This window comes from Gossypium hirsutum, chromosome A06 (assembly GCF_007990345.1).
Source record: "Gossypium hirsutum isolate 1008001.06 chromosome A06, Gossypium_hirsutum_v2.1, whole genome shotgun sequence".
NCBI classification, from domain to species: Eukaryota; Viridiplantae; Streptophyta; class Magnoliopsida; order Malvales; family Malvaceae; genus Gossypium; species Gossypium hirsutum.
This window is the reverse complement of record NC_053429.1, coordinates 106,243,806-106,315,894: the sequence shown is the minus strand read 5'-3', so window position 1 is coordinate 106,315,894 and position 72,089 is coordinate 106,243,806. Positions and strand designations below refer to the sequence as shown.

Here is a 72,089-nt window from a genome sequence, read left to right as displayed (position 1 = left end):
TGATGAAATGGATATGTGATATTTATGTATGACTTTTGAACCGAAATGTAAATGACGGTGTACATATGGAGATTATATCCGAATGTAGCAAATGACTACTGATGTGATATGTTGAATGGGATGTGTTAATATATGATTAAATAAGCATGAAATCGAATCATGGCATGTTTTATTAAATATGATACATATTGAAATCTTTTGTTTTAGATGTAGATTAAATGATATGTGATTGCCAAATGTGATTGTTAAGTGAATAATATTAGTTAAGTACTTAAGCAAATCTATTGTTTTACTTAAGCTTAAGAGCAAAGAGGATCAAAGTCGGATAGGGGAAAAGAGAAAGTAAACAAATAGCCGTGGATATCTAGTCGTCGACCACTTCCGAGGTAAGTTTTAAGTGATTAAACGTTGAGTAAATTCAATCATAATAGGACATAATGAGTTGATTTAATAAGGTATGATGTGGCCATGATATGTCTTAAACTCAAATGGTAAGTTCATAAGTGTTTGGACTTGGAAATTTAAGAGCAAATTGTAATAATTTACTTTGGACAGCAGCAGTAACGTGATTTTAGAAAATCACTATAAATTGTTGGTGTGGAATTATAGGCTGAATAAAATATGTAATCAAATCTTAATTAGTCTAGTTTCTTATAAAAGAGACCGTGTAAGCAAAGAAATTTCCTATAAAGAGATATTTAAAGTTGTGTGAGACGGTGTCAGAATGACTCCGAAATCCCCTGTTTTGTTTTTAGAAAATCATTATAATTTTTACAAAAATGGTTATAAGATAAAATTTATATTCTTAGACTCCTTAATGAGTCTAGTTTCAAATGAAATCAAATAGAACATATTTTGAATTCTGTACAATGAGCAATTTGATTCGTAGTGAAGAGTGGTCAGATTAGTCAAACAGTGAAACAGGGGAAACTTTAAGAAAAATATGGTATTGATTGGCCAAAACTAAAATTCTGAAAATTTTATGGATGGAAGATATATGAGTCTATATTCAGGGAAAATTAACGGAAATTGATTTTGAGTTTTGTAGCTCCAGTTAAAAATAATTTTGTGACTATTGCTCAGGAAAAACAGCTTGTAGTGAATATGTAAATTTGTTGAAAACATTGATGAAACTATTTGAGTTGCTTATAAGCTATTGCTGAAATTGATGCACAAGATTAAGATATGTATATGTGGTAAAGCCGAATGGCTAATGTGAAATATGTATGAGATATGTATATGTGGTAAAGCCGAATGGCTAATGTGAAATATGTATGGGATATGTATATGTGGTAAAGCCGAATGGCTAATGTGAAATATATATATGAGATATGTATATGTGGTAAAGCCGAATGGCTAGAGTGAAATATGTATGAGATACGTATATGTGGTAAAGCCGAAGGGCTAGTGTGAAGTATGTAGGAGGTGTGGGTATATTGTGGCCGAATGACCAAATGTGAAAGGTGTGTATTATTAGATATTTGATGAGGCAAATGAATTACAAATATGACAGTCGATATGAATGTCGTAACATGTGATTAAATGTACATGAAACTTGGAAATATATTCCGGGTAAGACCCGATGACTACGTGTGGAGATTTTGTCCGGGTAAGACCCGATAACTTCGTGTGGAGATTTCATCTGAGCTAAAGGTCTCGCCGATAATCCGAGTAGAGGTTAAAGCTGTAAGACTTCGTAATAAGAATTGCTTATAAATATATTCAATGCGAAAGGTTAAACAGGTATGTACTCCAAGTTTAAATGTGAGCTTGATTTGAACTAAATCATAAGGTAGTTATGTGATGCATACGTGAGCAATCTATGAAACTATTCCTATGATTATGTGACATCGGATCAGTAAAATTTATACAATATATCTCACTCTTCCTTCGGGCATACCATCCCTTTACCGAATATGCACATCTCATCATATACAATAGGCAGATAAACTTTCACATAAAAGTGAGCTCATGTGACATAGATATATCGTATGATTTCACATAACCTCTCACACTGATCCGATGTCACATAATCATAGGAATAGTCTCATAGATTGCTCTCGTATGCATCACATAACTACCTTATGATTTAGTGCAAATCAAGCTCACATATAAACTTGGAGTACATACCTGTTTAACCTTTCGCATTGAATATATTTATAAGCAATTCTTATTACGAAGTCTTACCCGGACATAATCTCCACACGAAGTTATCGGGTCTTACCCGGACAAAATCCCCACACGTAGTCATCGGGTCTTTAGAGCTCGGATATAGTACGAGCACGAAGCTTACGGACATTAATCAGTGATAATATTCTCGCATAAAGCCTGCGGGGTTTTAACCCGGATATAGTACTAACACAAATGCCCTTCGGGACTTATCACATTTATACACTTTCACATCCATCACGTTGGCCACTCGGCCCTGTCACATATATACACTTTCACATTCATCACATCGGCTATTAGGCCTTATCACATATATACACTTTCACATTCATCACATCGGCCATTAGGCCTTATCACATATATACACTTTCACATTCATCACATCGGCTATTAGGCCTTATCACATATATACACTTTCACATTCATCACATCGGCCATTAGGCCTTATTACATATATATACACTTTCACATTCATCACATTGGCCATTCGGCCTTATCACATATATACACTTTCACATTCATCACATCGGCCATTAGGCCTTATCACATATATACACTTTCACATTCATCACATCGGCCATTAGGCCTTATCACATATATACACTCACATCACAATTATCCAAATATACTTCACATATCACATATACTATCATGTATACACTTTGTCTTGGCCGAATCTACATTAATCATTTCCCAATGAATAATTCAATTTCACGCCATACTATCATTTCATATTCGAATACTCATAAACTTACAATTTCACAAATTTTAATATCAAAGATCCATCTAACACTCATGTATCGTTTTACAATATCACGATTTAGAATTCACGTATGGGTTTAATCAATAGCTTATGAGTAACTAAAACAAGTTTTATCCATGTTTACAACAAAATCACATATTCACTACGAGCTGTTTTCCTGAGCAGTAGTCACTAAATTATTTATAACTGGAGCTACAAAACTCCAAATCACTTGCCGTTAATTTTCCCTGAATATAGACTCGTATATATTCCATCCATAAAATTTCCAGAATTTTATGTTTTTCCAATCAATACCAGATTTTTCTTAAAATTCCCCTGTTTCACTGTTTGACTAATCTGACCACTCTTCACTACGAATCAAATTTCTCATTTTACGGAATTCAAAATGTGTTGTATTTGATTTCATTTGAAACTAGACTCATTAAGGAGTCTAACCATATAAATTTTATCTTATAACCATTTTTTTACAATTTATAATGATTTTCTAAAAACAGAACAGAGGATTACAGTGTCATTCTGCGCTGTCTCACACAACTTTAAGTATCTCATTATCGGAAATTCCTTTGCTTACACGGTTTCTTTTATAAGAAACTAGACTCATTAAGATTTAATTTCATGTCTCATTCAGCCTCTAATTCAAATCCACAAATTTATGGTGATTTTCTAAAGTCACGTTACTGCTGCTGTCCTAAGCAGACTATTTCAAATTACCCTTAAATTCCCAAGCTCAAACACTTAAGAACTTACCATTTGAGCTTAGAACATATCATGGCCACATCATATCTTATTAAATCAACTCATCATGTCCTATTATAATTGAATTTACTCAACGTTTAATCACTTAAAACTTACCTCGGATGTTGTTGAACGATTTCGGCAGCTATTCGATCACTTTTTCCTTTCCTTTATCCAACTTTGGTCCTCTAAGCTCTTGAGCTAATTCAAACAAATTTAACTTAACCTATTTCCAACAGAAAATCAACTTCCACATACCTGAACATTGAATTGATTTAGCATATTTAATCACTGTTAACGATACCCGTTGAATCATTCGAAATCATTACGGATACTCATTAAGCACATATAGCTCTTACAATGCCATATCCTAGATATGGTCTTACATATGCTCACATATCGAGCCGATGCCATGTCCCAGACATGGTCTTACACACTATCTCAAATCAATGCCTTCGTCCCAGACGAGGTCTTACATGAATTCCACTTCACACACTTAGTGCCCACTGACCGATCTCGCACTCATAGTGCTCGATTAAAGGAATTCGCACACACACAGTGCCTCTAATCATTCACACACATAGTGCTCTTATTCATTCGTTATTACACATTGAAATGACTTAACCAAGTCTATAAACATCATGTATGAACACTTTTAAACATATCATCTCATTTAAATTTGAATTCGTATAGTAATGAATACTTAAACTTTGCTCAAATTACCGGCACGAAGCCTACTAGGCACGAAGGCCTGAATACACGTCACCAGCATGATTGCTCTTCGAGACCTAGCCCGGATATAACACCAGCACGAATGCTCTTCGGGGTTTAGCACGGATATATCACTAGCACGAATGCTCCTCGGGACTTAGCCCGGATATATCACTAGCACGAATGCTCTTCGGAACTTAGCCCGGATACATCACTAGCACGAATGCTCCTCGGGACTTAGCCCGGATATATCACTAGCACGAATGCTCTTCGGAACTTAGCCCGGATACATCACTAGCACGAATGCTCCTCGGGACTTAGCCCGGATATATCACTAGCACGAATGCTCTTCGGGACTTAGCCCGGATACATCACTCTCAATTCTCATGTACATATACACATATAGCAATACACATTAGTATATCATTTACATTACTTGAATACAAACACAACATGCTTATCGACCATTCAACTTCCAGTTCCATAGCCACATACAAAAATTACATTTATAGTCATAACACTCTTTCAAAATTGCATCACTTATACCCTTATAATTCAATCCAAATCGAAATTCAAATACGAGTACATGATACGTACCTGATCAACTTAATAATTTAGGCATATCTAAGTGAAGTTATATCGCAAATTCTCATAGTCAGAAGCTTGCTACAGCTCGATCGGGATCAAGATTCATTACAATACAGCAAACACATTTTAATAGCCAAAAATCATCACACTATCATTTTATCACTTTATGGCATGTATAAATAGACTCACGCGTGCTACGTTAGTCCTAGAATCGACTATAAATGTAACACCCCAATCCCGTATCCGTCGCCGGAATAGATAAAGGGGCATTACCAGTCTTGAAACTCATATCAGAACAGTAAAATTTTTTTTTTGAACATTCCTTTAGATAAGTACTAGAGACAGTCAGGGATACAATTTAAACTTCTATAAGTACACATTCGAAAGATGCCATTTTCGCATGGCTTATATACATTAACCAAAATATCCTCTCACTACTAGTCTATTCTATACATGCCATAAGATAATCCAAAACGTAGCAGTACCAAACAATGGATAGTGATAGTGTGACTAGTTGCTGATGATCCCCGAGCCTGTAGCTTCGCAATGAGATCTATAAAATAGAGAAAACAAAGTAAACGGAGTAAGCATTACAATGCTTAGTAAGTTTTAAGTGATTAAACGTTGAGTAAATTCAATCATAATAGGACATAATGAGTTGATTTAATAAGATATGATGTGGCCATGATATGTCTTAAACTCAAATGGTAAGTTCATAAGTGTTTGGACTTGGAAATTTAAGAGCAAATTGTAATAATTTGCTTTGGACAGCAGCAGTAACGTGATTTTAGAAAATCACTATAAATTGTTGGTGTGGAATTATAGGCTGCATAAAATATGTAATCAAGGCTTAATTAGTCTAGTTTCTTATAAAAGAGACCTTGTGAGCAAAGAAATTTCCTATAAAGAGATATTTAAAGTTGTGTGAGACGGTGTCAGAATGACTCCGAAATCCCCTGTTCAGTTTTTAGAAAATCATTATAAATTGTACAAAAATGGTTATAAGATAAAATTTATATGCTTAGACTCCTTAATGAGTTTAGTTTCAAATGAAATCAAATCCAACACATTTTGAATTCTGTAAAATGAGAAATTTGATTCGTAGTGAAGAGTGGTCAGATTAGTCAAACAGTGAAACAGGGGAAACTTTAAGAAAAATCTGGTATTGATTGGCCAAACCTAAAATTCTGGAAATTTTATGGATGGAATATATACGAGTCTATATTCAGGAAAAATTAACGGAAAGTGATTTGGAGTTTTGTAGCTCTAGTTATAAATAATTTAGTGACTATTGCTCAGGAAAAACAGCTTGTGCTGAATTTGAGATTATGTTGTAAGCCTTGATAAACTTGTTTTAGTTACTCATAAGCTATTGATTAAACCCATACGTGAATTCTAAATTGTGATATTGGAAAATGATAGATGTAGATTCAGCCAAGACAGTGTGTATACGTGAAAGTATATGTGGTATGTGAAGTATATTTGGATAATTGTGATGTGAATACATGAAAATTTATATTTTGATTTAGGATTTTATGTGATGGATGTGAACATGCGTATGCGTGATAAGGCCGAATGGCCAATGTGATGAATGTGAACCTGTATATATATATGCGTGATAAGGCCGAATGGCCAATGTGATGAATGCGAACATGCGTATGTGTGATAAGGCCGAATGGCCAATGTGATGAATGTGAACATGCGTATGTGTGATAAGGCCGAATGGCCAATGTGATGAATGTGAACATGCATATATGAGATAAGGCCGAATGGCCAATGTGATGAATGTGAACATGAATATATGTGGTAAGGCCGAATGGCTAATGCGAAACGTGTATGAGATGGATATGTGGTAAAGCCAAATGGCTAATGTGAGATATGTACGAGATGTGTATATATATATATTGTGGCCAAATGACAAACGGTGAAAGGTGTGTATTATTAGATTTTTGGATGAGGCAAATGAATTACAAATATGACAGTCGATGTGAATGTTGTAACATGTGATTAAATGTACATGAAACTTGGAAATATATTCCGGGTAAGACCCGATGACTACGTGTGGAGATTTTGTCCGGGTAAGACCCGATGACTACGTGTGGAGATTTTGTCCGGGTAAGACCCGATGACTACGTGTGGAGATTTTTTCCGGGTAAGACCCGATGACTACGTGTGGAGATTTTGTCCGGGTAAGACCCGATAACTTCATGTGGAGATTTCGTCTGAGCTAAAGGTCTTGCCGATAATCTGAGTAGAGGTTAGAGCTATAAGACTTCGTAATAAGAATTGCATATAAATATATTCAACACGAAAGGTTAAACAGGTATGTACTCCAAGTTTATATGTGAGCTTGATTTGAACTAAATCATAAGGTGGTTATGTGATGCATATGAGAGCAATCTATGAGACTATTCCTATGATTATGTGACTTCGGATCAGTGTGAGAGGATATGTGAAATCATACAATATATCTATGTCACATGAGCTCACTTTTATGTGAAAGTTTATCTGCCTATTGTATATGATGAGATGTGCATATTCGGTAAAGGGATGGTATGCCCGAAGGAAGAGTGAAATAAAAATATGAACAACTATGTTATAATTTGATTGTTATCTGTTGTCACTGCTTAAAACTTACTAAGCATTGTAATGCTTACTCCGTTTACTTTGTTTTCTCTATTTTATAGATCTCATTGCGAAGCTACAGGCTCGGGGATCATCAGCAACTAGTCACACTATCACTATCCATTGTTTGGTACTGCTACGTTTTGGATTATCTTATGGCATGTATAGAATAGACTAGTAGTGAGAGGATATATGGTGTTACACAAAGAACTTAATGTCTAACTCAAAAATGCCAAAAAGAAAATCCAAGAGTCATCAATCACCATCACATGTATCATTACAAAGCTTTACACTTAGCATGCAAATGACATCAACACAAATCCACCTTAGCTGAAACTTAACTCATCTTCATGCCTCATCACCACAACATCAAACATACCTTAGTCTAGCAAACCACCATAGCCGATTTTCTCAAGCTCTTCCCCTTCCTTTCTTTCCTCTATTCGGCCAAAGATGTTCAAGAATGAACACTTTTTTTTTGTTTTCTTTCTTCAATTCACGGCAATGGGGGGGAAACATGGATGAGACAATTTTTTTCATCATCATTTACCTTTCCATTATTATTTTATTACCCATACTCCTTATTTTATTTTATTGTTTCCTCCCATGATGCACCAACACAACATGTCTATGACATGTTTTGCCCATCACCCTTTGTCCATCCTAATGTCATGGCCGGCCACTACTAGATGGGGGGAAAAATTGACATGCAAGTCCCCCCTTTTTCAACATGCACTAATAGGTCATTATGTTTTGATCTATCACATTTCAAAAATGTCACACATAAGTCCTATTGACTAAATTCACATGAAATTTACTAAATCGAAGCTTAAAATTTTCACACATTTATTTTAGACAATAAATATCATATTCAAATAATTTGGTGACTCGGTTTAGCTGTCTTGAAACCACTTTCCGACTAGGGTCATTTTAGGGCTGTCACAGCCTTGATGATGTGATATGTTATTGTTTGGTGAATGTATGATGAAGTATGGATTAGATGCTAGAAGATAAGAAATGACTTAATGCCTTAAGAGGATCATGGTCATGAATACGTATTATGGAATTTGGATAACAAATTTGGTTATGCATGAAATTGGTGTGGAATGTCTCTAAATAGTGTGACTAATTGCATGTGTTTTAGGATGATAATTTGAAGGCATGAAAATGTCATGGCATTGGATATTGAGTGTTTAAATATGTTATGTTGCATGCTATGAAACATGTTTGAGTACGTGGATGAGTGAGAGTGGCAATTGGCTTATAAAATAGCCTCTACATTGTCCACATGGGTAAACACACGGGCATGTGTCTAGGCATGTGTGACACACGGTCTGCCCCCATGGGCGTGTTACATAGCCGTGTGTCCTCTGCACCGTAATTGTACAAGTCAGTATGTCCAGTAGTAATCACACAAGCTAAGACATGGGCGTGTGTCTTGGCCGTGTGAGTAACACAGCCTACCCATACGTGCGTGTGCTCTGGCCGTGTGAAGTTTGCACCATTTTATGAAAAACTCATTTATTTTTAATGTACCACACGGTCTGGACACACAGGCGTGTGATACGGCCGTGTGACCTTATTTTGATGATGATGTCATAGCCAGAGAGTTACATGGGTTGAGGACACCAGCGTGTCCCAAACAACACGGGCCTGTGTGACTACACGGCCTACCCCCACGGGGGTGTGACTCTTAAAAACAAGAAAATTGATAAGTTGCCTAATTTTTTTCAAAAGTTCTCGGTTTAGTCTGGATTACCCTCGATGTATGTTTTGGGCCTCGCAGGCCCATGTAAGGGACGAATTGCATATGTATGAATGAAATTGATTTGACGAAAAAATTTTATAACCCGGTTTTGCATGAATGTCTGTGTATGTGTTTGGTAACACCTCATATCCTATCCAGGCTTCGGGTACGGGTAAGGGGTGTTACGTTCGATGCCATATGGTAGAAAGCGATGGACACCGGAGTTGTAGCCGATAAAAGCTTGATGTCAAACTCAACCTCTTGATTTAAAGGTAAACCCGGTAACTCCTCAAGAAAGATATCTGGAAAATCCCTCACTATTCTAATATTCCCAACAAAAAATTCTCTAGAAACAGAAACACTAACACAAGCCAAATACGCCTCACATCCTTTCCACACCAATTTTTTAGCCACAAGAGCGGAGATCACATTGGACAGATAATTTCGATGCTCACCAATCACAACCACCTCCATATCATCCTTGGTCCTCAGAACGACCCTCTTAGATGTGTAGTCCAAGCTAACTCAGTGCTCAACCAACCAGTCCATACCTAGAATCATGTCGAACTTCCAAAGAAGAAGCTCCATCAGATTTGCTAGAAATACAACCTCTTGCACCGCTAACAGAAAATTCCTATAAAGTTTACTAACCCTAACAAACTACCCCAACAGACTCAGTATAGTAACCTCACTAGAAGTGCTCTGATCAGAAATCCCCAGCTTTTCAAAAACAAAACTAGCTACATAAGAGTATGAAGAACCTATGTCTATCAGAGTATTATAAGATACATCAAAAATAAAAAACGTAGCGGTAATAACATCAGGAGCATCTCTATCCTCTCAGCATCGAGCAACATAAACTAGTGCAGGCTACCTTACCTCGGTCTGACTAACACCTCCGCCCGGTGCTCCTTGCCCTCGACCCATACCATTACCAACCCTAGCCGGTCCAAGGCCCCTAGGTGGCCACTGAACTGCCCTCTGAGGTTGTACAGAACCCAGTCCTGAAGCTTGCATCTGATCAGCTCGCTGTGGACACTCTCTAATATGATGCTTCAAAGGCCCACACCTCAAAAAAGCCCCTAACCTCCTTCAACACTCACCCGGATGGCACCTACCACAATCACTACACGGTGAATCCCAGTAGGAGCAATAGGAACCCCACTCTAACCGACCCATCATGTAATAGCTCGATTTTAGGTCAAAACAGAACAGTGGTTTTAGGACTACAAATCTGAAGTTGAAATGTTAATTGTATTATTTCTTTGAGGTCTACAGTATGATTGAATAATTGCGTGAACATTTCGTTAAGAAATTTTATTGATAGGGTGTCCAATTTGACTAATAGGACTAAACTGCAATAGATGCAAAATATGTGTTCTAGAAGCTAGAGGTGTCTAATTGCTATGAAAATTTAAATTGGAGGTCCTTAAATAGTGATTAGACCATTTTACTTTGAGTTGGACAAAAATGGACATGGTAGGGTAAAATTGCAAAGTTATAAGCAAAGGGCATTTTAATCATTTGTGAAATAGACAAAATTTACTAAATAAAACATCTCCATCTTCTTCAATTTCATCCCTTGGATGAAATTTACAAGAGGAAGACATAGCTAGGGTTTTTCAAGCTTCCAAGCTCGACTGTATGGTCGTTCTAGCCCATTTTTAATGATTTTCATGTTTTTGAGATCCTTGTAACCTATTTTAGCTATTTCGAGGACTAATTTGAAAGAAAGATGAAGTTGAAAATTTTACCCATGTTAGATATTTGTTTTTTTTATGTATAATGGTAGAAAATGTATGTTAGTGGTAAGATAAACAACTTTTACTAAGTGATTTTCGGTAAAAATGTCAAAAAGGACTTATTTGTAAAAGTTATAAAATAAGTAGTAAAAGTGTAATTAAGTGGAAAATGTGGGCTGGTATAAGTATGAAAATGGTTCGGCTAAGCTTGGGTTTTGAAGAAATTGAATACATTCCAATTTACAAGCCTAGGGACTAAATTGTAAAAATGTGAAACATAAGGGACAAAAATGTAATTTTTTTCATAATATGATTTTTGGGCTAAATTGAATAATGTGTGTATTAAATACGTTAAATTTGTTATTATAGATAAAAAATGAGGTTCAAACCTAGATCGGGGGAAAAACAAAGTGTTTGACGATTAGGTCCAATTCTACTATTTTTGTACCGAGGTAAGTTCGTATGTAAATAATGCATTGTTATATTTATGTTTTAAATGCTTTAATATTGTATGAATTATGATTGACTCTTTGTATGTATTCGACAAAGTTTTGACAAGCGAGAAATCTCGGTTGAACCTTAGGAATAGAATAGGATACGAGTGAGATGTCACTAGGAACCCATGTGTATATGCGATTATGTAATCCGAGTACTGGTCTCGTACATCCTCCTAGTGGCTGGGTAGCCCAGCATGTGTTGCGGATACCTTACAGCTTGTGTGAGCAGTACTGTGTAGCTACGTCCTGACTGACAACTTGTGTGAACAGGCTCGTGAATAGCTCGAAAACGAGCCCATATGTATTATGAGATATAAGGTAGCTTCAGCTACATATATGACAATTATGTGCAAGATTTTTGAGTATCCATTAATATTCCGAGTGTTCAATGGGAATGTCAAAGTTGTGAAAGTATATGGTTATGATGCGAGTTGGTATAGGTATGTAAGTAAAACTCGTAAGTAATGAGTACGATATGTGATGAACTCTTGGTAAGATTGTGATTGAGTAAGTTATGACTATAAGATTTTGATAACGTTCATGCTCATCCTCATCATGTTTATTGTATGTTAAATGCATGGTTATGATGCTTATTATTTGCATAGGAACTTACTAAGCTATATAGCTTACTCCCCTTTCTTTCCCTTATCTTATAGTGTCACCAAGCTAGCTCAAGGTTCGGAGACCGTCGGAGATCCACTCACACTATCAACAATTATCTTGGTACCAATGAATTCAACATTTTGAGTTATGGCATGTATAGGGGACTTGGTCATTTTGTTATGTATCATAATTGATTTGGCCAAATGTGTTGGCTTATATTGGTTAGAAGTTCATTTTGTATAAAGTCATTGGAAATGGGCTAATATTGGTTATAAGTATATTCATATAATGATGCCTATTATGAATGATGTGTTGATTGTCTTGGTTGTGGATGTTTGGTTGTATATATATATGTGTTTGGATTGGTGCTATGATATGTTGTGTAAGTGTGTGCATTAAAGGGAGGCAAAATAGCTTGGTAAATAGTCTTATTTTTTCCCACATGGGTAGACACACGGACATGTGTTTAGGCCATGTATGACACACAGCTTGTCCCATGGGCATGTGTTTAGGCCGTGTGTCCCCTGCAGCTTCATTTAGAGAAATTGAATTCCTAATATTGAGTACACGGGCAGAGACACGACCGTGTGTCTCAGCCATGTGAGGGCCACAGTTTTGGACACGGGCATGTGAAGTCTGCACCTATTTAATGAAAAATCATAAATTTTAAATCGACCACACGGCCTAGCACACGGGCGTGTGACTTAGCTATGTGTCTTCAATTTGCTCTTGGGTGACAAATAGAGAGTTACACTGTAATATCCTGAATTAGAGCCTAATCAGAATAATGGTTTCGTGACCACAAATCTGAGATAGAAATAATTAATTTGAGGTTTATGATATGATTGCATGATTGTGTGAAAAGTTCGTAACAAAATTCTATGCATAAAGTGCTTAAGTTGAAATTAGGGACTAAATCGAATAATTTGCAAAACTTGCATTCTAGAAGTTTTTAGTATGAAATTGCTTTGGAATATTAATGAGGAGGTCTTAAATAGAAATTTGACCAATTTCTAAGTTTATGGACAAAAATTGGACATGGATGGAATTTTTGAAAGTTTAGTAAGGAAGGGCATTTTGGTCATTTGGATATTAAATGAAATAAAATGGGAAAAATAACACAAAAATGATCATCTTCTCCATAAGTTGCTGCCAAATTTTGCTCTCCACCATAGCTAGGGTTTCAACACTTTTAAGCCTTGATTGTAAGTGATTTCTATGCCCATTTTTAATGATTTTTATGTTTTTGAAATCCTGGTAGCTCGATTTAACTTATGCTAGCAATAATTCAACCTAGGGTTCATATTTGGAAAAATACTCATAGGTGAAATTTGTGTATTTTGGTGTTTTATGATAGAATATGAGGTTTTAAATTATGTTAGACAACTTGTGCTACTCGATTTTAAGTGAAAACGAGAAAAAGGGCTTAATCGGTAAAAATACCTAATAGTCATAAGTACATGCTAGAGTGTGAATTTGATGTTGCCATAGAAGGGAAAAATGATCAGCATGTCATAAAACATAATAAAATAGGATGAGGTTTAATTTACGAGCCTTGGGGCAAATTGAAAATATGTGAAAGTTTAGAGGTAAAATCATAATTTTGCCAAAGTTCGTATTAAGGGTTGTTTTGATGAATGTATGTATTAAATAAAATTAATTTGGCATTATAGATCAAGAGAGACGAGATTCAAGTCGCGATCGAGGGAAAAACAAAGTTTACGAGGAATAGGCTCGATTGCTAATATTTTGTATCGAGGTAAGTTCATGTGTAAATAAGGTAACATAATTTTTATTTTAAGTGATTTAATGATATTTATATGATATGATACTTATTATCATGAAATATTATGCTTTGTGAATTATTAATTTGCAATATGCAAATTATGTGAATAACTTGATTGAAAAGTATAAGATGCTAGAAAGTATCGGTGTCTACATTTCAAAGAAGGTGATTAAAATGTGTAATTAAGAAGAATCCCGTTTGAACCTTGGGAATAGATTAGGGTACAACTGGCATGTCACTAGGATGGTTGAGTTCCGAGCTTGTTGAGTTGAGTCCGAGTTCGTGAGATGTAACTAGGCATCCGAGCTCGTTGAGTTGAGTCCGAGTTCACTTATAGATGCGAACGCCTGAGCTCGTTGAGTTGAGTCCGAGTTCATTTATGTGCAGGTTACATGGTAGCTTGGCTACATAGATTTCAAAAGCTATTGAGCTTGTTTAGCTATGAGTATAGCACTTATGTGCACATAATCCGTGTATCCGAAATCATATTCCGATGTGTTCAACGGGAGATCTCTAATAGAATAAGGAGAATGCCTAATACGAAGGTGACATGTTGGTAAGTGTGATGAATAAGAAAATTTGACAGGTATGAGTTTAATCCTTGGTTGAGAACTTGGTAAGACAAAATTGTGGTAAGATAGTAAGTATTCTTATGATATGAGTGTCTTAATGATGTTTATGTTGGATTGCATGATCATGTTACTTGTTATTTGGATGTGAACTTACTAAGCATTTATGCTTACTCCCTCCTTTTCCTTCATTGTAGTTTTGACAAGCCGACTTGAGAATCGGGATAGGTCGAAGGCTCGTTCACACTATCCGAAGACCTAAATTGGTAAAATGACTTGTATATTTTGAGTGTGGCATGTATAGCAATATACTCACTTTGTATAAATGATCTTATGATATGGTTATGGTTTGGTAAGAAAAGGGTATGTAAATGATTAGCTATTGGAATGGCTAATCAAGTTTATATATGATAACATGTATGCTCTATGTCTTAACTAAACCATGAAAGTCCTTGTAAATGTAAAATTGGCCACAAAACAGAATCAAATAGCAGCAGTGACATGAATTTGAAAAATCACTAAAAATAGTAGAAATGGAATTAAAGGATGAATAAGTTATGAAATCGAAGCTTGATGAGTCTATTTTCATATGGATGGAACAAAATAGGTAAATGAGTTATATTTTATGAGATATTTGAGTTTTTGTGGAATAGGGTTAGAGTGGTCTCTGAATCCCCTGTTCTGAATTTAAAAATTCACCATAAATTGTAAAAAAATAATTAGAAGTTATTTTTTATATGTATATATTCCAATTGAGTCTAGTTTTATGAGAAACAAACGTCATAATCATTGAAACTCTGTACAAGCAGATATCTGATTCGTATTACACAAGGGTCAGAGTAGTCGAACCCTGAAACAGGGGAGACTTTAATCAATAAACTGTACTAATTAACTTGACCAAAAATTCTAGAAAAACATTAGTAGATATATATATGAGTGTAGTTTTAGGAAAAATTTATGGATCTTAATTTCGAGTTTCAGAACTCGAGATATGAATTTTTAAGCTACTGTGACACAGTTAGCCAGCTTGTCTGGAAATTCTAAAATAAATTGTTTAAGCTGTTTAATTAAGGAATTAAGTTTAGTAACACCTCGTACTCGACTCCGGTGACGGTCTTGGGTACGGGGGCATTACATTTGGTGGTATCAGAGTAGGTTTAGTCAGTTCTCAGACTAACGTGTTGTATGTACGGGTTTTGCTATACATGCCATGCTATATATATTGTGATAATGTCACGACTTCTGACCTTTTAAATGATTTTTTTATAGTAAATGGATCTCGATCCAGCTGTGGCTGATGATGTAGAGAGTAATGCACCAGCTCCGGCTGAAGGGGCGGTGCCAACTGAAAATCCACCTCCTACTGTTGGTCAAGGAGGAGGAGAAAGGGCTCAGGAAGCCTTTCTTCAAATGATGAATGCCTGGTATACTGAGTTCCTTCGTACGAACCCAAATGCACAACCTCCCCCACCTCCCCCGATTCCTCAACCTGTACCCCCAATGCCTTAAGGTATGGATTTGATGAAATTTCACGGAACTCCAATTGACAGAATCCACAAGCAAGGGGCCGAAGAATTCAGGGCAAATGTTGATGATGATGACGAGAAAGCAGATTTTTGGCTTGAGAATTCTATTTGGGTATTTGATGAATTGTCTTGTACACCTGAGGAATGCTTGAAATGTGCTATATCATTGTTGAGGGATTTAGCCTATCATTGGTGAAAGACATTGATTTCAGTGGTACCGAAAGAGAAAGTGACTTGGGAGTTCTTTCAAGAAAAATTTCGGAAGAAATACATTAGTGAAAGATTTGTTGATCAGAAGCGTAAAGAGTTTCTTGAATTGAAGTAGGGCAACATGACAGTTACTAAATACGAAAGGGAGTTTGTCAAGTTGAGTAAGTATGCTAGAGAATATATTCCTACAGAGGCTAAAATGTGTAGACGATTTGAAGACGGACTTAATGAAGACATTAAAGTATTTGTTGGGATTCTCGAATTAAAAGAAATGGTAGTACTTGTTGATCGAGCTTGAAAGGCTGAAGAACTACTCAAAGAGAAGAAAAAAGTAGTGGCTGAGACTAGAAATTGGAAGAAAAGATCGACGAGCAGTTCATTCTCACAGCAATCTAGAAAATTTAGAAATATGAATCCTCATTCTCAGGTTTCGGCCAGACAATCATATGGAAATTCTAAGAAGCAAAATGTTGGTCTTAAATCTCAGACTACTTCCGTGGCTAGTGTGGGGAATTTGAGATTTGCTAAGCCCGAGTGCCAGCGGTGTGGTAGAAATCATTTTGGCCCGTGTAGAGTGAATGAATGTTTTCAGTGTGGTTCTCCAGATCATTTTATTTGAGACTGCCCAGAGAGAGTTGAAAAAGAAAAATTTCAGAGTGTAAAAGCTAGTGGTGCAGACTCGAGGGGAAGATATTCGAGAAAAGCTGGAAATGAAGCAAGCAGCAAGAATGTAGTCAAAGATTCAGCAGCTAAACCTGAAGCAAGGGCTCCAGCTAGAACTTATGCCATAAAGGCATGTAAAGATGCTTCATCACCTGACGTGATTACTGGTATATTTTCTCTTTATGATGTTAATGTTAATTCTTTGATTGATCCTGGTTCTACTCATTCATATGTGTACATGAAATTGGTGTCTAGTATGAATATACCTGTTGAGTACACAGAATTTATGATTAGAGTGTCGAATCCATTAGGCAAATGTGTGATAGTTAATAAAGTATGCAAGAAATGTCATTTAATGATTCGGGGTCATTACTTTCCGTTCAACTTTGTAATGCCCCGTACCCGAGACCGTTGCCGGAGTCGAACACGAGGTGTTAACGGACTTAATCCGTTTACTTACACAGTTCATTATTATTTTTTTTTTAAATTTCCAGACAAGCTGGCTAACTGCATCACGGTCACTTTAAAAATCATATCTTGAGTTCCGAAGCTTGAAAATTAATTCTGTAAATTTTTCTTGAAACTAGACTCATACATCTATCTTCAAATTTTTTTTCTAGAATTTTTGGTCAGGCCAATTAGTACAGTTTATTAGTTAAAGTCCCCCCTATTTCAGGGTTCGACTACTCTGACCTTCATGCATTATGACTTAGATCTCTCCCTGTACAGGGCTTCAATACTTATGGAATTTGTTTCTAAAGAAACTAGACTCGAAAATTAATCTGCACATATAGGGCATGACTTCTAATTATCTCTGGTTAATTTATAGTGAATTTCCAAAGTCAGAACAGGGGATCTAGAAATCGCTCTGGCCCTGTTTCACGAAAACTTAAACATCTCATAAAATACGGCTCATATGATCATTTCGTTACTTTCATATGAAAATAGATTCATCAAGGTTCAATTTCATAATTTATTCACTATTTAATTCCATTCCTACTATTTTTAGTGATTTTTCAAATCCACATCACTGCTGCTGTCAGCATCTATTTTTAAGGTAAACTTTACCTATTTCATGGTTTTCCATGGATCCACTAGAATTTGTCATACATAGCACCAAAATGATCGTGATTAACCATCCCAATGGCTAATCGTTACCAAACATTTCCATACCACTCAATGAACAACATACAAAATGATTATAATGCTACGCTCAAAATATATATAAGCCATTTTTGCATGGCCATCCAAATATATACATTACCAAAGTACTTGACTAACAACAAAGGGCAATCCTATACATGCCATTATCAGAGTTCAACTAAAAGAGTACCAAAAGGGCTTTGATAGTGTGGGCGACTTCGACTTTGACACTCCCGAGTCCGATAGCTGACGAACCAAAATCTATAAAACAGAGAATCAAAGAAACGGAATAAGCATTTAATGCTTAGTAAGTTTTGAGTAATGAAATTAGTTTCGACTAAAGTATAACATTCATATGGCTAAATGAATAACTTCATATATGCACATTCTCATAATCATACTTACTTCACGCTTCAACCAATATTTTCATGCACAGGGTATCAAACCTAACTAAAGGCCGGAAGTTCATTAATCAATTGAACGAATACTATTTAAAACGAATCGATTTTTCCAATGCATATACGAAACATACCTTATCGTTTGGATTTTATGAGCGTATTAATTGAAATTATTACAGCAAGATCGCTCACTTCCAAACCCAAGTATCTTCGGGATTTAGCCGGATATAACAACTCGCACAAATGCCTTCGGGTCTTAGCCCGGATATAGTCACTAGCATAAATGCCTTCGGGACTTAACCCGGATATAGTCACTAGCACAAATGCATTCGGGTCTTAGCCCGGATATAGCAACTCACACAAATGCCTTCGGATCTTAGTCCGGATATAGTCACTAGCACAAAAGCCTTCGGGACTTAGCCCGGATATCATTCGAATAACCATGCACATATATCAATAAATCATGACACATCCATATTTCATTTTCATTACTAAAGCTCAAACACAAGACACTTATCACACTTACCAATTTCGGCTCAATAGCCACATACAAAGAGCATGATTTTGATTGGCTTTATAACATGATCTCTATACACATTCGGCTACCCGTCATGGGCATAAACTAATCACCTCAATATATAATTCAAGTAGAATCATTATATCACCGTTTATTTGTTATGCTTGTATGTCATGACTTAATCAAATCATAAACTAAGTTTCATTACTCGATGACTTACCTCGGATGTTGTCGAATGATTTCAACGGCTATTCGATCACTTTTTCCTTTCCCTTATCCAACTTTGATCCTCCAAGCTCTTGAGCTTAAGTTCAACAAATTTTAACTAGTCATTAATCGACTATTCAAGCATTACTTTCAGAATATAATACATATGGATTCGACTTTCACACATATAGTTTATAGTAAGCTTTATAAAAATAAATAATTAATTCATTAGCAAATTTTCATTAATGTTTACAATATAATTACAATTTCCTTGTAAGCTGACTTCCTGAACAATAGTTACTAAAGTTTTTTATAACTGGAGCTACGAAACTCCAAATCAATTCATGTAAATTTTTCTTGACAGAAGACCCATTTATCTATTATCCATAAAATTTTCAAAATTTTTAGTTTAGCCCAACAATACCAAATTTTTCTTAAAGCACACCTTGTTTCACTGTTTGACTAAACTGACTACGCTTCACTATGAATCAAATTTCTCATTGTACAGAATTCAAAATATGTTCTCGTTTATTTCATTTGAAACTAGACTCATTAAGGAGTCTAAGCATATAAATTTTATCTTAGGGCCATTTTTTACAATTTATACTGATTTTATAAAAATAGAACAGGGAATCTAGTAGTCATTTTGACTCAGCCCCACAATACTTCAAATATCTCAAGATCGGTAACTCTTTTGTTTTTATGGTTTCTTTTCTAAGAAACTAGACTCTTCAAGATTTAATGACATAATTCATTCAGCCTCTAACTCAACTCCTACAATTTATGGAAATTTTCCAAAATCACCTTAATAGCTAGCTTAGCAAACCTTAATTTAACATATAATTGTTCATAACACAATTAAAGCATCCTCTCCATTCCTTCAATTCAAAGCACATACATTGCCCAATAATATCCAAAATCATATCCTCTCCATCTAACTACCAATTTTTTTCATCCAAATAATAGGAACAACAACCATATTTCTCTTCTACTTCCTACCATGGCCGAATGCTCAAGACACCCTACCATTTCAAGTTTGGTCATGGGTTAAGCAAAGAGCTTAATGACTAACTCAAAAAAAAATGCTAGAAATCCAAGAATCATCCTTGAACTTACCTTGATTTAGCTAACCACCATAGCTGAATTTTTTTCCAAGCTTTTTCTCTTCTAGTCACGGCAATGAGGAGCAAAGATGACAACTTTGGTTTCTCCTCCCATTACCACATGTTTTATTATTCTTAATTCCTTATTTTATTTTGTAAACTAATAATGCTAATAAAAAATACATATTATCATTCATGACCCATACCATGGCCGGCCACTAGCTATTATAAATGGAAATTTGACATGCAAACCCCTCATTTATATAACATGCATTAATAGGTCCTTATAGATTAACCTATCACCTTTTAAAAGTGCCACACATAAGTCCTATTAATTAAATTCACATGCAATCGACTAAATCGAAGCTTAAAACTTTCACACATTCATATTCACATATTTTAGACAATAAATATCATATTCAAATACTTTGGTGACTCGGTTTAGCGGTCCCAAAACCACTTTCTGACTAGGGTCAATTTAGGGCTGTCACAGACTTGATGTTGTTTCCGTTTGATGAATTTGATGTTATTTTAGGTATGGATTGGTTGACATTGCATGATGCTATAGTAAATTGTAAAGAAAAGGTTATAGAGTTAAAATGTGAAAGTGGTAAAATTCTGCGGGTTGAACCAGGCAAATCAGAGGCATTATCTAGTGTGATTTCTTCAATGTCGGCTCAGAGATATTTGAGGAAGGGTTATGAAGCTTATTTGGCATATGTACTTAATACAAAAGAAATTGAAAAGAAAGTTGAATCAGTGCCAATTGTGTATGAATTCGCGGATGTATTTCTAGAAGAGTTGCCGAGTTTGCCTCCAGTCAGGGAAGTAGAATTTGGTATTGAGTTGATACCGGGAATAGCTCCGATCTCGATTACTCCGTATAGAATGGCACCAGCAGAGTTGAAAGAATTAAAGTCGCAATTGCAAGAGTTGACTGACAAAGGCTTTGTGAGACCGAGTTTTTCACCTTGGGGTGCTCCTGTGTTATTTGTGAAAAAGAAATATGGTTCTATGAGATTGTCTGTTGACTATCGGCAATTAAACAAGGTGACAATCAAGAACAAGTATCTGTTGCCGAGAATTGATCATTTGTTTGATCAACTGAAAGGAGCGACATGGTTTTCAGAGATTGACTTGAGATCTAGGTACTACTAGCTGCGAGTAAAAGAGTCTGATGTGCCTAAAACTACTTTTAGAATAAGGTACGGTCATTATGAATTTTTAGTTATGCCATTCGGGTTAACAAATGATCCTGCTGTGTTTATGGATTTGATGAACCGCATATTTCAGCCATACTTGGACAAATTTGTTGTGGTATTTATAGATGACATCTTAATTTATTTGAAAGATGAGACAGCGCATGCCGAGCACTTGAAGATAGTTTTGCAAACTTTGAGAAATAAGTAGTTATATGCCAAGTTTAGTAAAAGTGAATTTTGGCTTCGAGAAGTTAGATTTTTGGGTCACATTGTTTCAGGTGATGGTATACAGGTTGATCCTAGTAAAATTTCGGCCATTGTTGATTGGAAACCACTGAAAAATGTAACCGAAGTTAGAAGTTTCTTGGGGCTAGATGGGTATTATCGGCGGTTTGTAAATGGATTTTCTATAATTGCTGCTCCTATGACTAGACTACTCCAAAAGGATGTTAAATTTGAGTGGACGGAAGAATGCCAACAGAGTTTTGAATAATTGAAAAAGTTATTAACTGAAGCACCAGTGTTGGTACAACCCGAATCAGGTAAAGAATTTGTGGTGTATAGTGATGCTTCTCGAAATGGCTTAGGATGTGTACTTATGCAAGAAGGAAAAGTGGTGGCTTATGCTTCGAGGTAATTAAAATCTCACGAAAGGAATTATCTGACTAATGATTTGGAATTGGCTACTATAGTGTTTGCTTTGAAGATTTGGCGACATTATCTGTATGGTGAAAAGTGTCGAGTATATACCGACCACAAAAGTCTTAAGTACTTGATGTCACAAAAAGACTTGAATTTGAGACAGCGAAGATGGTTGGAGTTATTGAAAGATTACAAGCTTGTTATTGACTATCATCCCGGAAAAGCGAATGTGGTTGCCGATGCTTTGAGCAGAAAGTTGCTATTTGCTTTAAGAGCTATGAATACTCAGTTAAAGGTATCAGATGGTGGTTCGATTTTAGCAGAGTTAAGAGCAAGACCGATGTTTTTACAAGAGATTTGTAAAGCTCAGAAAAGCGATGAAGATTTGCAAGCCAAAAGAAAACAATGTGAGGTTGATACGAGGTCAGATTTCAGAATCGGTTCTGATGGTTGCTTGATGTTTAAAAACTGGATTTGTGTACCAAAAAATGATGAGTTGATTCAAAATATTTTGCATGAAGCACATAATGGGTGTTTGGCTGTTCACCCGGGCAGTATGAAAATGTATAATGACTTGAAGAAAATGTATTGGTGGAGTGGAATGAAAAGAGATATCTCTAAGTTTGTATCAAAGTGATTAATTTGCCAACAAGTGAAAGCTGAACACGAAGTACCTTCGGGACTACTCCAGCCTATCATGGTTCCTGAATGGAAATGGGATCGGATTACTATGGATTTTGTATCAGCGTTGCCGTTAACTTCGGGGAAGAAAGATGCCATCTGGTAATAGTTGACAGGCTGACTAAATCGGCTCATTTTATTCCGGTACGTATGGATTATTCTCTTAATAAGTTGGCTGAATTGTATATTAGAGAGATTGTTAGACTTCACGGAATACCTTTGTCAATCATTTCGGATAGAGATCAGAGATTTACTTTGCAGTTTTGGCAAAAGTTGCAAGAGGCATTAGGTACGAAGTTAAATTTCAGCACTGCCTTTCATCCACAAACTGATGGACAATCAGAGAGAGTGATTCAGACTCTTGAAGACATGCTTAGATGTTGTATATTGGAATTTCAAGGTAGTTGGGAAAGATACTTACCGTTGATAGAATTTGCTTATAATAATAGTTATCAGACAATTTTGAAGATGGCACCTTATGAAGCATTGTATGGTTGTAAATGTCGGACACCATTGTATTAGACTGAACTCAAGGAAAATCAGATTTATGGAGTTGATCTAATAAAAGAAAATGAAGAAAAAGTGAAAGTGATTCGAGATTGTTTGAAAGCTGCTTCGGATAGACAGAAATCTTATGCAGATTTGAAACGAAAGGAAATCAAGTTTCAAGTTGGTGATAAGGTATTTTTAAAAGTATCTCCATGGAAGAAAGTTCTTAGATTTGGTCGGAAAGGCAAATTGAGTCCGTGTTTTATCGGACCATATGAGATAATTGAAAGAGTTGGACCGATAGCATATCGGTTAGCATTACCACCTGAATTAGAGAAGATTCATGATGTGTTCCACGTATCTATGCTACGTTGGTATCATTCGGATCCTTCACATGTAATTTCACTGACGGAAATTGAGCTACAACCGGATATGACTTACAATGAAGAACCGGTTAATATTTTAGCTCGGGAAGTCAAGCAACTAAGAAATAAAAGTATCACTCTCGTGAAAGTATTGTGGCAAAAGCATGGAATAGAAGAGGCTACATGGGAGCCCGAGAAAACTATGAGAAATCAATACCCACACCTGTTTACCGGTAAGATTTTCGATGACGAAAATCCTTAAAGGGGGGAGAGTTGTAATATCCCGAATTAGGGCCTGATCAAAATAGTGTTTTTGTGACCACAAATTAGAGATAGAAATAATTATTTTATAATTATTTTGAGGTTTATGATATGATTTCATGATTGTGTGAAAAGTTCGTAACAAAATTCTATGCATAAAGTGCTTAAGTTGAAATTAGGGACTAAATCGAATAATTTGCAAAACTTGCATTCTAGACGTTTTTAGTATGAAATTGCTTTGGAATATTAATGAGGAGGTCTTAAATAGAATTTGACCAATTTCTAAGTTTATGGACAAAAATTGGACATGGATGGAATTTTTGAAAGTTTAGTAAGGAAGGGCATTTTGGTCATTTGGATATTAAATGAAATAAAATGGGAAAAATAACACAAAAATGATCATCTTCGCCATAAGTTGCTGCCAAATTTTTCTCTCCACCATAGCTAGGGTTTTCAACACTTTTAAGCCTTGATTGTAAGTGATTTCTATGCACATTTTTAATGATTTTTATGTTTTTGAAATCCCGGTAGCTCGATTTAGCTTATACTAGCAATAATTCAACCTAGGGTTCATATTTGGAAAATTACTCATAGGTGAAATTTGTGTATTTTGGTGTTTTATGATAGAATATGAGGTTTTAAATTATGTTAGACAACTTGTGCTACTCGATTTTAAGTGAAAACGAGAAAAAGGGTTAATCGGTAAAAATACCTAATAGTCATAAGTACATGCTAGAGTGTGAATTTGATGTTGCCATAGAAGGAAAAAATGATCAGAATGTCACAAAACATAAGAAAATAGGATGAGGTTTAATTTACGAGCCTTGGGGAAAAACTATAAATATGTGAAAGTTTAGGGGCAAAATGATAATTTTGCCAAAGTTCGTATTAAGGGCTATTTTGATGAATGTATGTATTAAATAAAATTAATTTGGCGTTATAGATCAAGAGAAACGAGATTCAAGTCACGGTCGAGGGAAAAACAAAGTTTACGAGGAATAGGCTCAATTGCTAATATTTTGTATCGAGGTAAGTTCATGTGTAAATAAGGTAACATAATTTTTATTTTAAGTGATTTAATGATATTTATATGATATGATACTTATTATCATGAAATATTATGCTTTGTGAATTATTAATTTGTAATATGCAAATTATGTGAATAACTTGATTGATAAATATGAGATGATAGCAAGTATCGGTTTCTACATTTCGAAGAAGGTGATTAAAATGTGTAATTGAGAAGAATCCTGTTTAAACCTTGGAAATAGATTAGGGTACAAGTGACATGTCACTAGGATTGTTGAGTTCCGAGCTCGTTGAGTTGAGTCTGAGTTCGTGAGATGTAACTAGGCATCCGAGCTCGTTGAGTTGAGTCCGAGTTCGTTTATGGGCGGGTTACATGGTAGCTTGGCTACATAGATTTCAAAAGCTATTGAGCTTGTTTAGCTATGAGTATAGCACTTATGTGCACATTATCCATGTATCCGAAATCATATTCCGATGTGTTCAACGGGAGATCTCTAATAGAATAAGGAGAATGCCTAATACGAAGGTGACATTTTGGTAAGTGTGATGAATAAGAAAATTTGACAAGTATGAGTTTAATCCTTGGTTGAGAACTTGGTAAGACAAAATTGTGGTAAGATAGTAAGTATTCTTATGATATGAGTGTCTTAATGATGTTTATGTTGGATTGCATGATCATGTTACTTGTTATTTGCATATGAACTTACTAAGCATTTATGCTTACTCCTTCTTTTTCCTTCATTGTAGCTTTGACAAGCCGGCTTGAGAATCGGGATAGGTCGAAGGCTCGTTCACACATCCGAAGACCTAAATTGGTAAAATGGCTTGTATATTTTGAGTGTGGCGTGTATAGCAATATACTCACTTTGTATAAATGATCTTATGATATGGTTATGGTTTGGTAAGAAAATGGTATGTAAATGATTAGCTACTGGAATGGCTAATCAAGTTTATATATGATAACATGTATGCTTTATGTCTTAACTAAACCATGAAAATCCTTGGAAAGGTGAAATTGGCCACAAAACAGAATCAGACAGCAGCAGTGACATGAATTTGAAAAATCACTAAAAATAGTAGAAATGGAATTAAAGGATGAATAAGTTATGAAATCGAAGCTTGATGAGTATATTTTCATATGGATGGAACAAAACAGGTAAATGAGTTATATTTTATGATATATTTAAGTTTTGGTGGAACAGGGTTGGAGTGGTCTCTGAATCCCCTGTTCTAAATTTAATAATTCACCATAAATTTTAAAAAAATAATTGGAAGTCATATTTTATATGTATAGATTCCTTATTGAGTCTAGTTTTATGAGAGATAAACGGCATAATCATTGAAACTCTATACAGGGAGATATCTAATTCGTAATACACAGGGGTCAGAGTAGTTGAACCCTAAAATAGGGGAGACTTTAATCAATAAACTGTACTAATTAGAATGACCAAAAATTCTATAAAAAAAGTAGTAGATATATATGTTAGTTTAGTTTTAGTTAAAATTTACAGATCTTAATTTTGAGTTTCGGAACTCGAGATATGAATTTTTAAGCGACTGTGACGCAGTTAGCCAGCTTGTTTGGAAATTCTAAAATAGATTGTTTAAGCTGTTTAATTAATGAATTAAGTTTAGTAACACCTCGTACTCGACTCCGGCAACGGTCTTGGGTACGGGGGCGTTACATACACGGGTTCGGAACACGGGCGTGTGTGACCACACGGCATGCCCACACGGGCGTGTCCCATATCCACACGGGCCTGTGACCCTTGTTTTGTGAAAAATTTTCAAAGTTTCTGTAAAATTTTCTAAAGTTCTCGGTTTAGTCCCAAACCACTTCCAAAGCATGTTTTGGGCCTCGTAGGCTCGTATTAGGGACTTTTTGATTAAAATTAAATGGTTTTAATTTGGACACAAATTTATAACCCGAAATTGTATGTTTGTTCGTGTGATAAGTCCGGTAATACCTCGTACCCTGTTTCGGTGTTGAATACGGGTAAGGGGTGTTACACATCAGGTTTGGTCTTTCTCTTAGGCCTCTAAACAGAACAAGAGGGCTCTGACTCCCTCTTATTCTTACCTCTCTTACGATCTCTATTTTTCCGCTCCACACGCTTTACCTCTTCGATGATCTTCAGCTTATCCACCCGAACCGCGAACTCTTGCTCTCTCTATGGAGCTATCAGTACCCTTAAATTATCCCTCAGACCATCCTCAAAGTGGATGCACTTCTCATACTCAGACGCCACCATGCCTCAAGCGTAGCAACTCAACCTCAAGAACTCGGCCTCATGCTCAGCCACAGATCTATCACCTTGCATGAGATTCATGAACTCACGCCTATGTGCATCTACATAGCTCGCGCCCACATATTTCCCCTAAAAGGCAGTTTTGAAGAAATCTCAGTTCAGACGATCAGGCTGAGTACCCTCCTCAACCGATAACCATCACTGATATGCCTCATCGTGAAGCAAAGAGACTGCACCCTTAAGTTTCTGCTCGGGCGTACAGTCTATATCATTCATGATCCTCTCGGTGGCCTCCAACTAATACTCAGCTACAGTAGGGGTGACTCCAATGACAACCCTAAACAACTCAACTCTATTCGACTGGAGTCATTCAGTTACTGACCCACGACCCCCAGATCCAGAATAGAATCCAGCGACCCTCTCCAATATCCTCAACATGGCTTGGGATAGTGTGTCATCCCCAGCTGAACAGCTTTGAGACCCAGTCACAATAGCAGGCAAAACCAATGTCTCACTCGTATCTAAGTTTGACATACTGCCTAGAGAGGAAAACACAACTCGAGCCCCCTACGGCCTCTACCACGACCATGAATACCATGTCCGCGAATTCCACGAGCGCTCATCGTAACTTTTCAAATTTTATCTATATTATAAAATTTTATGCATCAGTTTCAGTATTTATTAGCAGATATTTTATGCATAAATTATTAGAAGTTCAGAGGTGTTTTTAGAAGTTTCAGTCTCTAACTATTTTAGTATTGTTTTAGAAAGTACTAACTACAATGTTTTCAAAATATACTATCTAAGTTTTAGAAATACTTACAGGATTGGTGTCGGAGACTTGGTGTACCACATACTCTCTCAACTTACCCAAATTATTTGAAAATTAATTCTTTTTTAAACACAATTTTGGAACTCAAAATTCACAGCCCGATTTTGCAACCTGACTCTGATACTACTAAATGTAACACCCCAAACCCTGCCTAGACGTTATGGCTGAATCTGGAGAAGGAACAAGGAATGGGTTTTGAAAATGAAGTCGCTACATTAAAACTTTTCAGCTTATTAACTCAATTTAATTTATCTCTATTGTCGAAAACGTTATTTAATTGGTTTATTTTCAAAAAACACTATTTACAGCGGAAGTCTAACAAAATCATTATATTTTAAAAGTCCAGATTGTATTTTCAGAAAACCCTTGTTTGAGTAAAACCGGCGTTTTTATAAAACATTTTGTCAAAGCATGCAGATTATCAAACAAACAAAACCAAAATCAACAGTTAAAAACCATACAGTCTAGAGAGTCCCAAAATTTACAAACTCCCAAATTAATCCATAATTTTAAATAAACCATTAATTATTAAGTTTAAACAGTTTACGGTCGAATGGTCACCGTTGAGTCCCTGCCGCTCTAATCCGCCTAAGTCTGTGGATTACTTGAACAGAACAGACAAACAGATGTGAGTTTTCGTAAACTCAGTATGTAACTCAACAAAAATAGACATACAAATTATACAAAAGTCATACATATACAGTTTGATACAGATTTGAACTCTTATCCCTTTCAGATATGGATAACATATATAGATATGCAGATCAGATAAATAGAATCCTACTCTCATCCTCTCTACACACCAACTCTAACCATTCGATCACACCATGTGGGGTTAAAAACACCCACTCAACCCTACACACCATATCGTGCCATTACGACACATATCAGATAAAGTGCAGTCAAGCTACCAGAATATAGGTGATGAACACCATACAGAACACTTCCTACACATATATAAATCCCACCCCAATCAGACATACATAATTATAGTTATCATGCTTACATGCTCATATACAGATATCGAATATACACATACATCAAAATAATCAAACATGCATAACAGTTTTATGTTCAGAACAGAATATCATACTAGCAGATCACATAGTTTTAAGGTTTGTTTAGCCCTTACCGGGCCTAAGATAGGCCCACAGTCGATCAGAGCGACCCGTGCGACCCTTGGGAAAAATTTAAAATTTTGGGCCCACATACCTGTGTGGGCCCACACGCCTAGATTGGCCTTACTCGTGCGGCCCACACAGCCTGGCCCAAACCTACACTCTCGTACGGCATGCCCGTGTGGGCCCACACGCCCAAGTTGGCCTAGCCTGTGTGGTTTACATGGCCACACTCACACTACACACGGCCGTGTCTTGTGCACGGCCATGCCTTCGTCGCTCACACGATCGTGTCTCACACACAGCTACCCACACGGCCGGCCACACGTCTGTGTGGCATTGACAGTGAGGTTTTTTGGCTTTTTTCGAAGCTCGAGTTTATGCATTTTGGGTACACACCTGGTATGATTTTGATGCGAAACCACCCCGAGACCACTAGCACCTAAAACAGAATTCCAAACAACAAAACTAAGTATTGAAATACTAATTATCAAAACCCCAATCGACATACTCGAATGAAGTACACAACAAAAAGTTCAATTACTTACCAGAACAATTACGATAGCCCTAACACCCTACACAAAAGACGAAGACTTTTCGATCTCCTTGATTAGTACCTAACACCAGAATACTCATCAATAACACAAATGAAACAACCTACAAACCCACAAATTTCAAGAGTTCTTACCAAGCACAACCCGAGCAGAAAACACAGAATCAAGCGCAGGAATTGCCAACAATTTGAACGGAACAAGAAGAAGGTAACAAAAAGAGGGAAAATGATAATGCCAAGAAAGGAAAAATAAACTGACGTCAAAATTTTCACAGAGAGAGAGAACAGAAGTTTTGAAAAAGAACAAAATAAAATCAGATAACCGATATCTTAACTCCTATCCCACTAACATCTCAATCTCAACAACCCACTCACTCAGACTCCCAGTCCCATCCAAACTCTCTCTAACTACTGAGCAAAAATATAACATCCACGCTCGTGCGAGGATTCGAACACAAGATCTCTAACACTTCAACTCCCTTACCACTCAAACTAGCAAGCTCATTCTAATATGGATTAACAGATAATTTTCTATAAGCCCACTTAACAAGGGTAAGTCTTGGACCAAAAATAACAAAAATTTTCAAAGTGGGAATTCAACCCAAGACCTCCCACACACACCCATAACACTTAACCACTGAAGCAGAAAAACAATTGTGTCAGATATTTACAGAAACAAAAACAAATTATTCAGGATGTTACAATTCTAATCTTTAATGGGTGTATTTTCTAAGGTTTTAAAAGAACCTATTTATAAGCTAAATTCATAGGTTAAATAATAATAAAATAATCTAGATTAATCAGAGTTCTACTGAAACAAATAAATAGATTTTAACTGGGGGATTATCTCTCAAATTTGATTGAAATATTAATCATACTCAACAAAATAAATAAATCATACATGAAATTAAAAAAAATAACTCTTAATTTAAAGAAAATAAATGTAATTATCTAAAAAATATTTCAAAATGAATGCTTATGTTTGTTTACTGAGAGGTTTTAAAAGGACAATTAATAAATTAAACTGAAAATACTAAATATATGAATTCATTTTGACACTTTTTTTTAGATAATTACGTTTGTTTTCTTTAAATTAAGAGTTATTTTTTTAACTTCATGAATTATTTATTTATTTTATTATTTTCCACGTGTAATTATTTTATTAGGTTATCTAAGTAATAAATTATATCTCAATAAAAATATTCCACACATGAAATTTCACATCATCCCGTTAACTTTGTTAACTATACTTTCATCAAATCTGTTAAAAAAAGTAATTTGAAAAAAAGAATAAATGTTGATGGCCAAAAAATACTCAAAATTATAATTAGAGCCATTTTGACAAAACATGTAAATGTTAGTGGCCAAATTTGTCACTAAACATTTTTTTCAATGTGGTCTATTTTCGAGTAGGTGCTCACATTCATGAGCGAGTCCAGAAGTTCTTTTAGTGGTAACAGAAACGAACAATATATTTTTCAAAACATCAAAAAATAATTTTTTAATGTATTAAATTTTATTTTTAAAATAATGAAACATAATTTTCTTTATTTTTAGGTTCAAAATATGATTTTACTAGTAATTTATCATTTTAAGTAGCACTTCTCCATTTAGTGGGAGGGGCGTCTGCCTTTGTCATTCGCCTCTCTACCTACATTATTCTATACGATATGTTTAGCTTAGGCCTTAGTTCCCATGTATTGGATTCGTTATGACTTCCTGCCTTTGAGTGTTAAATCTTTTCTATACTAATGTTTGCTTTCGTGTAATTTTGACGCTTTTTTGATGAAAACAAAATAGATATATAATTTATAAACTAAAATAAAAAAAATGTTGATATTATATATGAGAATATTTTTTTTCCGTTTGTATGAATGTTGATACTATATCTTCTATTCGAATAAAATTATGATTTAATATTTTAAAAAGTAAATAAACATTTACTATCTTTTAACCATTTTAATATTATTTTCATTTATTCTAATATTGAATGTACAAAGATTAAATAGTGAAATGACTAATTGTTGTTTGAACTACTATTGATGGTTTTAGAGCAATTAAGAATAGTAAACCAATCTGATTACAAAAACATCATGATTGATATTAGATTAATTGTCATTGAACACAAGCTAAATGAGCGGAAGAGTCTAGTAATTTGTTAGAAGTATCTGTTAATCATTAGCAATTATGAGAAGTTCCAATCAATTACTTTCAACTATATTTATGATACACACAATGTGGGGAAATTTTGGCATATATGCCGTTTTTGAAAAATAATTAAGTATTTAAGTCTTTTTTTTTTTGGGAGGTAAATTGTTACGTGACAAGAGCGCTATACAAAATTTATTTTTTTTTAAAAAAAAGTTAATCCTTGAATCTCTAACTGTTAGAAAATTAAGTTAATTTTCTAGCCTTTGAGACTAACAACTATAATATGGAAAAAAAAAATCACCAAACAGCTTTCAATGGTTATAAAAATTTTCCCTATATATCCCCTACACTTATAATTTTTTCATTCAATCTTATTCATTTATTCTCTCAACTCTTTTATACTTAATTTTCTATCTAATCTCTCAATTTTCTCTCAAATTATTCTTCTCTCAATTTTCTATCCTAACTATTTGTAATTTTTTGGATTTTATTTGATTTTCAACATTTTAAAGATTTCAAGTAAAATAAGGTAATTTATTATTTTAATTTGTTTACTTTTTTAATAGGTTTAATAATTTTTTATGTTAAATAAATTGTTAATTTAGTAATAATTTAATAATATTATAATTTTTTAGTTTATTTCATTGTCTAAATTAATTAATCTTATTTTATTTAATAAATGTTACAGATTTTAAAAATGTCAATGTCTCTAATTTGTTTGGATCACACATTTCCAGTGTCTAATTACAGATGGTAAGAGATTATTATAATATTTTTTATTTTAATTATATCATTATTAAATTTTTAATATTATTTTTTATTTTTTATCTTTATATAATCAAGATAAAGATTGGATTATCGAAACATATATACATAATTTAAGTGTGAGAGAACCACATGTTATTGAATAATTTAAGTATGAGAGAACCACATGTGTCTCATATGCTTGGCGAGACTAAATTGAAGTCCGCATTTATCAAAGCTTTATTGGAAAGATGGAGACCTAAAACACACGCATTCCATCTTTCATGTAGTGAGTGTACAATTACACACGAGAAGGTGACATTACAACTCAGCTTACCAATTGATGGGCCAATCGCTACAGGGGTAGTGTGCATTGGTGGTTGGATGCCAATTTGCGACCAATTATTAGGCAAGGTGCCAGATAAGTTTAGTGGTAACTAAATAAATATGAAATAACTAGAAGATAATTTTCATATCTCAACAACTTTTCTAATATGGTAGAAAGACAACAATTCGCTCGAACAGTCATAATGAGGTTGATCAAAGGTCTTCTAATGTGAGATAAATCTCAAAATCTAGTACATTTAAGGTGACTCCTACAACTAATCAACTTAAAAAAGGTCATGCAACTCAGTTAGGAATGAATTGTCCTAACTACATTGTATCGAGAGATGTGTCGGGGAACTGGAGCACAAAAAATTAAAATCGATGGTTGTATACTCTTTCTTCAGTCATGGACATGGTATCTTTTACTTTTATGTATCTTAGTAAACTTCCCTTATCAATTTTCACTTGTAATAAGGTAAAATTCATTTAATAATATAATTATCATATTATCTTTTCTATTATTATATTTTTAGAATAACATATTATTTAAACAAGTGGAACAATAACGCAAGTCATATAGGTATACTGAACGAGCTTGAAGAAGTTGAGATTAGTTTTTGAATTTTTCAATTACATAATAATTACGTAAAGATTTGAAATTTAATATTAGGCACATAATGAAATTTATAATTTCGTACTGCAATTTGAATGGATGTCATACTTTGATTCGAGAATTCAAGAATGCATCTAGTCCAAATTTTTGATGAATCACAATATGTATGTCAAAGTGACATTGATAATTTTTGCAATGTTGAGATACTTGAATCTGATCGAGTGATGCGCTAGTCTGGGTTTGGGTTTGGGTTTGTGCAAAATTTTCTGCCCTAACCTTAGAACCTCGATAAACTTCACAAGATTGACTTACAAGGAAAAATCGATGAAGACTGGCCTAAATTTTATGCCAAGTATATCTACTTGTGGGAACATAAGTATGATTTCATGCCTATGCATGAACCAATTGTTAGACTAAATTTGACAACATCTTCAAATTAAATGACATGGTTTAAACTTCATAGTAAGTCATATCTAAAGCCAAAAGAGGAAAAGAGTAGACAAATTCATCGTAAAAGACCAATACGACCCTATATAAGGTTTCAATCAAAAGTACACGCATCATGTTCATCATCAGCTCCAACCCCTAATTTTATACTGATGGATGCACCTTCTGATTAGTATAGTTCATACTTTTCTGGTGTATTTTATTGACTTCATGTTTTTCACACAAGCACCAAATTATGCACATCATATCATGCATCAACACCTTCTCCAAGAATATTTTTTGCCCCATCTCCATTCACAGGAGCATATTACATGCCACTATTTTCAACAACACCAATGCATCTGTCATCAACTACAATTCCAACATTTTATGTACAACCGGATTGTTCAGCACCATATATTTCTCTGCTGATAGTATCGCGAAAACCATCAAAATCATTGTTCTTAAAAAGCAGGTGATATTTGCAATCACATACTAATACAACCAACGTTATACAATGACATTCTAAGATGCAAATGCAATTTAACACGGAAGAACAAGATGAAGATGAAGATTACGTTGGACATGAAGGTGGAGGTGGAAGTGGAGATAAAGATGGTGAAGGCGATGGCGATGATGATGATGATAATGATGATGATGATGATGATGAGCCGAAACCCTAACCACAACAAAGTCGTCCTCATAATCGACATTCGGTCTCATGATGTAGATGATTTCTTTATTTTAAATTTGTCATGTTTATTATTATTTAGTTTGTTAACTTTTAATTTATATATCTAATGTTTCCATTAGCATTTGTATTGTATTTTTACATCGCTAATCTACTTATTTACATTTTGCATTTGTATTCTATTTTTACATCGCTAATCTACTTATTTACATTTTATCAAAAGAATTGTTTTTATTTTGTATATTTATCAAAGAATGTATAAATATAACTCAATTAATTAATTTTTTTTAATTTGATTCTTGCCTCAATGTTGCCCCCAAATGTGGACATGATTTATTACATGTCTTAGATTCCTACAAAAACTAAATAACTTCTATTGGTCTATCTTATATTGAATATCCATATTGTTATGTATACAACTAGATTTCAGTTAACCTTTTGGCTTGCGATGTAACTAAATATTCGATAGCATTTCGAATGAAGCAATTGCATACTTTATATATTCATTTTAGTTTGTACACTTCATCAACATACTTCATGCGATCCATATGTTTCAAGACATATGCAGCAATTGCATGTGTGTATGAAAAACAAAGTGCTTGAAATCTCTCACAATCGCAGGTCCTTTATTTCAGGTATACATGATACGGTCCTCCAATGATACCTTCATCCGGTCTATGGAACCGCATAACCTGAAATATTTCATTTGGACGCAAGTGACATGCTATAAACATAAAGCTTGTCTTGTTGCATTTTTCACCATATCCTTTCCTCACATCAAATGTGTCTGCCCTTTATCCAACATATTTTTTTTTCTTGCTTTGAGAAGATTGGTAAGTGGAAATATGTTTCTTTGACCACCAACATTATTGGCAAATGATATGTCTCATTCAATACAAAATTTATGTATTCTGTTAAGTTCATTGTCATATAGTCGCATCGTAAACCTCTATCATATGATTGAGTCCACTATTCATTGTGTATCCCATCGAGGTATTCAACACATTTTCTGTTAATTGCCCGCAAATTGTCGAACATTTCATAAAATTAATGTTGGACGAACTCGTACCCTTTCAAAAAAATAAAGAGTATATTCATGAATGCAAACAATATACATGTTAAAAATGATATAGAAAATAATATTTACTACATACCCATATTAATAACATATCGTTGCTTCTCATCCTTGTGGAATTAGCCAATGTAATTTAACCCGATATGACATACAATACATATGGTGTGCACGATCCTATAAGCTTTCACATCGATCGATCGCAACCTATATTTCGAGTTCTCTATCACAAATGATGCATATATTGGGTTGCGACATAACATACCTTCTCAAATTAGTCAAGAAGTCTCAAGCATCTGCAATTTTTTGTTCAACAATTGTAAAAGCTATTAATGAGATTTTTGGATTACCATCCTAGGCCTATCTCTCATACATGGATGTGCCATGTGACACCCCTAATTTGACCCTAGTCGAAAAGTGGTTTCGGGACCACAAAATCAAGTCATAAAAATAATTAGCCGTCATATTTTATGTTTATTATATGTGAATATGAATGTGTGAAAGTTTTAAGTTTTGATTTAGTCGATTGCATGTGAATTTAGTAATAGGACTTATGTGTGACACTTTTGAAATGCGATGGGTTAATCTATAAGGACCTATTAATGCATGTTGTATAAAAGAAGGGTTTGCATGTCAAATTAGCCAAAAATCTAGATGGTGGCCGGCCATGCTATGGGGAAAAACATATTATAGACATTTTATGCTAATATGTGTGGGAAGAATAATAAAATAAGAGGGGAGTGGGAGGAGAAACCAAAGTTGTCTCCCCCTTACTCCCCATTGCCGTGACTAGAGAAAGGGGAGGAAAAACAAAATTCTTTCTTTGTTGTTCAACATGGCCGAATAGAAGAAACAAAGGAGGGGAAGAATTTTTGGTCACTTGAGTCATTAAAAAGGTTAGTATATTATGTCAAATTGTGAAATTTTAACTTGTTTTAGGTAAATAATCATGGTTCTTACTTAGCCCATGCTAAAATTTGTAATTTTGATGGATGATTGGAGCATTCGGCTAGGGTATAAAGGAAGGGATTTTGATTGTTTCATCTAAGTATTGATGATGAATGTGTTATGGAAAGAAACCGGTCTTCCTAAGAATATGATTTGTGAATGTTTATATTAGTAATAGCCGAAATTAAAGAGGTTTGATGTCTTGAACAAATGTTGATTATATGATTCGAAAATGAGATATGTTAATGATGAAGTATAATCGGCCATGGAAGTAGCCCATTTTGGAAGTGTGATTTGTGGTATATTTTTTTGTGGTTGATTATAAAAATTTGGCTTAAGTGAGGTAATTGGTAAAAGATGTGTTTATGATGTAATACATATGTTCTCATAAGCTAAGTTATGTATATGTGATATCTTGCATATTGGTTGTTATGGTAAGGTTTGAGATATTAACGTATGAATATGTTTTGTTTGTGGTTCGGCAACTAATGGTTAAGTTGTTAAGTTACATGCTTGAGTTTAAAATGTGCCTTATATGTGGTTTATGAATTTGGTAAATGATAGATTGATATTTTGGATATTTCATTAGTCAAGTGATATTGTAAGTGTGGTATTATTTGATTCGGCACTTATGTGTAAAATTGGTAGTTATTATTTTGGTAAAATGTGCAAAATTTGGTAAGACCAAATTTTATACTTAAGCTTAAGTGAAGTTGTTAATGCTGTATATATATATTAACGATTAATAAATCATGTGGTTTGGCTTGACTTAGTAAATAGTGAAGAAATGCATATTTATACATAGTGTTTATGAAAGGTAGTTTTATAAATGTGATATGAGTATTTCGTTTGTAAATGAGTAGTAAATATGTTAAGAATGGTTCTAAAATGTATATGGATGCCGTGTGATTGTGTTTGATTGGGAAGTAAATTGTTTGATTTAGCTCAAGAGCTTAGAGGATCAAAGTCGGATAGGGGAAAAGAGAAAGTAAACGAATAGCCGTGGATATCTAATTGTCGACCACTTCCGAGGTAAGTTTTAAGTGATTAAACGTTGAGTAAATTCAATCATAATAGGACATAATGAGTTGATTTAATAAGATATGATGTGGCCATGATATGTCTTAAACTCAAATGGTAAGTTCATAAGTGTTTGGACTTGGAAATTTAAGAGCAAATTGTAATAATTTGCTTTGGACAGCAGCAGTAACGTGATTTTAGAAAATCACTATAAATTGTTGGTGTGGAATTATAGGCTGAATAAAATATGTAATCAAAGCTTAGTTAGTCTAGTTTCTTATAAAAGAGACCATGTAAGCAAAGAAATTGCCTATAAAGAGATATTTTAAAGTTGTGCGGGACTGTGTCAGAATGACTCCGAAATCCCCTGTTCTGTTTTTAGAAAATCATTATAATTTGTAAAAAAATGGTTATAAGATAAAATTTATATGCTTAGACTCCTTAATGAGTCTAGTTTCAAATTAAATCAAATAGAACACATTTTGAATTCTGCACAATGAAAAATTTGATTCGAAGTGAAGAGCGGTCAGATTAGTCAAACAGTGAAACAGGGGAAACTTTAAGAAAAATCTGGTATTGATTAGCCAAACCTAAAATTCTGGAAATTTTATGGATGGAATACATACGAGTCTATATTCAGGGAAAATTAACGGTAAGTGATTTGGAGTTTTGTAGCTCCAGTTATAAATAATTTAGTGACTATTGCTCAGGAAAAACAGCTCGTAGTGAATATGTGATTTTGTTGTAAACATGGATAAAACTGTTTTAGTTGCTCATAAGCTATTGATTAAACCCATACGTGAATTCTAAATCGTGATATTGTAAAACGATATATGAGTATTCGAATATGAAATGATAGTATGGCGTGAAATTGAATTATTCATTGGAAAATGATTGATGTAGATTCGGCCAAGACAAAGTGTATACATGATAGTATGTGTGGTATGTGAAGTATATTTGGACAATTGTGATGTGAATACATGAAAATTTATATTTTGATTTAGGATTTTATGTGATGAATGTGAATGTGCATATATGAGATAAGGCCGAATGGCCAATGTGATGAATGTGAACATGCATGTATGTGATAAGGCCGAATGGCCAATGTGATGAATGTGAGCATGCATATGTGTGATAAGGCCGAATGGCCAATGTGATGAATATGAACATGCATATATGTGGTAAAGCCGAATGGCTAATGTGAAATATGTATGAGACATGCATATGTGGTAAAGCCGAATGGCTAGTGTGAAATATGTATGAGATATGTATATGTGGTAAAGCCGAAATGGCTAGTGTGAAATATGTAGGCGATGTGCGTATATTGTGGCCGAACGACCAAATGTGAAAGGTGTGTATTATCAGATATTTGATGAGGCAAATGAATCACAAATATGACAGTCGATGTGAATGTTGTAACATGTGAATAAATGTACATGAAACTTGGAAATATATTCCGGGTAAGACCCGATGACTACGTGTGGAGATTATGTCCGGGTAAGACCCGATGACTACGTGTGGAGATTTTGTCCGGGTAAGACCCGATAACTTCGTGTGGAGATTTCGTCTGAGCTAAAGGTCTCATCGATAATCCGAGTAGAGGTTAAAGCTATAAGACTTCGTAATAAGAATTGCTTATAAATATATTCAATGCGAAAGTTTAAACAGGTATGTACTCCAAGTTTATATGTGAGCTTGATTTGAACTAAATCATAAGGTAGTTATGTGAAGCATACGAGAGCAATCTATGAGACTATTCCTATGATTATGTGACATCGGATCAGTGTGAGAGGTTATGTGAAATCATACAATAGATCTATGTCACATGAGCTCACTTTTATGTGAAGGTTTATCTGCCTATTGTATATGATGAGATGTGCATATTCGGTAAAGGGATGGTATGCCTGAAGGAAGAGGGAAATAAAAAATACGAACAACTATGTTATAATTTGATTGTTATCTGTTGACACTGCTTAAAACTTACTAAGCATTGTAATGCTTACTCCGTTTATTTTGTTTTCTCTGTTTTATAGATCTCATTGCGAAGCTACAGGCTCGGGGATCGTCAGCAACTAGTCACACTATCACTATCCACTGTTTGTTACTGTTATGTTTAGAATTATTTTATGGCATGTATAGAATAGACTAGTGGCGGAAGAATATTTTTGGTTAATGTATATAAGCCATGCGAAAATGGCATCTTTTGAATGTTTACTTAGAGAAGTTTAAATTTTTATCCCTGACTGTACTTAGTACTTATTTAAATGAATGGTCTTTATTTCAAGAAAAAGTTCAAAATTTTACTGTTCTGACATGAGTTACAAGTCCGGTAATGCCCCTTACCTATTCCGGCGACGGTTACGGGATAGGGGTGTTACATGCCATCAATTTGGACTATTAGCTTACAGTACCAAAATGCTTCAATACATGACTTGAATGTCCAAAAAAGACTATGGAAAACTTTTTTTGCCTTGGTGTAACAACCCATTTTTCAGTGGTTTCAGAACCTTGTATTTCAATGATCGTGTTAGTAAATACTATTTAATAATATTTACAACTTTATTATAGTGTTATATTGGATTTTGATCTGATAAATTTGTTAATTTAACAGTTTATTAAAGCACAAGTGGTTTGACCCTAAAGTTAGTAATTTTGAAATTTAAGGTATTGGAATCTCATTTTCATAAACCGAGACCGTAAATATTTTTATTAAATATGAAATTATTATGTTGGTAAATTGAATTTTGGATAAGTAATTCAGTCAAATTAGTGGTTAATTATGGAACAATGACTAAATCGTAAAAACTGAAAAAGTTTATCACTATTGAATTTTATTAGCTAAAATGCTTAATTAGTAATTGTTTAAGGCTAAAATTGTCAAATAAACCCTTTTTAATGACAACGGACGGTTAGTGGAGCCTTTTTTTTCATTTGGTTGTTAAAATTTTATTTAAATAACTAATAATAAAATGTTAAAACATGAAATAGTGACCATTATAAGTTCATTTTGGCTTCTTCCACCTAAACCTAAAAATAAAAAGAAACATCAACCATTATTGAAGCTTGGTTGTTTGGCTAAGCTACTCATTTATGAAAGGTGAGCTTTTCTAATCCTATTTTTAGTAAATTTTATATTTTTGAGATCGTTGCAGCTTAATTTAACTATCCTGGGTATTAAATCAAAAATTGTTAAATTTTTGAAATATTGTCATTGATGTTTTTGTTGTTAAATGGCTTGTTTGTAAGCTTAGAATTAATTAAAGGATTAAATTGTAAAGTGAAAATAGTTAATTTTGAGTATAGGGACTAAAACAAAAATATTTCGAAATTGGTATGAAATTTTTATAATTATTTATTTTAGATGGTTATAGAAGGATGAAATTGAAATTGGATTGAAAAAAAAAGCTTAAAATTTAAAGATATAGCGATTTCGGTTTTAGAGACTAAATTGAATAAAATGATTTTTTTTTTGGAAAATTGTGTAAAATGAAATTAAGTTGACATATGCCTTAAATAAGCTATATAAGATATTTGGAATTAATAGTTTGAAATGAATTATTATATAGATCAAGATTTGAACCAACAGATAAATAATCGAAAAAAAAAAGAAAATTTGAAAATGGAAAATTAATCCTTGACACTTCAATTGTTGTTGTTTGTATCTATTAAGTTCATAGGATATGGTTTTGTACTTTTATGTATTGATTGTGATTGAATTGTGAATCTATATATAATATTAGATTGTAATTTTACAATGTTTATAATTGAGTACTAAAGGTGAGAAATGAATAAAGGATCTAATCGTAAAGGTTTGCATGCTTGGTGAATATGGTTCACGTAGAATGTTTAATGAATATGATATGGTTATGACATACCTGCAACAACACAAGTACATGAACTAGAATCTTGTTTTTCTCACCGATATCATGATTTTCCATGAACATCTATTGTCACACATTGTACACTTTGCCTTATATTTTTTCGCTCGCGATTTTGTAACATGAAAATTGACCCCATGCTTTATGCATACAGCTTATTGCAACATCTCTAGAGGAAAACTCCATTCTAACTAGTAAATCATCAAAATTTGTAGAACTCGATACTCCAATCTTCTATGAGGAAATTTTGAAAATTCTAACTCATCTTCAGCATTAATGTTGACATTAAGCATGTAAGGAGGAAGTTCATATGACGTAAAATTTGGTTGGGTTCCTCCAGCATTGTTCGGACCTTCATTGTCAAAATCACTCCCTTCTAGTCAGTAGGAATGGCCTCTAGTTTAAAAATAATGTAACTTCTAAACCATCAAACTGGAACACTCGGATTGGATCATTATCGATTTCAACTTCCTCTTCATTCTTATTTACCTCTTTGTTCTCAACTTCCCCTTCATTATCAACCCCAATTACGATTTCATATCTAAGATTGGATGTCTTTACGTCAGTGTAGGTTGTAAGGTGAACATTATTTGTTCTCATCAACCCTATGTTAAAATCAATATTACTTACGAATTGCTCATCCGTGTAACTTGATAGTATACCCGCATAACTGTGTCTAGCATAAAACATCGATGTTTCAAAGTTAAAATAAAAAACTCATAGAATTTCATGTCAAGATCTCTCGTACGTGTTTCCAACTAGCCCCGACTGTGCACCAATGTCACAATCGAAGGTTGAAATTGAAGAATGCCTTTCCATTAATGATTCTGGCATTCTTTGATACAAGTTTTGTAATAACGCTGTGAAACCATCGGACAATCGCGTGGTTGAACTTTCTGCTTTCTATTCTAGAAACAAATTAACTTGGACTATTGTTGAACTTAAACCACATTCATTTACATTAACAAACTGGATATACAACTCTAGTATAACATTTTCAATTGAGCAATATGTATCAACAATTAAATCGACATCCATGTCGCCTTTGAGCTCAAATATATCATATTTAACAAGGTTCATTGATGTTAAATATCTATATTTCAAGCTCGAAATCCTTCTCCAACTTGGAGTTGAGACTTTTCTTCTAATTCTTGATAAAAGCTAGTTCAATTTGACATCTGATGGAAAACCAATTCTATAGATTGGGCTAATACAAAAACGATCCAAATTTTGATGTCACAAATTTGACTGTCGTAATAAATAGAAGTTTTAATTATTCTACTCATTTTTGAAAAAAAAACTTGTTTCACATTTTTAATATAAAATTAAAACGAAAACATTATACAAAAAAAATAATAAATACTCATTGACCAACTCAAATGGCACCAAATTTACTTACTTCAACTAATTTACTTTATTAGGTCGATTGAAAGGTCAAATTTTAAATATGAAACTTGACCATTCATTTTATAAGAAACTCTAAAACTGAATATGAAACATATTTCAAAATATTGAAAATAATTGAACATGACAAGTTATAAAAATGCTTCTTTTTAAAGCTTTTTTTTTTTGAAAAAATTTAAGATCATATTCTTATTCTGCCACGAAAAAGATGAATTAAGTTGTAATATCCTAATTTTGGGCCTAGTCAGAATAGTGGTTTCGTGACCACAAAATCCAAGATCAAAATAATCATATACCAGTTGTAATATCCTGATTTTGGGCCTAGTCAGAATAGTGGTTTCGTGACCACAAAATCCGAGATAGAAATAATTATTTTATGATTATTTTGAGGTCTATGATATGATTGCATGATTCTGTGAAAATTTCGTGAAGAAATTTTATGCATAAAGTGCTTAAATTGAAATTAGGGACTAAATCGAATAATTTGCAAAACTTGCATTCTAGAAGTTTCTAGTATGAAATTGTTTTGAAATATTAATTAGAAGGTCTTAAATAGAATTTTACCAATTTCTAAGTCTATGGACAAAAATTGGACATGGATGGAATTTTTGGAAAGTTTAGTAGTAAGGGCATTTTGGTCATTTAGGGGTAAAATTAATTAAAATACAAAATTAAAAGCCAATTTTGCTCATCTTCAACCCCATGGCCGAATATAGCAAGGAGAAACCATGGCTAGGGTTTTTCAAGCTTCCAAGCTCGATTGTAAGTCCGTTCTCGCCTCGTTTTTAATTATTTTTACGTTTTTGGAGTCTCGGTAGCTCGATTTAGCTTATGCTAGCAATAATTTAACCTAGGGTTTATATTTGGAAAAATACCCATAGGTGAAATTTGTGTATTTTGGTGTTTTATGATAGAATATGAGGTTTTAAATTATGTTAGACAACTTGTGCTACTCAGTTTTAAGTGAAAACGAGCAAAATGGCTTAATCGGTAAAAATACCTAATAGTCATAAGTACATGTTAGAGTGAGAATTTGATGTTTCCATAGAAGGTAAAAATGATCAGCATGTCATAAAACATAAGAAAATAGGCTGAAGTTTAATTTACGAGCTTTGGGGCAAAAGTGTAAATATGCAAAAGTTTAGGGGCAAAATTGTAATTTTTCCAAAATATGATTTTGGGTCAATTTGAATAATGTGAGTCCTAATTAGACTATATTTTAAATGATAGAGCAAGGAAAACTGAAATTCGGGCTAAAATGGGGAAAATACCAAGTTGTGGACAAAATGGTAAAAGTAGCCATTTTCGCATACGAGGTAAGTTCATATGTAAATGTTAGTAACATAGTTATTGTTTTAAATGTTTTAATGTTATTTAAATGATATGATAATTATTATGAAATATCATACTTGTGACAATTGTTTGATAATATGTCAAATTATGTGATATACTTGGAAAATGTGAAATACTACCGAGTATCGGTATCGACATTCCATAGAAGATGGTTGAGACATATGATTGGGAAAAATCTCCCGTTGAGCCTTAGGAATGGATTAGGATACGAGTGACATGTCAATGGGATATTTGGGCATCCGAACTCGTTGAGTTGAGTCCGAGTTCACTTATGGATGCAAATGTCCGAACTCGTTGAGTTGAGTCCGAGTTCGTGAGATGTAACTAGGCATCCGAACTCGTTGAGTTGAGACTGAGTTCACTCATGGATGAGAATGCCCGAGCTCGTTGAGTTGAGTCCGAGTTCACTTATGGGCGGGTTACATGGTAGCTTGGCTACATATGTGGCACTTATGTGCAAACTTTCCATGTATCCGAATTATATTCCGATGTGTTCAACGGGTAAAGTTCTACTGAAATGGAGGAATACTCAAGATGAAAGGGACGTATTGGTAAGTGTTGTGAAATGGGTACTTTGAACAAGTATGTACTTAACCCTCGGGTTGAAAAATCGATATAACAACAATATGGTAAGATGATAAATGAAAATGTGATATGAATGTCTTGGTGATGATTATGCAAATGATGTTTTATGTTTGCTTATATGGTTATATTACTTGCTATTTGCATGTGAACTTATTAAGCATTTATGCTTACTCCCTCCTTTTCATTCCTTGTAGCTTTGACAAGCCAGCTCAGAAATCGAGAACGGTCGGAGACTCGCTCACACTATCCGTATACCATCTTGGCATAATGGCTTGTATATTTTGAGTATGGCATGTATAGCATTACAATCATTTTGTATATAAGGTCTTATGATATGGTTATTGAGTGGTATGGAAATGCTTGGTAATGATTAGCCATTGGAATGGCTAATCATGATCATATTTGGTGTTATGTATGTCAAATTGCTAGCTAATCCATGGAAACCATGAAATAGGTAAAATTTACCATAAAATAGATTCAGACAGCAGTAGTGACGTGAATTTGAAAAATAACTAAAATAGTAGAAATGAAATTAAATAATGAATAAGTTATGGAATCGAAGCTTGATGAGTCTATTTTCATATGGAAGAAGCAAAACAGGTATATGAGCTATATTTTATGAGATGTTTAAATTTTTGTGAAATAGGGCCAGAGCGATTTCTGGATCCCCTGTTCTGACTTTGGAAATTCACCATAAATTTTACAAAGATAATTAGAATTCATGATTTATATTTACAGATTCCTTATTTAGTCTAGTTTTATTAGAGACAAACGGCATAGTCATTGAAGCTCTGTACAGAGAGATATCTGATTTGTAATACATAGATGTCAGAGTAGTTGAACCCTAAAACAGGGGAGACTTTAACTAATAAACTGTACTAATTGGCCCAACCAAAAATTCTAGAAAAAAATTAGTAGATATATATATGAGTCTAGTTTCAGGAAAAATTTACGGAATTGGATTTCGAGTTTCGTAACTCGAGATATGATTTTTAAAGCGACTGTGATGCAGTTAGCCAGCTTGTCTAGAAATTTTAAAATGAATTGTATGAGCTATTTAATTAATGAATTAAGTTCGTTAACACCTTGTGTTCAACTCCGGCAACGGTCTCGGGTACGGGGCTTTACATTTAGTGGTATCAGAGCAGGTTAAGTCGGTTCTCGGACTAACCTAGCATGTGTAAAAGTTTAGCTATACATGCCACTGATCTGTGATAGTGTGATGTCTTCCGACGCGTATGAGTACCGTCTTATTTAGACAGGGTACTCTCCAACCGAGCTGTGCCGACCATGTTCAATGTTATGTGAAGGTATTTGAGTAAAATTATGATTATGATAAGTCTCGGTTCAGAAAAGTATGAATAAAGGTTTATGATACATATGTGATAAATATTCATATTTGCTTAATGCTCATATGATGTAGTGCATGTGGCTTACTTGATAAGATGAATGGAATAAATAGAAAGTAGTAGAGGTATGAATAAAGGTCATAATATCATGATACGAATGAAAATGTCCTTGTCTTGATTGGACGTTGAATGTTGATGAATGTTAATGATATATATTTTTTATGAGATAAAGGATTATAATGAAATGAACTTATCTATGTTAAATTGTTGGACTGAATTATATGATTGTAATGATATGTACATGATGATGCATGAAATGAAAGTTGTGATTGTGATGCAAATATCTATGTTTGTTTGGCCTTATATAATGTCATGAGCATGAATTAATTTAATTAAATGAATGGATAAGTAAAGCTGTCTAGAAAACATAGAATGTATGCATAAGTATATTGTCTAAACGGGACAATAGAAAAATTGGTGTAAGCCAACATGAATGAATGACATGATTTTGATGATGTTACTATGATGATGGAAGTTGTGTCATATGTGTATGTATAAGAAAGTCGAGTCAGAGGTCCTACAACCCCTCCCCCTTATCGAAGTGGTACTTATAATGGAATTTCATGAGATTTGTATTGAATAAGTTTCCGGTTGAGAACCCAAAGAGTTCAGTGATAGAATAATTATAAGTATGATCAGAGATTGAAAATGAGCTGATAAGTAAAGTCAGAGCCAGTAAAGTATCGGATTGATATAAAGATTATTGGAATTATGCACTGTCCCAGTTAGAGAATGAATTCTCTTTGGTAAATCGAATTACTCAGGTGCAAGGTCGAGAAAAGTGTAAATCGAAATTTATTCAGAACTGACATTCTTTAGTGAATGATTTAATATGAAATTTGTGACGGCAGAACTAGTTGGGGAAATGATATTTGAAATGTGAATTATCTAAGTGTGACAGTTATGACCGGACAGATTTAGCAGTCTCTTTTGAGATGTTCTATGTGTTCACCCGTTCTCAGAAATATTTCTATGGCTATTGATCTTCTGAAGAAATTCTTGTTATATAGGAATGTCTTCTAATTCTGGTGTTGGATGAAAGCATTGGTAGTCTGACTGGTTTATAATTTATATTGCTCTATTTCATCGGGTATTCTATTTCATTTCGTCTGATAAGAATTGATGAGAGAATACGTATGATATTATGGTTCTGTTTCTTCTACTTGATGCTTCATCTGATATATATGTATGGGAAGATATATTGATCCTGTTATATTTGATTTCAGTGGGATTAAATGATGTTTTCTTTTGGACTTTCTTTCTTTGAAGAATTATCAGGGTATTCTGTATTTTCTCTATGAATTTGGTTTTCGATTCTCCGGCATAGTATCGTATCTTGGGTTTCTTTATCCTGGATCTCTTTATTCTGGATTTCTTTATTCTGAGTTTCTCTATCTTGGATTTCTTTATTCGGTTTTCTTGTTATCTTTGTTCCATAATTTGTCAATTATGACTCATGTTCGAAGTACGTTCTTCAGCTCGTGATAATCATGTCAAATATGACTATACTTCTAATTTGATCTTTGTAATGTGGTGATTTTAGTATTGGGATTTTTTCTAATTTCTGTGTAAGGATTTGACATCAGTAAAGGCATAGGTGATAAAAGCGCGAGTTTCAGTCGGTATGGTAAATTATTTATTTGAAAGATTTCATGTGACAATTATGTCAGGATTATTTTTCCCAAGTCTGATAATAGAATTTCATTTTGTATGGATAAAAGAGTAAATAGTTTGAACGAGAAGTGTATATTTATTAGAAAGAGTTGAATATTAGTTTAAGTCACTACGAATGATAAGGTTTCCATCTTGTGAAAGCTGAAAAGTTTATTACATGTTGACAGAGTTCGGATAGATGAGGATATTGGTAACCGAAGCGTCTGAACTAGACTAGTCTACATTGAGCAAAGACTTCCTGACTTTCAGTAATGTATTGTTGTATGAATTGTGATGTGTTTCAAGACAGTGAGGTAATGTGATAGTTTAGAGCATCCGATGTTACATAAAATCGGAGTTGTTAAAGGGGTTAAAGCCGAGCATTGGGATCTATCAAAATTATCCTTGTCAATGTTGATATTGGGATGGAAATGAGAAGGATTATTCTTGAGGCCATATTAGAATTATTTCTATGGCGGAAAGAGGAAAATGTGATGTATCCTATTGTTAAATGTTTGGCGAGATCTATAAATCATATCTATATTGAATAAATTCCTACTCATCAGATTCATGGAATTTCAGGTCTCTTTGATTGTTGGATTTCTTGGAATTCCGGTCTCCATTAAATCAAGTTGAGATCCGGGTTCTATGTCATGATATCATGGGAAACTGAGAAGGGTTGAAAATTTAAGAACAGTTGAGAGTTGAGACTGTAAGCTTTTAGATCATATGAGAAATTGAAGAGATGTATTGGAGGTACAGTCTAAGTGCAAGTTCTTCGGCACCGAATATGAGTTTAAAAGTGAAGACCACTTTTCTGGTAAGATTTTCGGGGACGAAAATCCCTGAAGGGGGGAGAGTTGTAATATCCTGATTTTGGGCCTAGTCGGAATAGTGGTTTCGTGACCACAAAATCCGAGATAGAAATAATTATTTTATGATTATTTTGAGGTCTATGATATGATTGCATGATTCTGTGAAAATTTCGTGAAGAAATTTTATGCATAAAGTGCTTAAATTGAAATTAGGGACTAAATCGAATAATTTGCAAAACTTGAATTCTAGAAGTTTCTAGTATGAAATTGTTTTGAAATATTAATTAGGAGGTCTTAAATAGAATTTTACCAATTTCTAAGTCTATGGACAAAAATTGGACATGGATGGAATTTTTGGAAAGTTTAGTAGTAAGGGCATTTTGGTCATTTAGGGGTAAAATGAATTAAAATACAAAATTAGAAGGCAATTTTGCTCATCTTCAACCCCATGGCCGAATATAGCAAGGAGAAACCATGGCTATGGTTTTTCAAGCTTCCAAGCTCGATTGTAAGTCCGTTCTCGCCTCGTTTTTAATGATTTTTACGTTTTTGGAGTCCCGGTAGCTCGATTTAGCTTATGCTAGCAATAATTTAACCTAGGGTTTATATTTGGAAAAATACCCATAGGTGAAATTTGTGTATTTTGGTGTTTTATGATATAATATGAGGTTTTAAATTATGTTAGACAACTTGTGCTACTCGGTTTTAAGTGAAAACGAGCAAAAGGGCTTAATCGGTAAAAATACCTAATAGTCATAAGTACATGTTAGAGTGAGAATTTGATATTGCCATAGAAGGGAAAAATGATCAGCATGTCATAAAACATAAGAAAATAGGCTGAAGTTTAATTTACGAGCTTTGGGGCAAAAGTGTAAATATGCAAAAGTTTAGGGGCAAAATTGTAATTCTTCCAAAATATGATTTTGGGTCAATTTGAATAATGTGAGTCCTAATTAGACTATATTTTAAATGATAAAGCAAGGAAAACTGAAATTCGGGCTAAAATGGGGAAAATACCAAGTTGTGGACGAAATGGTAAAAGTAGCCATTTTCGCATACGAGGTAAGTTCATATGTAAATGTTGGTAACATAGTTATTGTTTTAAATGTTTTAATGTTATTTAAATGATATGATAATTATTATGAAATATCATACTTGTGACAATTGTTTGATAATATGTCAAATTATGTGATATACTTGGAAAATGTGAAATACTACCGAGTATCGGTATCGACATTCCATAGAAGATGGTTGAGACATATGATTGGGAAAAACCCGTTGAGCCTTAGGAATGGATTAGGATACGAGTGACATGTCACTGGGATATTTGGGCATCTGAACTCGTTGAGTTGAGTCCGAGTTCGTGAGATGTAACTAGGCATCCGAACTCGTTGAGTTGAGTCCGAGTTCACTCATGGATGCGAACGCCAGAGCTCGTTGAGTTGAGTTCACTTATGGGCGGGTTACATGGTAGCTTGGCTACATATGTGGTACTTATGTGCAAACTTTCCATGTATCCGAATTATATTCCGATGTGTTCAACGGGTAAAGTTCTACTGAAATGGAGGAATACTCAAGATGAAAGGGACGTATTGGTAAGTGTTGTGAAATGGGTACTTTGAACAGGTATGTACTTAACCCTCGGGTTGAAAAATCGATATAACAACAATATGGTAAGATGATAAATGAAAATGTGATATGAATGTCTTGGTGATGATTATGCAAATGATGTTTTATGTTTGCTTATATGGTTATGTTACTTGCTATTTGCATGTGAACTTATTAAGCATTTATGCTTACTCCCTCCTTTTCATTCCTTGTAGTTTTGACAAGCCAGCTCGGAAATCAGGAACGGTCGGAGGCTTGCTCACACTATCCGTATACCATCTTGGCATAATGGCTTGTATATTTTGAGTATGGCATGTATAGCATTACAATCATTTTGTATATATGGTCTTATGATATGGTTATTGAGTGGTATGGAAATGCTTGGTAATGATTAGCCATTGGAATGGCTAATCATGATCATATTTGGTGTTATGTATGTCAAATTGCTAGCTAATCCATGGAAACCATGAAATAGGTAAAATTTACCATAAAATAGATTCAGACAGCAGTAGTGACGTGAATTTGAAAAATCACTAAAAATAGTAGAAATGAAATTAAATAATGAATAAGTTATGGAATCGAAGCTTGATGAGTCTATTTTCATATGGAAGAAGCAAAACAGGTATATGAGCTATATTTTATGAGATGTTTAAATTTTTGTGAAATAGGGCCAGAGCGATTTCTGGATCCCCTGTTCTGACTTTGAAAATTCACCATAAATTTTACAAAGATAATTAGAATTCATGCTTTATATTTAAAGATTCCTTATTGAGCCTAGTTTTATTAGAGACAAACGGCATAGTCATTGAAGCTCTGTACAGAGAGATATCTGATTTGTAATACATAGATGTCAGAGTAGTTGAACCCTGAAACAGGGGAGACTTTAACTAATAAACTGTACTAATTGGCCCAACCAAAAATTCTAGAAAAAAATTAGTAGATATATATATGAGTCTAGTTTCAGGAAAAATTTGCGGAATTGGATTTTGAGTTTCGTAACTCGAGATATGATTTTTAAAGCGACTGTGATGCAGTTAGCCAGCTTGTCTGGAAATTTTAAAATGAATTGTATGAGCTATTTAATTAATGAATTAAGTCCGTTAACACCTCGTGTTCGACTCCGGCAACGGTCTCGGGTACAGGGCGTTACATAAGTTTTATCTCAAGATTCTCGAGTTTTCAAATATCTTTATTCTAGGATTCTTGGCTTTTCAAAATTCAATCTAACCATTAATTTTATTTAATTTTATTATTTTTTAAAGTTTAATCAGAGGGTGTAGAAAGCATTTGGGTGACGTGGCTGGAGAGGGGAAAGCGCACCCCGTAGGCTGTGTTACAGGGTCGTGTTTCCCCCTCTCTTTTGCTACATCACTTGAAAACGCTTCCTACAAGGAGCGTTTTTGCCACCTATATCAAAATCGACCTATTTCCTTAAATTTCAAATGAAACAACCTATGTACCTAAGTATATTTTAAAAGTCGCATATGTGCCAAAATTTGCCCATAATGTGAGTGAAAAAAATGTAATATACTTAATAAGATTATATGAAAACCAAAATGATTTTCTCTCCTGTCATTCTCTTTACCAATATTCATCATCATCACCATCGATGAGTTATAACAAACATACTCAATCGTATAGATCAACAATAATACCCATTGTCTTTACCAATATTCATCATCACCACCATCGATGAGTTATAACAAACACATTCAATCGTATAGATCAACAATAGTACCCATTGTCAAATGCCTTATTTACAGTTATTTGCAATCTTGTCAGCATCATTGTTTTTTCAAAATGGTTTTTAGTGCAATCACAAAGGTTAATACATATGAAGATACTTGAATTTAGCAACTTGTACATGCTTGATACATAAACTTTTATTTTTATGTAATTGATACTTTAAGCTTAGAAAACCATAAGCCCACTTGTATTTCTTTTAAGTACCTGACTAACATTATTGGCGTGGCACTGACGGCTAATAATATGAAATCACAGTAACCTCACATTTTGACACACAACAAAAAATATTAAATTTTATAATGTATTTAAAGTACCTAAAAAAATACCAAGTTAGTTCATGATTTTCATATTTAGATATAGGTTTATTAAATAAGTAAAAATTACCAAGTTTAAGTACCTATATATATTAAACCCAATCACAAGTCCCTTCAATCTACCTTGATGTCTTAGAAACCAATAGCATTTGAAGAAATTAACTGGCGCAAGAAGAATAAAAAAATCACCGATGTTGTCTCAGTGCCAAGGGAAAGGGAATGACGGTTATGAGATTTGAATGAAGAAAGGCTCAACCTTCTATCATGTTCCGCTTGGAAAGGGGATTTGTAGGAGATGCTATGGCCAACTGCAACCCATACTTAGCTTTTTCTTGTATCAGCCAAATACAGGCCAAACTTTAACTTCGATGTGCCTCAAATTTAAGCTTTTCGCTAAATTCATTTTATTTTCAAAAAATAAATACACAAAATACATTAGTCACCGGGAACACAAAGATCGATAATAATTATTATGTTCGATGTCAACCACAATAAATGTTCTAATGGTTCTCAATCCTAATCATAAATCAAAACAAAATCTGAACCCATTTTACTAGCTTGATTATGTAAATAACCACAAGTTTTGGCTAATATTTTCTATAGAATCTCTGTTCTCATTTAACAGCATAAATCCTATAGGAAAAAAAGAACCTTAAAAGAATCATAAATCACACTTGTATTGATATGCATACATTCTCATACATTTGTAAACATGGCTAAAGGCTAGAACATTCTACATATTATAAACGTATATGAATGAGACTGCACCCAATGAAATCTCATTGGAGATGTACCTTTACACGTTTTCCAACTTCAACCAAAATAGCTAATAAAAAAAATGAAAGGAAAAGAAAAGGACCTGGATTATTGATGCCATTGACTTTATTACAATTAACTCTTTAAAATCAAACCAAGCAATGATCATTGGATTGGCCTAGCCAATGCAAAGCAGGAATCTGGGTTAACTGACATCAACAGCTCAAGTACAACAATCTCATTAGGAAGTTGGATTTCGAGACGAGGTTCAATTAAACCTGCTTGCAACATTCATAACATGAAAATATTAGCACAAGCCAACAAGCAACAGGGTTAAATTGGGAGTAGTAATACGTGACAAATGTAAGTTCTTACCAGGGGAAAGTTTTTTCCCACCATATAGCTCTTTTGTTAAGGGATTCAAAGCCCACTGATTGACACCCACCCGACTTGTAGGTTGGAACCCAACTATTTTTCCTTCAGTTGATAAAACCACCTAGATGATACCAACCAAAGGGAGACGCAATCAAATTAGAAATATAGGCTTCACTGCCATGGCAAGCTTGATTCCTTTAAATTTCTGATCATATTTATACTCTAACAAGTACCGAACCATGTGAAAGCACTTTAATTGAGATTCAAATCCAGGATTGCAACCAATTTTGCTGTTATAGTTGCCAGCTAAATCAATTTAAAGAGACACCAGATTAAGCGTGTCAAGAACTAAAATCAACTTAAGTTTGCTCCCACTTCACTTTTCTCCCTCTTTTCTTTCTGACACCTAGTATATAGCTAGAAAGAAGGCTTAGCTAAACTAATTAGCTAAAAAGCAGACAAAACATAAAAGCAAAATCTAAACCAAGGAGTTTACCTGATAACCAGCAATATCCTGGACAGATGATTTTATATCAGCATCCATTTTCTCCACATCAACAAAACTAGTTGAATTGTCCTCACTATTAGAATTAGCTTGATGAGGTGCTTTTAGACAGCTTGGTATTTCACCAATCCAGGCACCAATATTGGTTTCTGTTGCTATTTCACCAGGCCAGCCAAAAGCATCCTTAATCTTTTGGATTACCAGTACACAAAATGTCTCCAACTACCAATACTCAATCAAGATCAGTTGATAAATAAAAGCAACTTTTTAAATTAATAAAAAATAATAATAAACCAGAAAAGATAAAAGAGAACAGAACTTCAAAAAGGAACTACGATTAAAGGTTTCAAACATTAGCCTCTAAATTGCTAGGGATGTTCACTTGAATGCATTGTGACCATATTATATACAATCAAGCCACCAGCAAGTTTTAAATTTACTCTTAATCCAAACTTAGTCCATTCTCTTAACTTATTAAACAGGGATGTACCACACAAGCTCAAACATCGCATATTAACGTACAGGCACAGTCCTAGAATGGTTCAGCTGTTCAGGTGCTCCTTGAACAGTATATGGGTCTCTGAAGAAGCTAGCAAGTTCCCTCTTTGCTAGAAGAATCAACAGTAAGAAATGGAAGTATAACATTTTTGAGAGAGTTGGAAATAATTTTCAAGAACATTGTGTTTGCCAAAGAGCTCTAGGTCATGGATAGGATGTGGATTAAATCTTGAGAAATAAAAATTTTCAGGAAATAAGCATTGCTCCTGGCCATCTGAGCTTGGTTAGGCATTGTTGTCGCAAAAGTGCAAACTAATCAGCAAGCAGAACAAGAAACGGGATGTGCCCTGATGGTTGTCTTAAAACTTTCTCTTTATGGCAGTTACTCTTCCTCCAAGTTTCTCCTCTGATGGTTAAGTTTGTTTAGCTACAAATACTTTTTCTTCTTGTTGCTAATATTTCTTCAACAAGATTCCTCTTCAGTCTATAAATGGTGCTCTAGAGTTATATATCAAATTCCTAAATCACATGAATCTTTGGCAGCAAAGAAAATACATGCAACACCACAAGGACAAATAGCATAGAAAATTCCTAGGGAAAACCAGTTTGCCTATTCTAATACTAGCATTAACAGAGCATGGATACAATAATAAATACACAGATATTACTGAAACTGAATTAGTACAAAGCCACAAAGAAACCAGTGTATTCCCACCTTTTCAGCATCTACAGATTGAATTGTTGTAGACTCAATAATTGATGATGGAGACCGAGATTTTCCAAGGTACTTCCCTCCTCTGCCTAGATAAGGAAAACTAAATAGACTGATACTACTGATGGTAATGAGAAGAATTCCACTTGCAATGATGGAAGATATTACTTTCAAGAAAGAAGAGTTCCTCTGTAAGAAATTGAAACAATTAGACAAAGACTAAGAACTTGATTCAATTCAAATACCAATACTTTTATCAGCTAGATCCTTCAAGTTCATAAAAGGCTAAACACCTTGAAAAGAAAAAGACCACAAAATAAGAGAAGAAAACAAAAAAATTTCAAATTAGTCAAATATAGCAAAGAGTTCATGAAATTCTAACAATTACTATTGAATATTCTCCAAGAGATAGTTTCAAACATCCTTGATATGTCTATCCAGTACTGGGTTTAACACTTCTCCAAGCATTATCAATAATCTTACACATACTTCCACAATAAAAAGCATTAAAACTTGTTTAATATTTGCTTAACTGATTTATTAAATTACAAATTATTTACAGTCACCTCCTATCTTAAAATTTCTAAACATCTAACATGCGGAGATCAGCCAATGCGCAAACAAAAGTATGATAAAACCAAACAACAATAAAGCTTCAAATTTTAACAATCAATATGCATTTTGATACCTTTGCTTTGGTCAAGCTGTTGTAATTGGCAACCATGCCACTGTGTAGTTGTTTCTTGGGCAGTGTGTAAACATCTTCATAGTACATATCTAATATATCAGCCAATCCAACCTACAAATTTTTATAAGCTAGCATCAAAAGAGAAGGATAGTATCTGCGAAATAATGCACAGTAATAAGCTAAATACAATAAATAAAGAAAAAGATGAAACACCAAAGGGAAAGAATAAAGTACCATTTGGGAGTGTGTCAAAAGAACTTGCCACCTACTCCCGTTAGATTCTCTCCATCCTTCAAACTTTACATCCTTAAGTGTATTTGCATCTATTTCCAGCCGATAGGCAGGTATATACTCACTTGTCCAAGCACTAAACTCATGACCACCATTCTTTTCCAGCTTAGACTGCAAAGGATGAGTCCACCAATAGTTTTTCTGCCTCAGATCCATAGCATTGAAACTCTCTTTACTGGAATTAAAACTTTCAAGAAGATTCCTGGCATTTTCAACAATATCATCTTCAAACACTTTATGTAAAACAACAGATGAATCTTTTGATACAATCCCTTTTGATTTCCGAAACCAGCGAAAGAAGCTTGAGGGAGTTTTTCCCAATAAATTTTCCAGGAAATGTTTTTCAGTGCTTTGTAAAGCTGAGATGCAAACTACTTCACCGAGCACAGAGATAACCCTTTCTTCTGATGACCGGAGAGTGAAAGAGGCTGGAACCTGCTGTTAGTAAATGCATAACAAGAGAACCGAACCTATCAGTATCAAGTGGAACCTGCAGAAAAAACATTAATTATGGCATTACACGGAAAAATCCGACATACAGATAACAAACTTGAACAGAATCCACAAAAATGAAATACCAGCGGTTATCTAACCTCTCTTGGATTTTCAAGATCTTCCATATCTCTTTCAGTTCCAGGTCGAAACAAAACCAGTTCGAAACTCCAAATCTTTTGCATAACCACTTGCCTAAAAGTCATAGCCAGTATGTTTTTTGCTGATGTTCCGGCAAAAATATCTTCAGAAAATGACTTTTTCAGCTTTTGAGCTTTTTCTTTAACTTTCCTAGCCGGCAAAAACTGTTCCCAAAAAAATTAGATAAATATTTAACGGCTAATTTCCTATTTTGATAAAGGACGGGAATGAACGAACCAATCGTGTAGAAACGGTGGCGCTTTTAGCGGTTGGACCTGGGAAAACGGTTTCAATAACCATAGCGGGGATACCGGAGTCGACGTGCTCGGTGGCGGCTCGGCCTCCATCAGCAGCAGCAGCCGTCAAAGCCTGATCGAAGCTAACGGCCCCAACGAGTGTGAGGCGAGCGAGGTCGTTTTCGTAGGTTCGAACACAAGGGAGCGTGGTTCCATCGGAGTCCGCTATGAATTTTAGGGCTTCCTGTTCGGTGGATGGAGCCGGCTTAGGAGAAGAACGGGAGAGGATAAGGAAGGGAATCTTGGGGTTGCGGAAGGGTAGCTTGGGGAAAGAAGTGAACTTTTGGGGGGAATGAGAGGGGAATTGGATGGAAAATGGACGGGAAAGTGAATGAGTGAAAGCCATTGATGATGAAAGCAGAGGGTTTTAGGGATTTTAGAAGGGTTTTTACTTTTTTTTCCTTTAATTTTTAGTTTTGAACGTTGAGGGCAGGCGCATGTTAGCTAGATGGACACGTGGGTAGACATTGAGCTAAATAGGTTGTAGGGTCTGGACAACTGTTTTCAAGAAAACGGTGTCGTTTAAACAGCCGTGCATTTAACTCTATAAATTAGAAAATCTCAATCCCTCTCTTCTTTCTTCTACTACCTCTGCTTGGAAACGCATCGAAAAGTTAGGGTTTTCGCTCCTTACGATTATCGAGATCGTCCTTTTGTAAGTTCAATTATTCTACTTGATTCTTTATCGATGAGATTCGAGTTATATTGGTTATCATTTTTTTTCTAAATAAAAATTTATTCTTTTTCTTCTCGCTTAGATTAATCTGGTGGATGTTTTGTCGGCCGGATTGATTAGCCTTTGAAATTTGCCTAATTCTTTTTTTTTCTAATATTGCATAACCTTAAGAAGAAAAGAAAATCGAAGAACGAATTTAAATGCTTTTTGAGAAATTTGAGGGGAAAAAATATTGTGTTTTACCGCTTAAACTAAATATTTTTTCCCGAAGGAAGAATGTCTAAAATAATTAGTTAGGGTTTGAATTGAAGAATCTGGTATTCTTTGAGAACTTTTTAAAAAAAAACTTTGTAATTTCAGAAATTTTATGCTTATTTTACTTGTAATTTGAAATGTTGAAGGAATTGAAGTATGGGAAAGAGGAAATCAAGAGCAAAGCCTGCTCCTAAGAAGCGGATGGATAAGCTTGACACTGTGTTCAGCTGCCCCTTTTGTAACCATGGAACCAGTGTTGAGTGCCGCCTGTAAGTACAAACTTCTTATGCTTGTTTTATGAGAAATTGTGCCCATATTGTGACCTAATAACTGAGATAATTTTGAGACAATGCTTCTTTTTCAACTTTCAATGGGTAAACATTGTTATCCATTTTTGTTTTTGATGAAAGATAAAAGGAAAAAGTTGTATTATGTCAATGGCGTTTGTATCATAAGAATTTACGAGAAAATATATGTTCCAGTGATATGAAGAACTTGATTGGCGAAGCCTCTTGCAGAATATGCCAGGAAAGCTTTAGCACTGTTATAACAGGTACTTATGATACCAATACCTTGTGGCTGGTAAAGAACTTCAAATATTTTGCAAGTTGTGATGAAAGCTAAGTTGGCTGCCTTTTTATTGACTCATCCATGTTTCTTTGTTTATGTATTTGCAGCTTTGACTGAACCAATAGACATGTAAGTGCATATCAATGTGATTTTTAGTGTTTGCTCCGTCACCTATCAGTGTGGAGTTTAGTCTTTACCTCACTCTCTTGCTTATATTCTTGTGACTTCTCAGATACAGTGAATGGATTGATGAATGTGAACGTGTTAACAACCTTGAAGAAGAGGACGATGGGGATCAGGATGAAGGTTATGTGCCTAGAAAACGGGTTTCGACATCTGAATGGGACTAGCAGTAGCGATGGATGTTTTAGTACTTACCAAGGCTGTAATTATGTTAGTTTTCTGTGGGGAGTAGTTGTGTGCAAGTATGCATATCTTACAGCATCTTATGGTATGAATAGCCTAAATGATCCATTGTATGCTAAGCAAGAGCTTCGTCAAATGGCTATCAGATACTCGTTTTGTGTTGTTATGTTGATTTAATGCAATTACGTGATCCTATTATGAATGATGCTGCACATGGTTTTACGCAAAGCTATCCGGTTTTATCGTCGAAGAGCTAAAAGATTAACAGCTTGTTTGGTTGGCTGTAATAGCCGACCGGTTCCATGTCCATCCTAAGTGCTACAGGACGTTAGTTTGGTTGGCTGAATGCTATTCAGCAGTATAGCTCATTACAGGACTACTATTCCTCAAAGTTCCTGAATAGTCATCTTTTTACTTCATCATCTGAATAGCTATTCTAAGCAACTCAAAATAGATATTATTCTTTTATTTCCATTTTAACCCAAAATCAAAAGGGAAAAGAAAAAAATTGGTAAGAACAAAAATCATTCAACACATCATCAAGAGAGAAATTTGCAGTAAATTGAAGAGAAACTTTGATTGAGTTAATTCATGGGTCATTGTAGGTGGGTATTCGATTGGTGGTGAATAAAATAGAAAAATAGTAATGAAAGCTACAAATAAGTTGGGTAGATCTGAATTTTTGTGATGAATTCTGGGAAAGCAAAACTAAGAGAGAAAAGAAAAAGAGAATCATATAATTATTTTGGATTGGTCACAACTAAAGTGGCGGTGGAGATAGCGATGATCGTTGTCAGAATCTGGAATTTAATAAAAAGCTTTCTCCAAATAATGAACATTTGAGAAAGAGAATAAATTAAAGAAGGAAAAAGTAAAAAAAACTTATATATTAATTAAAATTTATTATATTTATTTAATATTTTACCATTTTATTGAAGTACTATGAATATACATTTTACATATTGAATAATATAAATATATATTACATATTGAATAATAATTATATTAAAATATGATTAAATTATTTTATTTTTTATTAAATTATATTTAATAATAATTTTATTAAAAAATTAATAACAATAATCATATACTTAAAATAATTTTTATTAAGAGTATTTTGATAATTTTAGCTTTTTTCTTTATGCAATTATAAATCTATTTTCTTCAATCAAACACAAGAATACAATTATAATTTTATTTTATCTCATTCAACTAAACAATTGAATTAGTTATTACAGTTTTATTCTATCATAATTTTATTTTATTACAGCTCTATTCTATTCAAATAAACTAAAAGTAATGTAAAAAGATTTTCACAGTAACAAGTAACATTGACATTAATATTATTTTTATAAATACCGTATCGTTCTTGCCAAATTTAAAATAATTTATAAGTTTCCAAACATAGATGAAGTGATAATGACTTTAGATAGTGCGGATTTAGATATTTATTAAAGTAAATTGAATTTTTTAGATTTGTATATTTTAATTATTATCTGTAGTTCATTTAGATATTAATTAGGGTACTTTGTATCTTAATTCATTTTATTTTTCTCGAATGAACTTAGATGATGAATATTCAGTATGAATTCAGATTATGGATAGTTAATTTCATTTTATATGTTAAATAATTTAACTAATTTTGATTTGTACAACTATTTTTAAATTTAATTTAAATAGTAAAGGAATTTAGATTTAAAACAAATATTTGGATTTAAATTTAAAAATTTATTTAATTGGATGAAATGTGGATGTGGTTTTCCAATTGATTTAAAGTTTATTTAAATTATTATTTATTTGTATCTAGGTATTAATTTATTCATAATAAAGAAAATGTCTATTTCACGATTTGGCTCTTAAATTATATTTTTTTCTTATTTTGGTACTCAAAAAAAACTTTTTTTTGCCCAAAAGTGGTACTTAAATTACATTCACTTCTCAAATTAGTACCTAAAGTATATCTCTGCTATATTTTTAATCCATTTTTTTGTAGAGTTAAAAAAAAATCTTATTTGTGTTTAGTGTGTTAACTTATTCATAATAATAATAAAAAGACTTAATTAACAATTTGGCCTCTAAAATATACCCTTTTCTTCTTTTTGGTATCTAAACTTTTTTTGTCCAAATTGCTACCTAAAGCACACACATACCTTATTATTTTTAGTCCATTTTTTATAGCCGTTAAAAAAAAAATCTTGTAGCCCATCACAAAGTACCATGTGATGTTTTTTATCGTAAAAGCCAAATATTTTCTTTAATTATATGTGTTTATACATTAAAAAGTATAAAAATAGAAATAAATATATAAAAGTTTAGAAATATATATATTATCTAGAAAATATATAAATTATAAAAAAATTTAAAAATAAAATTTACAAATAATGGAAAAGGAATGAGTTGAAATTAAAAATATTATTACAAAAACAGTAAAAAATTGTGAAAAATATAAAAATAATAAAAAATATATTTTTATAAAATTCTAAAATATATAACCCTAAAATGTATTTAAATTTCAAGATTACTTGAAATTTAATTACTTTTATTTTAAATTTTTTATAAAAATTTTAAATTTTTATATATTATTTTGAATTTTTAAAATTTAAAATTATATATTTAAGAATTTTATTAAAAAATTATTTTTCAACTTTTTTAAAATTTATATATTATATATGTTTTGTTTAAAATTTTAATCAATATAATATTAAAAAAGGACACATGTCGTGTTCTAATAGCGTCACATGGTCGGTCAATGCCCGATTAACGATCGGTCAACTTCGGTTAAAGGTTGGTCAACGTCAAGTGTTTTTTAATATTTAAATATTTAATATTATAATTTTCTATTTTTTAAAATCTAAATTTAATGTTTTTATTTTAAATAAACCTTATTGCCAGGTGGCATTTTTTCATTAGTCAAAACATGTCATGTGGTGCTTTTCAGTCACCCAACAGATTTCACATAACGTCCGTTACAAAATGAACCAAAAATAGAGGAAATTGATATTTTAGGTACCAAATTGGGACAAAAAAAAGTACCAAAATGAAAATATGGGTGTCCTTTAGGGGCTAAATCGTGAGTTAAGCCTAAAAAACAAAATTGTTGGAAGTTCTCTTATTCAAAGTAAGTAAATGTTTATATATATATTTAAAATATTTTAAAATTGTTATGAATATTTTATTAAGTGGATGCCCATCAAGATCCAAATAAGTTTTGATGTAGTTTAAATTATTATAGTTATTAGAAGTAGATCTCTACTTTATTTATAATTCTTATGCCTATAAATAGAGACTTCAGAGAAGCTTTGTAAATATTCCCATTGATCAATAAAATACGCTCCCTCTTTGCTTTCTCATTCTTTTGTTCTTTATTTTCTGTCCTTTTATTTTATAACATGTTATCAACACCATTCTCTTTTAATTGTTTTTCTCCGTGAGTCACAAAAATATCCCAAAATTTACTATTGTCGATTGTCTCCTAGAGCTACTGCTATTTTAATTGAGGCCTGCTCACTATGAGTAATCATTAGAGCCTTTAACCACTCAGGTACACATAAATCTCTAAACTTTTTTATGCCCTTTTATGCAAAAAAAAATTATATAATCCTTACGTGGTATGTTTTTCTCCTTTGTTGATTGATTTTTGGTAAAATTATTTTATAAAAAATATTATTACTTTAAGGTTTCTTTTAAACTAAGATTCTTTTATTAAATTATAATATGCATGATATTTAGATGTTTAAAGATTTGATTATTAAATTATTGTCATTAAATATTCTTATAATTTGATTAAAATTATGGTGGAAAGTGTTATTAACCTACCATAGTTGATTAAAGGGAATTTCGATAGGATCTACTGAGTCTTATTAACTTGCTAATGTTGAATGATTGTATTATATCTTTTAAATTGAATGTATAAATATTTGATTAGAAGCTTCATAAGATTTTATAACATATATGTGGTATTGAAATTTGGTACAATGTGTATCAAATAATTTTTAAGCATTGTACACGAAAATTTTGATTTTGTTTATTAAATAATTTTTTTTTACTCTTACATTATAAATGTTATTATGAAAACAAAGTTGTTTTACTACTTGTAATAGTACTTGTGATAATAGGCAATGTGATAATAATGATGTTAAAGAATCTCAGGTGTATTTTACTATGATTTATTTATTATATCATGTTTATTATAATTGGAGACTAATCATGACAGCATGAATAGATATATTCTAATTTAAAATCCACGCATGTTTTGCGATGGTGATTATGAAATAAAGAATCAATTGAGTTGTTTAGAAGTCTGTCTTACTAGATTTGTTACGTTCCTTAAAGTGAATGTAAATATAAAGAAAATAAGAGATATAATCACAGACCACTAAAAGTAGGAACATAGTAATAAATAAGAGAACAATGAGAGTTCTCAAGATATCTCTTCAAAGGGTAAAGATAACTTATGTTATCAATGTAATATGAAAGATTATTGGCCACATATGTGGCATATGCCCAAATATTTTGTTTCTGTTAATATAATTTGAAGAAAGATATGAGAATGTAGTAATGAATTCTATCATTACAGATAGAAAATATGTAATGCCTCAAAATACTTGTATAGGTATCTGTAGTAATTTGACACAAATTTGTATCTGCTTCAGTGGTTAAATGTTCTGGGAAGTGTCTAAGAGGTCCCAAGTTCAGGCATTAGCTTGGGTAAATTTTGGTATTTTAATGAATAAAGCCTGAACTTGGTGCATTAGGCTTATATTTTATTGTTTGTAAAATATGTAAGAATAGGCCTACTGGTCTGGTGGTTAAGTGGAGTGCTGGAGTGTTAGAGGTCTTGTGTTCGATTCCCTGCGTCGGCTTTATTTTTGTGCGGTTACGAGGAAGAGTTTCAGTTGGATCAGAAATCTGAGTAGTGGGTTGTTAGAGGAGAGAATTGAGGAGAAAAAGATTGGGGGTTAAAAGTTTTAGGGAATACTGTTTTCTTTTTGAAAAATTCAGCTACGCCTTCTCCCTTTCCTCTCCTTTTGCTGCCGAAATTCCCTTACTTTCTCTCCTATTTCGGCTATTCTTTCTTTCTGCCTTTCAATCGTTCTGTATTCACTGTTAGGGGTGTGTGTGGTAAGTTTTCGTTTCACTAAACTTGAATGTTACTTTGAGTAAGTATCTAAAAGTGTGTTTTGGTTGCTGTTTAGGGGTTACTCGTGAGGCTGGTATTAATGCTTTGTCAGCTTGAATTGGAGTCGTACACGTTTGGTAGCAGTAAGTCGGTTCTACGATTTTAGGATTGGTTGTAAACTCGTTTTGGATTCTAAAAAGTTGGAATACTCTAATTATAGGTTTTGGTGGTCTCGGGATAGCGATTACAGCGAAATTGAACCAGGTGTGTACCCGAAAACGCAGAAAAAGAGTAGCGACGAAAGTCAAAAAAACGAAACATCGACACCACACGGGCGTGTGGTCACCTGTGTGGTAGGTCATGTAGAATTACACGGCCATGTGGTCGACGAACTAGGTCGTGCGCGCGTGACACAGACGCATGACACTGTCTTGTAATGGCCGACGAGGCCGTGTGCGAGACACGGGCTAGACCAATTAGGTCGTATGGGCCACACGGGCATGTGGGGCCACACGGGTGTGTGGGATTCTGGACCAAGCTGTGTAATCCACACGACCTAGGTCAATTTAGGCCGTATGGGCCTACATGGGTAGGCCATATGGGCGTGTGAGCCCATTTTTCTGGAATAATCTGTAGGGTTGTACAGGTCACTCAAGTCGACTGTGACCTACCGTAAGGTCGGTAAGCATTACTTGGACCCTTGATTCCGTGATCTGATTATGTGATGTATGTACATGTTACTCTTAGCATGTGTATCTGATTGATTATATGATCTGTTAAATTGCATTATAGCATGATATATTTGTATGACGCATTGCATCAGGGTTGGGTTGGTGTTATGATGGAGGAAGTATTATGAAAGGCTCTCAAGCCTGTTATCTGGCAGCTTAGCCACAATTATCTGATTATGTGCCACATTTTGGTACAACACGGTGTGTTGAGATGGGTGGGTCGATTTTATCCTTACATGGTGTGTTGGGTTGGATGGAGTTGGTGTGCAGGACTGGTGGGCATGGTTCTGTTATTCTGCTCTGTTATGCATGTTATATCTGAGATTGGCTAAGGCCCAGTTCGTATCTGATTTTGTGTTTGAGTGGACTAAGGTTCACACTGATTCTGTAAAGGGCTCAGGCCCGAATTATCTGTTATTTGGATATATGACTGACTTCTGCTACTATGTGTATTTTCTGTGGGGATTACACACTGAGTTTGCAAAAACTCACCCTTTTCTATTTAATCTGTGTAGGTAATCCCCAGACTTGATGGATCAGTGCAGCGGAGGGCTCAACGGTGACCACCACTATCTAATTACTTATTTTCAGTTTTTGGTGGTTACATCGCATATTTCTTGTTGGTATTTTATTTATGATGGACTTTGGGGCTGTTTGGTTTTAATTTGGGGTTTTAAACTGTTGATTATGGAATTATAAACTGCAATTTAACTAAGTATAGCTTTCCTAAAATAAACTGAGATTTTACGTAAAAGAAACAGTTTCCAAAAATTATTTAGGTTTCAAAAGCTTCCGCATAAAAGAAATGTTTTAAAGAAAATCAATTAGTCCACGTTTTCCCGAACTAAGTAAAAGATAATAACTGGAAAGGTTCAAGGTCAGGGTGTTTCCAAAAACACTCTCATGTGACATCGCCAGATTCGGCCATAACGTCCAGGTCAGGTTTGGGGTGTTATAAAATATTTATCTTATTCGGTACTGAAACAAACAAATATTATTCCAATATTTGATAGTACAAAATTAGTTGAAAGCTCCAGAAGAGCTAATATATTAATATCTTGTGATGGTTAATCCACTGGTTTTAAAAAATATTTGTAATGGATCTTATATTGAGATTGTAAATGAGGAAAAATTGTATTTCATATGAATAAAAAGAGGATTGGATTATTGATTTATATTTATTACTCTTGTTATAAATTGAATTGATCGTGACTATTTTTGTAATATTCTTTTTTCATCATGCCCTTTAAGGAGTTGAAAACGAAATATTTGACTGTGAAAAATCTACTTATGGGCAATTGTTAAACTAAGGCTTATTGGATAATATGTTTTGATATAAAAAATTAAGTGTTTTTCAATAAAAGTAAAGTTGAGTAATTTGATAAAATCAAGTTGAAATGATTTCCATTAAGGCAAACATTTTCAAATATGTTTTAATCATTTTCAAACAAGTTAGAATTGCTCTAGAACAAAAAGTGTCGATACTTTTTCTTTATCTAAGTATCGATATTTTACAAGATATCGACACCCCACTGATAATCGATACCAAATTGACATTCTGTTTCTTTCAAACCCTAGTAGGTATCAATCTGGTATCGATACTTTTCTTAAGGTATCGATATATTTCCTAAGGTATCGATATTCCTGCTCCAACGGTCACTGAAATCTACATTAATTACAAAAATTATCGATACCCTTTTAGTAGGTATCGATACTCATTGCTGCAGGTGCAGTTAATGACCTGGTATTTCATCCCCAATCACTATATTTACTTCCACAACAACCATAACAGTTGGAAATCAATTAGAAGGTATAAATACCATCTTTCAAAGGTCTAGCAACAAGAAGAGTAATGTGCAAAGCTTAAAGATGGATCAAAACAATCTAGAGCTTAACTCTTTCATACATTTTCTTGTAGACACTTGTGAGTTTTCATTGTATTCATTTAGCTCAAGTGTTCTTCTTTGTATTTGTGCTTAATTAGCAAACATCCTGATCTTGTGAGAATTGTTTTCTTTGTTTACTCATTTGTATCTCTTTTGAGAGAGAGTTTATTATTAAGGTTTGGGTAGAAACCTTAAGGGAATTGTATCTTAAGATTTTTGGGTATAAGTGTTAAGAGAGATTGTATGGTTAAACCTTGTCTTGAAAGGTTGTCAAATTAGTGATTTGGGAAAATCTGTAGTTGTGGAAAGCTAAGGTAGTGAAGTAGGCAGTTGGGGCTGAACCACTATAAATCCTTGTGTTCTTTTTTGCACAATTTTTGTTGCTTCCATCACAACTTTTCAAAGGTTGATTCAACCTCCCTATCATCAATCTCGAGTTGACCCTTTCAAGCTGACAATTGGTGTCAGAGCTAGTCTTTAAAGACGATTTAACAACCAAGAGAAGATCCTCGAAGAAGCTCAAATGACTATCGACTCATTCTACAAAATGACGTGCACTTTCAAGCCAAATTCCACCATATTGGGAGAAGGACATTCCATAACAAGGCCTCCTCTATTTAATGTCTCCAACTTCTCACATTGGAGAACAAGAATGAAACTATTGATCCAAGCCAATGGCTATGAAGTTTGGAGGATAATTACAAATGGGCCATTCATTCCAATGAAGAGGGTCGAAAGTGTTATTGTCCTAAAGTAATAGAGTGAAGGAGATAACAATGATATCAAAAAGATACAGTTAAATACAAAAGCTATGCACACTCTATTTTGTGCTCTTGGTGCAAATGAGTACAATAGAGTCTCCTTGTACAACAATGCCAAAGAAATATAAGACAAGCTTGAAGTCACCCATGAAGAGACAAGTAGAGTTAAGGAGTCCATGATATGTCTTCTCACCCTTGATTATGAGTTGTTTAAAGAAAAATCGGAATAAGGAATCGAGGAGATATCCAATCACTTCAGCCAAATCATTAATGGTCTCAAATCCCTTGGAAAGATCTATCCCAACAAAGAGATGGTAAAGAAGATGTTCAGTAGTCTCCCAACGTCTTGAAAAGCTAAAGTGACGGCAATAGAAGAATCAAATGACCTCAAATCACTCTTCCTTGATGAGCTTATCGATTCTTTGCTTACACATGATATGAGACTTAATAAAGGGAGTGAAGAAGAAAGAATTATGAAGAAAAATGTTGGTAAAGCTCTAAAATCCACCACTAATAACGATAATTAATCAAGTGAAGAGGTGAATGAAGATAAAGAGACGAAGATGTTTGCTAGAAGATTCAAAAGATTCATAAGGTCCAACAAAGGAAGAGAATTTCAAAAAAATGAAGGACTTAAGCTTAAATTGTAACAGCCCATTTTTAGTCAATTCAGAACAGTGGTTTCAGGACCACAAATCTGATGTCAAAATATTTATTTTATTATCATTTTAATGTCTACAGCACGATAGGATGATTGTGTGAAATCTTCGTTAAGAAATTTTATTGTTTGAATGTTTAATTTAATAAAAATGACTAAATCGCATAAAGTGTAAAACTTGTGTTCTATTAGCTAAAGGTATCTAATAGCTATGGAATATTAAAGTAAAGGTCCTTAAGTGGTAATTAGCCCATTTATAAAGTTAGTGGACAAAGATGGACATCTTTTAATGGCTTGAAAGGTTATTTGATTAAGGTTAAATAAGTAAATTAGTTATAAATTAATATTAAGTAAAATAAAACCAAAATTTTACTTTGTCCATCTTCCTCTTAACTGAAATTAGATCTAAAGAAACACCATAGATAGAGCTTCAAGGTTCGGCCAACATCCTTTATGCATGTAAGTGATTTTTGTCCCGTTTTTAATGATTTCTATGTTTTTGAGATCGTTGTAACTTAATCTAGCTAGCCTAGGGACTAATTTGCAAAAATTTTAAAGGTTTAGGGTTTTTTTATTTATGAAATAGCATGTGTTTTGGTGCTTAATGGTAGAAAATGTATGCTTGTTGTTAGATAAACAACATTTGAAAATTGATTTTTGACAAAATTGTCAATTAGGGATTGAATTGAGAAATGTTGAAATTTTGTGGTTAAATTGTGAAATAAATGAAAAATATGGGTTGCTAGGGACTTATTTGAAATTTGGCTAGCATGGGGTATAGATTAAATTTCATGAATTTTTATTTTTATGAGATAAGGACTAAATTGTAAAAATGTTGAAATATTAGGGGCAAAAGTGTGAAGTTGCTAGAAAGTATATTTTGGGCTAAATTGAATTGATTGATGATTAAATAAGCTAAATTTGATATTATATAGATCAAGAAAAGTGAAATTCAGATTTAGATCGGGGGAAAAACAAGGTGTTGGATTAGTCGATCTACTTTGTTGTTTTTACATTAGAGGTAAGTTCGTTTGTAATAAGCATTGTTATATTTATGTTTTAAATGCTTTGATATTGCATAAATTGTGAATACAACCTTGCGGGTATGTTTGACGACGATTCGACTACAAGAAATCCCGGTTGAACCATAGGAATAGATTAGGATACGAATAACATGTCATTAGGGATTATGTGATTTGGGTGCTGGTCCGTATGTCCTACCAGTGGCTGAGTTATCTGGCTTGTGTTACGGATGCTCATCAGCTTGTGTGAGCAGCACCGTGTAGCTTTGTCATGACTGTCAGCTTGTGTGAGCAAACTCATTGATAGCTCGAGACTAAGCATTATATGTTATACAAGATTGAGATAGCTTCGGCTATGTATGAGACACTTAGGGTGCGAGTTTCCCGTGTATCCGATAGTATTCCAAATGGTTCAATTGGTATATCAAAGACATGGATAAGCATGAGACTAGTAATATAACACCGCTAACCCGTATCCATCGTCGGAGAAGGGTTACGAGGCATTACCTATCGTAAAACAAATTAAACAGACATTCATTTCAATACTAATCATCTAATAAAATTTTAAACCAATCTAACATGCTTCGATTCTATAATTCATACAATTTTCAAATTAATATTCAATCATTATAGCCAAGGAATTGTGGCAGTCGAATGCTTAACTTATAACCAAGTACATTTCATATCATATACCAATCTTATATTAAGACATCCACTCATATAAATATAATTCACTTACGTACCTTTTGAAAACACTATTTATAAATATGCACTTGCTCACTATTTACGAAGTCAAGCCAAACCACATATATAAGGCATATTTTAAACACAAACATTTAACTTAACAACTTAACCTTTAATAACCAAATCACGAACAAACATATCATAAGCATATAAAGGTAAATTTTACCTATTGTTATCCAAATATACACACCCCTTTACCATTTCCAAAATACATATGCGTAGCCAATCTTTTAACTATATATTCGGTCATAAAATTTATTCTTCAATAATTCAACCAATTACACAATTTAACTCAAAACTAATTGTACCATTTATAACTATACCTAAATGATCATCAAATAAATTACAAAACATATTCATACTTTAACATTTCAAACCGTACCTTAACAAACAATATGCAAGCTATCACATATACATAACCTAGCTTATATGAGCATATGTATTATATCAAAACACATCATTTACCATTTATCTCACTTAAGCCAAATTTTATAATCAATCACCACACAAAATATACCACAAATCATACTTCCAAAATGAGCTACTTTCATGGCCAATTATATTTCATCATTTACACATCTCATTTCTGAATCATATAACCAACATCACAAACATATTTAACATGAAACATACCTCCAAATTAAGCTTATAATATGACCACATATATACATACCAACATTAGTATCATGATCAAGCCATTTTTGCATGGCTTATATATATACACATACCAAAATCAACATATCCAAATATAATCTAGCCTATACATGCCATAGGTTCGAAAATTCAACTTATAAAGTACCGAAAATAGTCGATAGTGTGATAAACTTCACTGACGATCCCCGAGCTCATAACTTGACTCCAAAATCTCTAAAATAGAGGCAAACATACACACACAGTAAGCTATCATAGCTTAGTAAGTCATAAGCAAATAAATAACTCAATGACATAATCAACTCAATTTAATCAAACCAATTTATAATAACATAATCACATTTAATCTCAAGCTTAAAGTTTCATATACAACATATACTTTCATTTATAAATTTTACCTTGGTCGAATATACATATATCTATAATCAAAGTATCATTCAATCTCAAAGCCATAATATCATTTTATAACCAAATGTCAACACACTCATATGCAAATACTAATGAATCCAACTTTAATATCACATACTTATTCATAACATGTGGCTGAATATAATTCACTAATACACATATATTTACATTAGCATCATGTTTAATTTGCATCATATATCAAATAACCAACTTACCTTATTTTCAAATAGATAATCAAATATCACATACCTGATCACTTTAGCTCGATTTACACATTCGATCACAACTTATCACTGCCCGTTGAACCATTCGAAATTGAATAGGATACTCGGATAATCACACATATTGTACAATGCTAACGTCCCAGACATGGTCTTACATGCCATCACATAACGATGCCACTGTCTCAGACAGGGTCTTACACGAATCAAATACGATGCCAATGTCCCAGACATGGTGTTACACGTAATCACATATCGATGCCAACATCCCAGACATGGTCTTACATGAGAACACATATTGAAAATCCTATGTCATGACATATGTATCCTAGCTATTCCTAAGGTTCGTACGGGGCTTTCGGACGTCGTAACTCGATCAAATCGAACTCGTACACATAGATTTCAAGATTATACATATTTGGCTTCCACATATATATTATCACATTATTCATTTCAGCATATATAGTTCATATTTAATCAAATAAATAAGATCTATTTGCTTAAAAACTTACCTCAGACAACGATAATTGGAACAAGATGACTAATCGATAACTTTGGTTTTCCCCCGATCCAAATCCGATTTCTTTGGTTCTTGATCTAAACATATTCAAATTAAACTCTTTCAAAGATAATTTCATTAAATTTAGTCCAAAAACACATAAATGGGCAAATTACCATTTTACCCTTGACATTTCACATTTTTTACAATTTAGTCCAAATTACACAAAACACAAAACATGCAAAATTTGCACACACCATGCTTAGGCCGAATGCTACCCATGTTCAT

General features: G+C 33.6%; 2 protein-coding genes across 3 annotated transcripts; one reads left to right on the top strand and one right to left on the bottom strand.

Moving 5' to 3' along the window:
- Positions 1 to 53,132: 53,132 nt before the first annotated feature.
- On the bottom strand, positions 53,133 to 57,680 carry LOC107963350 (uncharacterized). Of its 2 annotated transcripts, none has more exons than XM_041115878.1 (8): positions 57,176 to 57,680; positions 56,899 to 57,102; positions 56,249 to 56,743; positions 56,015 to 56,125; positions 55,330 to 55,515; positions 54,108 to 54,338; positions 53,612 to 53,732; positions 53,133 to 53,514 (listed from the first exon to the last, which is right to left on the bottom strand). In XM_041115878.1, the coding sequence occupies exons 1-8, from the start codon at positions 57,578 to 57,580 to the stop codon at positions 53,402 to 53,404; spliced, it is 1,866 nt and encodes a 621-aa protein (XP_040971812.1). In that variant the 5' UTR covers positions 57,581 to 57,680; the 3' UTR covers positions 53,133 to 53,401. The 2 variants fall into 2 exon arrangements, with proteins under 2 accessions (XP_040971812.1, XP_040971813.1); XM_041115879.1 differs by having other exon boundaries at positions 56,249 to 56,740; positions 57,176 to 57,669.
- Positions 57,681 to 57,745: 65 nt separating this feature from the next.
- Positions 57,746 to 59,303, top strand: LOC107962965 (transcription elongation factor 1 homolog). Its single transcript, XM_016899550.2, has 5 exons — positions 57,746 to 57,889; positions 58,312 to 58,434; positions 58,648 to 58,718; positions 58,843 to 58,864; positions 58,968 to 59,303. Exons 2-5 carry the CDS (start codon positions 58,322 to 58,324, stop codon positions 59,083 to 59,085), a joined length of 324 nt encoding a protein of 107 aa, XP_016755039.1. The 5' UTR covers positions 57,746 to 57,889; positions 58,312 to 58,321; the 3' UTR covers positions 59,086 to 59,303.
- Positions 59,304 to 72,089: the final 12,786 nt, after the last annotated feature.

Coding starts and splice junctions, on each gene's coding strand:
- LOC107963350 (XM_041115878.1), bottom strand. CDS start 57,580: ATGGCTTTCACTCATTCACTTTCCCGTCCATTTTCCATCCAATTCCCC. Junction 53,733..54,107: donor AGGATATTGCTGGTTATCAG/GTAAACTCCTTG, acceptor GGTATCATCTAG/GTGGTTTTATCAACTGAAGG. Junction 53,515..53,611: donor TGGGAAAAAACTTTCCCCTG/GTAAGAACTTAC, acceptor TGTTGCAAGCAG/GTTTAATTGAACCTCGTCTC.
- LOC107962965 (XM_016899550.2), top strand. CDS start 58,322: ATGGGAAAGAGGAAATCAAGAGCAAAGCCTGCTCCTAAGAAGCGGATG. Junction 58,435..58,647: donor ACCAGTGTTGAGTGCCGCCT/GTAAGTACAAAC, acceptor TATATGTTCCAG/TGATATGAAGAACTTGATTG. Junction 58,865..58,967: donor TTGACTGAACCAATAGACAT/GTAAGTGCATAT, acceptor GTGACTTCTCAG/ATACAGTGAATGGATTGATG.